The sequence below is a fragment of the Eptatretus burgeri genome, chromosome 4 (genome assembly GCF_056783735.1).
Source record: "Eptatretus burgeri isolate ZD-2024b chromosome 4, Ebu_testis_v1, whole genome shotgun sequence".
Lineage (NCBI taxonomy): Eukaryota > Metazoa > Chordata > Myxini > Myxiniformes > Myxinidae > Eptatretus > Eptatretus burgeri.
The window spans coordinates 4,225,625-4,297,713 of record NC_140964.1 but is presented as its reverse complement, the minus strand read 5'-3'; the positions used below and the strand labels follow the sequence as shown (position 1 = coordinate 4,297,713).

Genomic DNA, 72,089 nt, shown 5'->3' with positions numbered 1-72,089 from the left:
TTTTAATGACAAGAAGTATTCAGGTACGATAGTTCTGGGTGATTATGTCGAAAAGGGATCAGTTTGAAGTCATAAAACCTCAAAATCTTCCAAAAATTGGTGAGGCAAAGCATAAAGTTCGTGGATCAAAACTAAAGTTAATGGGGCAGATTTTGTAATAATGTGATACAAAAAAGTTGTATTTCTTGAAATAACGAACTCTGAAGAATGTACAATACCTACATGCGCCAATTTATGACATGCGCTTCTGCTCAAACTTGGAGTGCCACAGTACGAACCCAAAGATTGGAGACTGTTCATTGACAGCAGCAAGCGATCTCTGAAATGTGTTCTGCTACACAACGGCAACCAGTTTGCCTCTGTACCCATCGCTCACTCGACTACACTGAAGGAGAAGTATGAAGCGGTGAAGTACGTGCTGGAGAAAATTGGTTATGATCAGCATAAGTGGTTTATTTGTGTTGACCTGAAGATGGTGAACTTTTTGTTGGGACAACAGTCTGGCTTCACCAAGTACCCATGTTTTCTGTGCATGTGGGATAGTAGGGACCGTGCTCAGCATTACACGAAGAAGGACTGGCCTGTGCGGGAGGAATTGGTGCCATGCAAAGAAAGGAACGTCATCAACGACCCTCTGGTGGACAGAGACAGAATACTCTTCCCACCGCTGCACATCAAGCTCGGCTTAATCAAGCAGTTCACCAAGGCTCTGGACAAAGATGGTGACTGCTTCACTTACTTGTGCCAGGCTTTTCCAGGATTGACGAGAAGTTGAAAGCTGGCATCTTTGATGGTTCTCAGATCCGTCAGCTCATCAGAGATCCAGAGTTCAAAAACTCAATGAACGAAGTGGAACTGGAAGCGTGGAAGACATTTGTTTTGGTAGTGAAGAACTTTCTTGGCAACAATAAGGCCAGAAACTACGCAGAACTTGTCAACAACATGCTGACTGCTTTCAGAAACCTGGGCTGCAACATGAGCATCAAGATGCACTACCTATTTTCACATATGAACCGGTTTCCTGAGAACCTGGGTTCAATGAGTGACGAGCAGGGGGAGAGATTCCATCAGGACATGAAGGAGATGGAGACCAGGTATCAGGGTCGTTGGGACGCAGTCATGATGGCTGACTACTGTTGGAATCTGAAGAGAGACCTCCCTGCCGCTGAACATTCCAGGAGTTCGAAGAAACGGAAGTTCAAGCCCTGAAGTTTGAACAGTGGTGACGCAACATGCAATTTACTTGTACTTACCTTTATCAATGCCCACCATTCAGATGACAGTAATCGATGTTTCTATCATGTAATCAATAAATGTTGTTGGCAAAACATTTTTTTCTTCTTAAATACATGTTTAGGATGATATGTGTTGACAAAAATCAGCTGATAATGCCACAAAAATGTAATTGATTTTGTCACAAGATCTGATTTTTTCAAATCAACTTAGCACAAAAACCTGACCTGATGGAGAGAAACGGATGCCATTTCCTGATTCAGCAGTGCCAGAATACCCTAATTCACTTGTAGAAATCTAGACAACATTCAGAAAGTAAAAAATTGTTGACCAGTGTTATCCATACTTTGATGAAATCAATGTAAAAACAAACTTGAAGGGGGCGCCATGGGAAAGGTGTTCAAGATAGAGCAAAATGGTTTCAAGACTTTTGGTGGGGAATGACCTCAAGATGATGCATAAAAAATATTGTCATCCTCGCTCTCAAAGTTTGGGCGGTCATATGGTTTTTATGCCAAAATTCGAAGTTTTCTAAGTTCGTAACCTTGTGACCTTGACCTTGGGACGAAAATGAAAAATCCTGCTCCGTGGGGCGATGCAGGTGCCATTGGGCTAACCAAATACCGAAACCACTGCCAGATTCGACAAACCCCTTGGAGAAGATGGATTTTTATGTCAAAATCGCAATTTTCTAAGTTCGTGACCTTGTGACCTTGACCTTGGGATGAAAATGAAAAATCGAGCTCCGTGGGGCTATGCAGGTGCCATTGGGCTAACCAAATACCGAAACCCCTGTCAGATTCGACAAACCCCCAAGGAGAAGATGCAAATTGAAATCGGCTACCCCCTAAAAACACGTTTTTGGGGCGTGGCTCTGCCCATAATGGGCGCACCACACCCATTCTCAGGAAAACACAACTAGATCATGATATAAACCTCCCACCAAAATTTTGTCAGGATCTGATCAAAACCCACAGAGCTATGCTCGGGACAGACAGACACAGACAGACAGAAAGACACACAACAATAACGAATATAGTGGTCACTTATTTTTTTCGTGAAAAGATTTTTTCATGAACCAATAAGGGTCGAAAAAAAAATCTAAAAAAAAATTTTTCGACTCCATCGACTAACTACCCAACAGCCAGACAAACATATCGACGGAAATACTGATAATAAGGGTAGACTAGATTGACCCAAAATCGAAGTGGTGCTTGGGAAAGCACACGAGCATGCTTGAAGCTGATTAAAAAATAAAATTCCCATGACTCCATGAGTCCCAAACCATTTCATCTGGTGCGCATTGGAGGATCAAATTAAAAAAAAAATAGAACTGTCACTTTATAACTGCTGCCAGTGATGACCGAGTACCCAGACGTCCGCCTTTGATACAACATGAGACTTATATAATAGTCGCAAAGTTTCCCTTCAATAGGATAAGTGGTTCCAGAGAAAACATTATTTAAGAGTGATACAAATACAGCCTTGCTTCGACACAGCGTGGGACTGACGAGTTCTGAACTGGGTCGCACAAAGTGTTCAATCTAGTTATTACATATGCAGTTAGCCCTTTTTCCTGGGGACATTGTCAGTATCAATTGAATTGCTATTCCTGTGCCCTCAAACGCGTTCAGGTGCAGCCAAGTGAGCCGTCTGGAAAAAACAACAAAAATCTCAAAGTTCTCAGATTCAAATAATTAAATAATTCTGGCTGCCAAACCGCGTGGCTGATCGGGTTGAAATTTTAAACCTATGTTTCACATGTCGGCTAAATTATAATTGTGAAGTTTTGCCTGTATTGAAGCAGTGGTTCCAGAGTAAACATTCATTAATATTTTCCCTTCAATCCAATATGGCTGCCAAATGATGTGTCGTACATCAAAAGAGGGGGGGGAGAACTTTTTGTTCGTCATGGAGAGGCGGTCATACATGTGGAGCTTCGCCTCGATCTGTTCAGCCGTTTCAGAGAAGAAGACTTAAAGTTATTAATTTTCAATCCAATATGGCTACCGTACCATGTGACCTATGACAACATAAATTTAAATTCTCCATCTAATGGGGAAGTGGATTATGCTTGTTAAGTTCTCACCTAGTGTTTGAGGCCTAGTCCTAGGCTTGAGGCCTACCGGTTCCACTTGGTGTTCGATCGTTTTTTTTTTTTGTTTGTTTGTTTTTTCTCCCCATTACCTTCAATTTCTATCCTCCCCATTACCTTCAATTTTCATCCTCCCCACTTTCCAAATATCCCCCATTCTCCCAACTAATCTCTTTCTTATCTCAAAAAAAAAAAAAAAAAAAAAAAAAAAAAAAAAACCCAACAACAACAACAACAACCTTCTCCCGATTCTGCTACTTCTTCCTCTTAACTTCCTCCTCGTCTTCCTCGATTTCTTTTTTTTTTTTTTTACACTTCCATGACCTAATCTGTTGAACTCTCTCATACATTAATATTAACAACAAAAACGATCTTATAATGCTTCATCTTCCTCTCTCACACATGTGGTACTCTTTACTGTTTCACAATGCACTACTCTTCTGCTATTTTAACAGACTGCTCTCATTTCGACCTCTCCTTCATTCCTTGCCTAAAAAATCCAACTATTACAGCGCTTCTTCTCTCCATGCTCTGAATTCGCCTTCATTGCATCCATCAAGAATTGTGTTAAATCGTATATCTGACCTAAAACTTTTAAAAACCACAGTTTGCCATGGATGCTCCCTTTCCATCAACCATTCTTTTTTTCCAACTTCAGTGCCAACTCACCCCCCTCACCCCTCACTCTCACTCTCAAAGCAACCATCCCACTCTTCTCCCTCCAAGCCTCCCTCTCACCTCTTTCAAAAATTCCCCCCTCACCTTTCTCCCACCTTTCATCCCCCTCACTCTTCCTTCTCTAAGTTGCCCCCCTCTCATCCACCAACCTGCCTCCCTCCACTGCCCTCTCACCTCCATCTCTTCACTCCACCTCCTCAAATCCTCAACTGCCATCTTCCTTGTCTCTTGTCCCCCTCTCTCCCAGCACCACAGAGCCTTTTCTCCTCCTCATTCGGCCCCCTCCCCTCGCTATTCTGCAATACCCCACACTCCTTCAGCAACCCTCCTTACCTCCCCCCCTCGTCCCTCGTCCGACCCTCCCCCGCCCCCTCCACCTCCTGCACCAAAAGCCTCCTCCCCTACCTCTTCATTAAAAGTGTGGACCTCAAATATCCGGGGCCTTCGCTCAAACCTTTCAGATCTTTCCATGCAGGTTGCCACTGACAAACCAGACATTATCTGCCTAACAGAAACTTTCCTCTCCCAAGGCGTGTCTGACTCCCAAGTATCTCTCCTGGTTACTCCCTCTTACGGTATGACAGACCTGAGCCTCGTCCTGGTGGAGGTGTTGCTCTCTTCATCAAAGACTCTATTCCTCACTCTCCCTGCACTGCTCTCACTCCCCCACACCCCCAGGAATACCTCTGGCTTCGGCTTCCCCTCCACTCCCACCTCATGTTTATATGTGTACTGTACCGTCCACCGAACAGTGATGACTCCATCTACACCTCACTCTCCGAAAACATGGACCATCTTCTATCTTCTCATCCAAACTCTCTCTTCCTCTTATGTGGCGACTTCAATTGTCATCACGCCAGTTGGCTAGGTGTGGGTACCTCTCTCACCTGCCATGGGACATCAGCAAAAGCTTTCTGTGACTCATTGGGACTGACTCAATCGGTCAACTTCCCGACCCGGATCTCAACCAATGGTACTCCATCTCTTCTGGATCTGATTTTGACAAATTTCCCTGACAATATCTGCTGCTCTTCCTTCGCTCCAATTGGTTCTTCTGACCACGTCCTTATTAAAGTGGATATCTCTCTGGCTCTTATCAGAGAACCACCTCACCGCCGTCGAGTCTGGCATTTCACTCAAGCCGACTGGCAGGGTCTCCGAGCAGCCATCAAACTTACAGACTGGTCTCCTATCACTACTTTCTCAAACATCAACTCATCCTGGGAATTCTTTCAAAGAAACTTGCTCTCCCTCATGCACAGATTTATCCCCTCTCGTGTTCAGTTGTCTTACCCTTCCTCCGCCCTTGGTTTACTGAAGCTTGTGGCGAGGCAGTTGTCCTGAAACAACTTGCCTTTGCCTCATGGAAAGCAAACCCAACTGAGGCAATCTCCAGTTCTTTCCACAAAGCTCGGAACAAGTGTGTAGCTACCCTCAGGAGAGCCAGAAAACAACATCTTTCTCATCTCAAGTCTGAACTCTCAAACCTCTCTCCCTCCTCAAAATCCTGGTGGCGTTTAATCAAATCTGTTTCTGGTGTATGTTCCCCCTCCATCCCCTCCCTTACCTCAAATGGCCGCACTGCTGATTCCTCACGTGATAAAGCTGAATGTCTAAACTCGGTGTTTGCAGCTAAATCTTGTGTCCCAAACCCATCACTATCTCTACCCACTTTACCCAGTCGCACCCAACTGTCCCTGGACTCTGTATCCTTTTCTCCTGACAAGGTGGAGAGCTTGCTTTCAAACCTCGAGTCAGATTCTGCAACCGGTCCAGACGGCATCAGCCCACGTGTCCTCAAAGCCTGCTCTTCTGCTCTTGCTCACCCTCTCTCTGTTCTATTCACCCTCTCATTTTCCCAAGGTCATCTGCCATCTGCTTGGAAATCTGCTAACATCACTGCCCTGCATAAAAAAGGTGCAAAAACAGATCCCTGTAACTATAGACCAATCAGCCTTCTCCCAATCATCAGCAAGGTTATGGAATCCATCATCGCTTCAGACATGAAATCCTTCCTCTTCTCCAATGGCTTGATTTCCAATCATCAATTTGGTTTCAGACCAGGTCACTCTACCCTAGATATGCTGCTACTGCTCTCCCATCAATGGATGGAGGTCCTCAATGCCAGACAGGAAATCCGAGCCGTATCCCTGGACATATCACGTGCTTTTGACACAGTCTGGCACCCTGCCCGACTCACCAAACACTCTGCCCATGGTATTCAAGGCCATCTCCACTCATGGCTCGCAGACTTCCTCTCCTGTACTTGATCAACGTGTGGCCCTAAATGGAGTTCTTTCATCCCCTCTTCCTGTGCAGGCTGGAGTTCCTCAAGGTAGCGTTCTGGGCCCTGTTCTTTTTCTGGTTTTCATCAATGATCTCTCGGACTCTCTGGAAAATCCTCTATTTCTCTTTGCCGATGACTCAACCCTCTGCCGTACCATCTGTCATCCCTCAGACCGGCAAGCAGCAGCTTCTTCGCTCACTGCAGATCTGGATAAAATCACAAACTGGTCCAACACGTGGAACATGTCTTTCAATCCACACAAATCTCACACTCTCACTATGTCTCTTCGAAAAGACCGTTTACAAAACCCCCCCATCCACTTTCTCAACAATCCTCTGGAAGAAGTCTTTTCTTTCAAGCTTCTGGGTCTCACTATCTGCCATGACCTTTCCTGGGAAAGTCACATTTCCAACCTTGCCTCAAAACCCAGTCGCCGACTGGGAATCCTCAAATCGTGCAATGTCCTTCCTCGGCCCTCTTGAGCTCCTGACCACTTACAAAGCTTTTGTCCGTAGCCTGATGGAGTACTGCTCTCCCCTCTGGGCTGGTGCTCCTGCCTCCCACCTTTCTCGACTTCACGCTGTCGAAACCAGGGCTTTTAAGATCATTGGCATCTCCCGCAATGAAGCTGAGTCTTTGGGCCTCTCACTCAATCACCGCAGGTTGGTCGGTGGTCTTTCTGTCTTCTACCGACTCCTCTCAGCCTTGCCCCCCTGCTCTCTCTGCGATTTGTCCCAACCACATTTCCACAGGGCGCTCAAGGTCCGCCAACAACCCCCTTCTGGTAAAACTACCAAAATCACGAATCACTGCTCATCTTCACTCTTTTATTCCTCTTTTTTCCCGCCTTTGGAATAAACTTCCCTCACTCTATTCTTTCCCCATTCTTCCCTTCAGGCTTTCAAAACAGCTGTTCACCACCACCTCTTATCTTCCCCCATCCAAATCCTCGATCTTTTCTACCCCGATAATCCACCCAAGCCCACTTCCTTCAATTCTCCTGCTTTCCTTCCTGAAAGTCCCTTTAATGTCCATCTTCCCCTCGCCATGTTCCCCGTCCCATCCCCATCCCTCTCCCTTCCACAGTTCACCTGTGTCTGTTCCCCAATGTTTTGTCCCTTCCACTCCCGCCCCTCTTGTCTCATGCCTCCTTGCTGTGAGTTGTGTGTTAGCTCTCATACGAGCCTCGACCAAGGTATACAAAAAAAAAAAAAAAAAAAAAAAAAAAAAAGTTTCGTGTTGATCGGACAAGGTGCGTTTTTCTATCCAAGATGGCCTCCAAACCTTGCGACATTATAATTTTTACCCTATATGCAGGCATGGGGATAGATTATAGTTGCCAAGTTTCGCTTCGATAGGTTATGTGGTTCCAGAGAAAACATTATTTAATATTTTTTTTGAATCCAACATGGCTGCCAAACCATGTGACCGATCAATTAGAAATTAACAAACTTATATTCACGACTCATGTGCAATACGTTTGTGAAGTTTCCCCTTGATCTGACAAGCCATTCTGGAGAGGATGTTTGAGGGTTTTAGGGTAAATTCAATATGGCTGCCAAACCATGTGACCTATCAATAATAAATTAACAAACTTGTTAAAGGACGTCGTGGGGAATCCATCCATCCATAAGGACCATACTCTGTGCAGAGCGTTGGTGCCGCCGAAGCAGTCTCCTTGGCTATTGGGAACAATCCTGGATGGGTTGCCACTCCGACACAGTATACCAGCATGCTGGCACTCATTTTGCCGACCTCGGAAGGATGACAGGCAGAGTCAACCCCACCTGGTGTTAATTCAACAGCTGAGCGGGATTTGAACTCAGGACCGTAGGATCCCAAGCCCACTACCTTAACCATTAAGCCAACACCAGGCATGTGGGGAATGTGGGTGTAAAGTTTCGTCTCAATCTGTTCAGCCGTTCTGGAGAAGATGTTTTTAATTATTTTATTCAAAACAAGATGGCTGCCCAACCAATTCACCTATGACGTCAAATTTTTTCTCCGGTGAACTGTTGTGCGGATGATGCTCAACTAATTTCAGATTTTTCCCATGCAGCGTTCTACTTGACGAATTTTCACCGGCATACTGCTTCACCGATGACGTCACGAAAAATCACCCGTGTTCCCCATAGGGAGCTTAGTAAAATGTATGAAGCGAAATATTTTTCCATTGCACCGTTTCAGAGATACAGAGGTCAAAAATTTATCGTTTTTTTCAAGATGGCGCCCGTACCACGTGACTTATGACGTCACAATTATCAATTAAGTATGCTATCAAAAAAGCAAAAGAACCCGAAAACTGCCGGCGGGAAAAGTAATAAATAAATAAATAAACAGAAGAAAAACAATAGGTTACCAAGTCCATTAGACTGGGTACCCTAATAATTGTGTGAACCCCTGTGTCATGTCTGTGAACAGAGTCGGCGTGAGGGGTGTGCACGAGGCCCCGAGATAACAAGGGGCCCCCCACATGACCGATCATGGTTCACAATCTTTCTAGACGCTCCCTGAGGGTGGGGTCTCATTGTAAACACGTGACAAAGGGAATGAATGCTCCGTCTGAAGGAAACAAAGCACTGGTGACATCATGAATCGATTAAAAATTGTTTTCTCTGTAATGTTTAACTAGACCGGACGATTACAAAATTAGGAGGTGAGTGGTGGAATAGTAACTACGTTTAATGTAAACCAATGCAACAATAATCACAATTTATATAATTTATATAATATAATTTATATTACTCGTGCGTGCACGTACGTGCAAAAAAAAAAAACTTTCAAACTGCGTGCCTGTCATTGGTTTGGTAAATAAATGGCCATAACTTGGGAAACACTGAGGAAACAGCTGAAACGGATGAAGAAGAACGATATCAAACCTTGAAAAGGCACATACTCAGGTCCCCAGCGTCAATTGTGACGTCATATCAAACGAAGAAGAATTGTGACGTCAATTGTGACGTCATAGCATCGTGTCCTGTCATTGGTTTGGTAAATAAATGGCCATAACTTGGGAACCACTTGTGCGATTAATATTGTTGTGGTTACCAGATTCGCAAACCACCATTCAGGTCCCTTAGGTGAGGTATCTCGGTAAGTGCATGTGTAGTTAGGCCCAAACCCGTTGTCTAGTGGGAATACATGTCATTTATACGTGCTGCGACTCTTCAGGATAGCCGTTTTTCTTTTACTATCTTTATTTTGGACCAATCGCCATCACCACAACCACAACATCAACCACCGACCACAACCACCGCTTCACCACAACCGCCACGACCTTTACCGTCACAACTCGCCACCATCGCATCACCGTCATCTCGCGCCACTCATGGGCACCGATGCTGGACTCGTGTAGGGCGCACGTTGAACAGCGTGTACAAAATCACGGATTTTCTGCTTCAAAAACGGATCCAAAACGACACACGCCCACTTTTTGCCGTCCAATCGGTGAGCGAGGGGCGAATTGGCCCCGCCCCCAGGGCGATCGATATATGCAAATTTGTGGATCAAAAAGCCTTCACGCCCACTTTTTGTCGGGCCAATGGGGAGCGAGTTGAAAGGTCAAAGGGAGGGGGTCAAAGGCGAAGTTACGGGGGGATAAAAGGACGGTGTTCGTCAGACAAAGGAGTCGTAAAAGTCGGAGCGAAAGAGTCAGCAGAACGGAGGCGAAGGAGTCGGAACAGAGAGTCAAGACTTCGCGGGCGGTGGAGCTGCTCGTCGTGTGCGTTGGAGTCGGAACGGAGGGGACGAGCTGTGGAGAGGCGGCGAGTCGGACGAAGGGTGCTCGCGTCGTGCAGGGAGCTGCACCCCTGGGAGGCCGGCAGCGCGACCTGGCCGAGGTGGAGACGCTCGTCGCGCACATAATAAAGATCCTCTATGCCCCGAGCATCAGCAACCCCCTCCTGTTTCCCCCCGCGCTGAGATAGTGCGACCAAGGGGGCCCCGTTCCCACCCCCTGCCAGGCACTGTCCACGAGGCCCGCGCGTTGCGGGGCCATCGCCGCTCCGCGTCTCATCACCAGACGGGTAGGCCCGACCAGGTCTCGGCCCCAGGCCTACCTCATTCTTGAGGGTATTTCTTTTCCTTGGTTTTGGGTATGTGTTGTCGGCGCCGTCTGTGAAGTAGAATTGTATAAGTGTTGCCGTGTGCTCGGTAGTCGGTATTAGCTCTGCACTGTGTTTTCACTTTTATGTTTGCTTTTTGTGTAAATGGAATTGTGTTTTCTTTTTTGTGTGCATTTGGTGGAATTGTATTTGTGTGCTTCCCGTGTGTGCCGAGAATAAATGTGCTTTATTGTTGAACTGTTTTCCCGCTTCGCTTCGTCTTTTTCCTCCATTGAATCCCCATCTTGCTTCACGTAAAGGGTTGGTAGTGGGCTGAATACGCCCGATAATTAATCGAACCGTCGAGGTCGACGATAACACCGCTCGGTTATTCTGATAGTACGGAACGGGTCGCTTAAGTGGCCCGTGTCCGAAGTCGACCTGCGGCGAGGTGCGATCGCCCGGTCTACCCTCCGCGTGGGTACTTAGGTAGTTCGAATTTGGCGAGCAACCCTATCCCACGCGGGGGCTGATTGGCTCGATCGCGGTGTGACCGAAAGGTCCACCCGTGACTGGTTCCCGGCGTTAGTCCGAGAGGGTCACGACTGGATTGTCCGTCCGGTGGGCGACGTGCCGCGATTCGAGTTACGTGGCCGTCGCACGCCGGCGGGCGCGAAGACCGCAACACTGGTGTCAGGTCGTGCGATATAAACTCATCGCCCTCCTCGCGGCACTGGTATCGGAGAACAGGAAAACAGGCTCTCCTGTCTCCGGCTAAATTCACGGGAATCGGTCCAGGGGTGAGAGAAGCGACCCTCGATTCCCTCCAAATTACGAGCGAGCGAAATTAACCCTTCACGAGAAGCAAGATGGCGTCTCAAGGCGAGCGGGTGCCGGGTGGATTAGGTATGTGTAATAGTAATGTAGAATCCATGGCTCAGGACGAGATCACCGTGCAAGAGAAACCCGTACCAGAAGGTTGGGAAAGGCATCGATGCAGTTCATCTGGTCGGTTTTTTTATTATAACCCCACCGCTAAATGTAGTCAGTGGGAGTGGCCAGGGCAGGTGACAATACAGCACGTTATGGAACTCGTGCAGAGCATAAATGACAAACTGGATTACAGGAATGCCGAAATGAAAGAAAGGAACAACGAAATGAAGAGAAATACGCAACAAATGGAAAATAAAAAAATGGATGGAAACGCACTCGAAGCGAAAAACCAAATGAAAGAAATGCGGGGTGAGATGCAGAGCATGGGCATAGGCCTGCAGGCAGGCATTATGGCGAGGAGCGAAACGCGGACCACGGGCGAGAAAATGGCGCTGCCACGTGCTGGGACGAACGAGCTGGGGGGGAGTGCGGCGGCTGGCGGGCCCGCGGTGGAGGCGGGTAAAAAAATAATTCGTGGAACGTGTTGGGCGAGGGTCGTGACGATGACCGAAAGGGAAAAATTAAATGGGGAGACCAAAACGTGTGAGACGAGACACGAGGTGACGACAACAGAAATAATGGTTGGGACAAGGGAGGTGAAGGGTGAAGAGTTGGCAGAGACACGGGAGATGGGAGCGATGGAGGGAGGACTGCACGATGGGGACGGGGTAAGTGACGCGCACGCACACACGGAGGTAGTGGAGGACAATGGGGTTGAGCTCGCGGAGCGTGTTGGGACCCGGTGCGAGCACCTGGATGGCCTCCTCCAGGAACGAGGGGAGGGAGTATGCCCCCTTGAGGTGAGTCACGACCAGGTGGGTTCGGTCGTGTTTTGCGAGGTTGAGGGGACGAGTGCTGTGGACAGGTGCACTGAGAGCTTGGGGGGTGTAGAGGCCCCGGAGACCCTTGTGGGGACACGAATCCCCAGTATGGTTGTCCCTGTGTGTGTGGTGCAAGGTGTGAGTGCGTCCCCGTGTGTGGAAGCGACCCCGTGTGTGAGTGGTGTGGTGGCGATGGTGCCGGAGTGTGTGCTTCCCAGCACGCCGTGTGTGGATGAGGCACCGTGTGTGAGTGTCGCCGTGTGTGTGAATGAGGCACGGCGGGTGAGTGCCCTCGCGTGTGTGGGTGAGGCACCGCGGGTGAGTGCCCCCGCGCGAGTGAATGGAGCACCACGTGTGAGTAGTATGGTTTGTGTGAGTAGTGAGGCACGCGTGAGTGAACGGCCGTGTGCAAGGTCGCTGTGTGCCAGGGAGACCGTGTGTGTGAGAGAGCGGTATGAGAGGGAGATGTCGGTCGGCATGCGGGAGCACGCAGCCGCGTCTCCCCGTGTGAATGTGATGGAGTGGACTGTGTGCGTCGTGACACGCAGGTATGCGTGTGTGGAATGGCGACGGAGACGGCGACAGAGGAGAGAAAGCCGAGTAGCGGCTGTAGTTGTTTCGAGGACCGTGCCGGGTTCGCCCAGCAGTGAGCACGCGGTTCGTGCTGTGCAACGCACGAGACCGCCACGTGCTCGCTTGCGAGAGTGAAGTCCCGGTCCGGAAACGCACGCGGTGGATTTGCCGATCCCGCGGACGGACAAAGTTTAGGCAGGTAAATGGATTTGGACCGGACGGGTTCTCCACGCGATCGTGTGTGTTAAGCTCCAACGGGCAAAGCACATGTGTTCGCGTGGGAAACCCCTCGAGACGTGTGGCTTGTTTTTTTTTTTTTTATGCGCACGGTGACGCCATGGCTGCACGTGGGGTTGGAATCCGGCAGGAGGGGTATCCCGGCCGATGGTACCGTCCAAGGAGGGACGAGGAACACGTGCAGCTGCATGACGTCACGGGCAGTTGCAAAGAGCGCGAGTTGCCGCGCTGGCGCTGCGCATGTAAAGAAAAAAAAAAAAAAGAACAAGCCTCACTTTCGGGTGTACAGGATTCCTGGGCAAGGGGTGAAAGACCCCCTTACCTGGGCACAGGATGAAAACTAGTTAGGGGGAAGGGTTAGCTTAGTTAGACCGACTTCATGGGGCAGGGGTAAGTCCTCATGGAGTCCGTGGAATGGATTAGTTAGAGGGATTGTAGCCAGATTTAGGTGGGGAAATTGATTAAAGAGATTAGGAGACAGTGACAGACTTGTGAATGTGTAGAGGGGACGTAGTTTAGCTACGTAGGTTAAAAGGAACGTGCTGTAGTTTAAGGGACGACGTGGGAGCACGAGTTAGTTAGGGGATGTAGTTAGAAGGATGGCAGAGTTCAGCGGTGTGTGTGTCGAAGAGTTGGTGAGTTGTGAGGTGAGTACATGATGAGTGAGTGAGGCCAGCGGGTCTGTGTGAGTGGAGTGAATGGGGAATGCATGGTGCGATGAGTGATTGGGGGGAGGAGTGACTCCCGCCCAAGGGACCCCGGGGTCAGTGTAGAGTGAGTTAGCTGGGTTAGTCAAATTGAAAAATGGAGGTCGTTTTGTTGTTGGTGGGAAAGTAGGCTCGAGACCCATTTGGAGGGGTGCAGGAGCCCTGTTGACGGGCTTGGGAGCGTGGCTGCGAAAGGTGAGTATCGCTGAGTGGGTACCCCGGGCACCAGGCTAGTCGGCCGCGGTAGGCCATGGGCCCATGGGGGGCCGGGATAGAGTAGTGGGCACGGGTGCGCCTGCTTGGTGCGGGGGCCCGGGGCGCCATTAGCCGCGTGGGCAGTGTAGTGGGCACGGGTGACCCTCGGAAAGGGGCCCGGGAGGCCGGCCTGCCACGTGTGCGTTTCAAGGGAGGTGCCATGGGGGGCACTCCCCGGTGTTAGGGAGCTGGTAGGCTCGGAGGCAGTGTAGTGCCCGGGGGTGCCATAGCGGGAGATTCGGCAGAGGGTCGTGCCTGCCGGAGGGAGCCACGTGTCCCAGCCAGGAGACCGTGTGAGGGAACGGAGAGAAAATTGGGGGGGCGAGGCCCGAAATTGTGAGGACACCAACACAGGCGACGGGAATCTGGGTTGTTAGAACCAATAGTTTAAGCGAGAGGCGCTTGTTGAAAGCCCCGGGGTAGTTTAACAGTTAAATGGTTAGGGTAGATTAGGAGATGTACCCCTCCGCACCATCCATCCCCTCGCTGTCGTTGAGGGCCGCTGGACCCACTTTGGGTTAGATCGCCGAACTCTGGGGAGGCCATTCTGAGGCTTCGTTGGGCCTCGACACAGGACGCTAGCTCTCCCTTATTCCCCTCCGGGAAGGGAACGTAGGGGTTGGGAGTAGGCTAGGTGACAGGATAGGTTAGCCGAACAAGGACGATAAAGGGGGTTAGGGGACGATTTATAGTGGGGAAGTAAAAATAAAAACAACAAAAAAATAAGTTGGGGCTAAATTGGAGTTTGACAAATTAAGGGAGTGGGTATGTACAGTGACAGGCAAAGGCGATAGGTTGGGAGGGAGACAGGTAGGTAGGTCCGAGCCCGCCTTCCAAGTGGCCAGCACCACCGCACTCCCTCCACCAACCTCCATTGAACGGCAAAGGCTGGCCAACTTCATCGGCTGGCCGTGTTTTGCTGCAAGGCAGAGGCCGGCAAACTTCATCGGCAGTTGTTGTTTTTCTTCGAGGCCTGTGCCGGCCAGTTCATCTGCCGGCTGTGTTTGCCTGCAGCGGCCTTCTTCTGCGGGCTGTGTTGCCTGCTTGCCTTTGCCATGCCATGCCCACTGCCCATGTACACCAGCCCCGTTCAATTTTGCTTTGCCCCCCCTGTTCATTTCCATGTGCGCCAGGATCAGAAAGCAACAGTTTGCAAGCTGCGAGAACTGCCCTGTTGGCAGCTACAACACGGGCCTGCAGTGGCGGCCCGTGCACCGTGTTTGTGTTCATGCATCCATTCGTTGTGCTCATTGCGTGTGCCACTTGAGCTGGCACGGAGACTGCGTTTGTGCAGCCCATGCACCGTTGTGGTTCACTGCGTTCAGTTCAAAAGGGAAGGCCTTGGACTGCGTGTGAGCAGCCAGCCACGTTCCCTGTCACCTGCATTGTTTGAGCCAGAGACTGCATGTGGGCAGCCTGGCTCCCTGTTAACTGCTTTCTTTTTGCAGAGTTCAATGATCCTGGGCCATGGTTTAGTGTAAAATTTGTAAGTTAAGGTTAAGATGTACTGTAAATATGAGTGCGCCCCCGGCATGTCTGTCTAGCGCCGGCAATTTTATTTAAGTCGTCCGTGTGAGTGAGTTTGTTTAGGTAGTTACGCAGCCCTCAGGTTATTTATTTTGGGGACACGAATACCATGAATGTCGCACTCAGGGATCCGTAGGTAAAGTGTACTAGGGGAAAACTACACATGATGGCACACGAAAATTTGACGACTCGGGACGAGTCTGCAAAAAGGGAAGGGGGTAGTGTTGTGGTTACCAGATTCGCAAACCACCATTCAGGTCCCTTAGGTGAGGTATCTCGGTAAGTGCATGTGTAGTTAGGCCCAAACCCGTTGTCTAGTGGGAATACATGTCATTTATACGTGCTGCGACTCTTCAGGATAGCCGTTTTTCTTTTACTATCTTTATTTTGGACCAATCGCCATCACCACAACCACAACATCAACCACCGACCACAACCACCGCTTCACCACAACCGCCACGACCTTTACCGTCACAACTCGCCACCATCGCATCACCGTCATCTCGCGCCACTCATGGGCACCGATGCTGGACTCGTGTAGGGCGCACGTTGAACAGCGTGTACAAAATCACGGATTTTCTGCTTCAAAAACGGATCCAAAACGACACACGCCCACTTTTTGCCGTCCAATCGGTGAGCGAGGGGCGAATTGGCCCCGCCCCCAGGGCGATCGATATATGCAAATTTGTGGATCAAAAAGCCTTCACGCCCACTTTTTGTCGGGCCAATGGGGAGCGAGTTGAAAGGTCAAAGGGAGGGGGTCAAAGGCGAAGTTACGGGGGGATAAAAGGACGGTGTTCGTCAGACAAAAGAGTCGTAAAAGTCGGAGCGAAAGAGTCAGCAGAACGGAGGCGAAGGAGTCGGAACAGAGAGTCAAGACTTCGCGGGCGGTGGAGCTGCTCGTCGTGTGCGTTGGAGTCGGAACGGAGGGGACGAGCTGTGGAGAGGCGGCGAGTCGGACGAAGGGTGCTCGCGTCGTGCAGGGAGCTGCACCCCTGGGAGGCCGGCAGCGCGACCTGGCCGAGGTGGAGACGCTCGTCGCGCACATAATAAAGATCCTCTATGCCCCGAGCATCAGCAACCCCCCTCCTGTTTCCCCCCGCGCTGAGATAGTGCGACCAAGGGGGCCCCGTTCCCACCCCCTGCCAGGCACTGTCCACGAGGCCCGCGCGCCGGGCCATCGCGCGCTCCGCGTCTCATCACCAGACGGGTAGGCCCGACCAGGTCTCGGCCCCAGGCCTACCTCATTCTTGAGGGTATTTCTTTTCCTTGGTTTTGGGTATGTGTTGTCGGCGCCGTCTGTGAAGTAGAATTGTATAAGTGTTGCCGTGTGCTCGGTAGTCGGCATTAGCTCTGCACTGTGTTTTCACTTTTATGTTTGCTTTTTGTGTAAATGGAATTGGGTTTTCTTTTTTTTTGTGTGCTTTTGGGGGAATTGTATTTGTGTGCTTCCCCGTGTGCCGAGAATAAATGTGCTTTATTGTTGAACTGTTTCCCCGCTTCGCTTCGTCTTTTTCCTCCATTGAATCCCCATCTTGCTTCACGTAAAGGGTTGGTAGTGGGCTGAATACGCCCGATAATTAATCGAACCGTCGAGGTCGACGATAACACCGCTCGGTTATTCTGATAGTACGGAACGGGTCGCTTAAGTGGCCCGTGTCCGAAGTCGACCTGCGGCGAGGTGCGATCGCCCGGTCTACCCTCCGCGTGGGTACTTAGGTAGTTCGAATTTGGCGAGCAACCCTATCCCACGCGGGGGCTGATTGGCTCGATCGCGGTGAGACCGAAAGGTCCACCCGTGACTGGTTCCCGGCGTTAGTCCGAGAGGGTCACGACTGGATTGTCCGTCCGGTGGGCGACGTGCCGCGATTCGAGTTACGTGGCCGTCGCACGCCGGCGGGCGCGAAGACCGCAACAATATCAAACCTTGAAAAGGCACATACTCGGGTCCCCAGCAATATACCGGCAAGTTTCAATTAGATCGGACCAGTGGTTGTCGAGAAACGGTGGTCACAGACAGACACACAGAGATTGCTGGAATTATAGATAGATAGTAAAATATATATAATTAATTCGTCATATTACTACATATCGACATTGTGAAACAAATCCACACTACAATTTATTGTACAATCACAAAACACCCCTCATTAGTAAATGGACTAACCCATGCACAGGGCAGAACGTCTCGGTTTTTAAAATCAGAACACCTGTCCCGAGAATGAAACGAAACGACCCCAGCGGCACTAAAAAGAGAACAAAGCTCAACAATGGGGGAAAAGGGTGAAAATCTCCTGAAATTACATTTTTGTTAATTTAGAGGTCAATATAGGCCAACTTTATAAAATTTTCAATTTTCATCCAATTGACTTGAAAGTTGAAGAGCATTTGCAGGTCATTGAATTCAACCAGCGATTGATTTTTAGGTCAACATAGACCAAATCTCTACAATTGTCAATTTTCATCCAATTGACTTGAAATTTGAACAGGATTTTCATATCAGCTCACTGAATTCAACCAACAATTACGTTTGAGGTCAACAATGGACAAAAAGTCAACATAAGCCAAAAGGTCAACATAGGCCAAATTTCTAGAATCGTCAATTTTCATCCAATTGACTTGAAATTTGAAGAGGATTTATATTTCACTTCCATTTATTTTTGAGGTCAACATAGGCCGAGTTGAGGAAAAAGGGGTGAGAGAGAGTGAGAGGGGGGTAGTGAGGAGGTGGAGAGGGAAAGAGAGAGGAGGGGTGCAGGAGCGAGGTTGGAGGGAGAATGCGGAGGATTGGGGGAAGGGAAGAAAGCATGCGGTGGAGCGTTAATTACGATTCATAGTGTTTCATCAAAATTATTCTGCATAGAATAACAGTGAAGATGGAAACAAAATAATGTCTGAAATACATTTTCTACTGGACATACTATAAATACTGCCCGGAGACAGTCACCGCCCAGACAGGTCCGGAGATAAACACAGCCCAGACATGTCCAGAGACAAAAACGCCATCCATAGATAAATACTGCCAAGACATGTGTAGAGACAAACACCACCTGGACACGTCCAGAGACAAATACCGTCCAGACATAAACACCACACAAACACGTCAAGAGACAAACACCGCCCAGAGATAAACACCACGCAGACATAACCGACATCCGGACACATTCGGAGAGAGAGAGAGGTGTGGGGGGGGGGATGTTGCTGCACTGTATTAAGAGAGGGCGGAGTGAGGATGAGACAGACAGAGAAAGTGGTGGGGGGGGGGGGGGAGGGAAATTAGCAGAGAGAAAATGCTACGCTTATGAACAAAACACACAAAACACACACACACACACACACACACACACACACATCTCGTTTTTTTCATTTTCTGTTTCCAACAATTCCATCACACACACACACACACACACACGCAATTTTTTGGTAATCAGCAGATTGGAGTTGGTGTGATTACCGACTACACTCTACAGTATGTACTGCACACAACCCAAAACCTTGAGTATCTTTCACCCTTGTTTTGGGGGAATTTCAATAAACAAACTTAAAAGGAGATGTGCATAAACATTATTCTATATAAACAGTTGCCAATCGTCATAAGTCGGGTGGAATAAATTTGGCTTGGTAATTTAGAAAACATGTTAATACGGCAAACGGCCTGGAAATCAGGTGTTGTCAAATATTTGGCTTTGACACTCACAAAGAGAACCCACATATGCTTTGTAAAGCACACCCTATTCATATAAAATAACCAACTGCTTTCGAAACAGCCATGAGAACAAAAGAAAGGTGATTGCTGAATGCTGGTGAGGTTAAAAGTTAAAACTTCCACCACCCATCATCCTCATGACATACGGGAGGAAACATTGCCATCACTGAGCCCGTAACCAAGCATGAAGGCACACACACACACACACACACACACACACACACACACACACACACACACACACACACACACACACACACACACACACACACACCCGTGGAGAGTACCTTTACATATACAAATCTACCCAGATGTACTACATCCATGTGTGCTGTTTACGTACCTTTTACCTTGTAGCCACGGCCGACTGTACAAAATTCGAAACATCACCGATTTCTTGACATTTTCAGATTTCGAGTTATTTAGTCCACGTGATCCGATTCTCCAAAATCAAGTTGCATTTCGAATATATACTTTAATTTGTCCGTGAGAGTATATCGTGTAAAATCGAATCAAATAATGCATGAAATCGCTCCAAGCTCCTAATTTGAAAACTATAGCACTTATAAAAGTGGTGTATACAGCGATTCATAGGTATGAAGATCAGGTATTCGATGATATCAGTGAAGAAAGTTAAAAAACAAAAAAAACATTTTGAGCGCTTTATCGTTGATAAACCGTTGCGGCCTGTTCCAAGTCAATGCATTGTTGAACAGGACAAACAAAATGGCGAATTAGGACTTCAGCGAGGGAGAGTTGGGTGACTGAGGATTCGCCTTGAGACCCCAGCGAAGGAGAGCGAGGTAACCGAGGATGATGCCTTGATAAAGATATAATTAAATAAGGCCGTTAATTATCTTCAAAAGTCGTGTTTTAATTAACCCAAACATCCAATTTTCACTCTCGCACTTCCTTGGAGTTCTTGAAGTATGCCTGCAAAGTTTGGGGCCCCAAGGTTTCATGATTTTGGAGTTATGGAGAAAACACAAACACACACACTGACATCTGACATTTATTAGCATAGATAACATTTAGAGGATGTTGTTAATGATTATTCTGCAACACTCCTTTTTAAACTTTGTCTTCATTTCAAACCTTAAAATAGTGTTTCCCTAAAGGATGAACCTTCTTAACGTGTGAGAAATTGATGTAGATTTTCTGACTGTTTGGATCATCAGCCAGGCTCCGATATTCATCGAAGTTTCGACCATTTCTGCCAAGAACCCTTTCAATTTAATGGACTCGCAAACGGTCAGATCTTCACTGTGATGAGGGAAGGACATGATGAATGAGGAAAAAAAAAATTGATGGAGTGTAAAAAGTAGAGAAACAGGAACAGGTTATCAAAAGGAATTCTGAGTGAAGGTGTGTGTTTGAGTGCGGAGGAAAGCTCATGCAGGTCCCTATGGAACCTGATATTGGGGGGGGGGGGAAGAGAAGGTATATTTCTCAACATGGTGTGCTTATAAAGGTTGGGGAAACAGTCTGGTTGTATCATCCCAGTCATGAAAATGACACATGGCTATGCAAATGCAGACAATGCAGATATTCAGACAAGGTGGTGTGTGTTTCATTCCACATGATGTCATGGGTGAGAGAGTACGATCATACCTTGTGAGGAGTGGGAGAGGTGGTTGTAGTGGGAAAAGGCTGTGAGGTTTCGATGTCAACATAACTATATGACCATTATTATTATTTATTACTTATTTGTTTGCACTCCTGCTTTTACCTAATGCTCTACAATTTTGACATCATGGAAAATCATTAAATCATATCGAAAGAAAACATTATCATGTCTCAAAAGGAACTCGTAAGCCTTTGGATTTTATTGTAGAGGGCATTTTGTTCCAGTAGGAACATTAGCTTGGATAAGCACCTGGCAGCCAAACCGCGAGCAATGATATTTTAGGTTTTGACCTTTTCACGAGGCAAAGGAATTATGGAGAGCCCCTTGAGGTTGCATTCCAACCTCACAACCAGAAAGGCCGCAGGAAACATCCTGTATCCATGAAGTGTTCTCATTACGATACAGATGTGATACACTCCGAGCTGGACTCCTGAAAATGATCTGAAAGGACTGCCGTGACATTGCAAGGTTAAAACACGTTGGTGACTGCACAAAAACAAAGCCCAGACCTGATTGCTTCATCAGATGGGAGCTGCAGATTGAGCAAGCATGTGAGATGGATCTTGAACATGATCACACCCTTACCAGTGGAAAGAAAAGTCCTCCAAATCCATCGCTGCCGAGCAACTACACTCAGGTATGGGCATTGATACATATATATATATATATATATATATATATATATATATATATATATATATATATATATATATATATATATATATATATATATGTAAGCTCTTTCAAACCACTGACTCACTCACTAAATCACTGACTGATATTAAAGATCGGTACCTTGCGGGTGACATAGAAAGCTGAAATTTTGTGTGCCCACGGACATCGAAGTCGATACACCTGGAAAACTCACAGAACCATCAGAAAGCATTCACAAATGAAAATATAAATCTTTTTTTTTATTTAAAGAAACATCAAATGCAGGTGAGCGACCTGAGACAATAGGTTAGCACGGTTTGTATGCTTACACATTGTGCTTACACAATGTGTAAGCACAACCCGTTCGAGTATATATATATATATATATATATATATATATATATATATATATATATATATATATATATATATATATATATATATATATATATATGAGTCTGGTGTTGGCGCAGTGGTTAGGGCAGCGGCTTTGGATCCAAAAGGTCCTGAGTTCAAGCCCCATTGAGCCACTGAATTAATACACCAGGGGGTCGACTCAGCCTGTCATCCTTCCGAGGTCGGCGAAATGAGTACCAGTGTACTGGGCCGGTGTATACCCCGGTTAAAATAGGTGTACCATATCCCTGTGTCGTAAGAGGCGACCAGGGTTGCGTCAGGAAGGGCATCCTGCGTAAAACATGTGCCAAATCACTATGCGGATCATGCAGATGATCCGCTGTGGCGACCCCTAACGAGAGCAGCCGAAAGAAGAAGAAGATATATATATATATATATATATATATATATATATATATATATATATATATATATATATATATTAATAAAAAAGTGTGTGTGTGTGTGTGTGTGTGTGTGTGTGTGTGTGTGTGTGTGTGTGTGTGTGTGTGTGTGTGTGTGTGTGTGTGTGTGTGTGTGTGTGTGTGTGTGTGTGTGTGTGTGAGAGAGATTGTGTCTCTTCCATAACTCCAAAACTATAAAACCGAACAGCCTGAAACTTTGCATGCATACTAAGAAAATTCCAAGGAAGTGCAAGAGTGAAAATTGGGTGTTTGGGTTAATTAAAACACCCCTTTTGAAGATAATTAATTAACGGCGTTATTTAATCATGTCTTTCATCAGGCGATCCTCGGCCACCTCGCTCTCTGGGGTCTTAAGGCGTTTCCTTGGTAACCTTGAAGCCGCCATGTTTTTTTGGCCTGCTCAACCATGCCTCGACTTGGAGCAGGCCGCCACAATTTCTTGCTTGAGTGCTTATCCACTTCCCGAGCTGTACAGTAGAGTTCGTGTCCTGATCGTGATATGCAGTCGACAGTTACTACAAGGTAGAGGTAGGTTTACAACACACACGGACGTGGTACATGTGGGTATATTTGGATCTGTACGGACTCTCCGTGGGTGTGTGGACATGCCCATGCTTGTTACGGGTGCCGTGGTGGCAAAATTTCATCCCGTATCTTATGGAGGTTCTTTCAGGTTTCCCTTTGTCCTCACACCTGTTTCTAAAGCATTTGGTTATTAGATTTGCTTGACAAAGGTTAAATGTTTCTCTTTGTGAGTTTGAAAGCAAAATATATTTGATACCGCCCAACTTCCGAGCTGTTTTCCGTATTAACGTGTTTTCTAAATTACCGAGCCAAATTGATTTCCACCCATTCCACACGCAGCTGTTTATAAAGAATTCTATTTATGTTTATCTCCTTGACATGTCGATATAAATGTAAAGCTGTTTTTCGGTGAAAGCGAATCAAGGTTTCCGGGTTGTATACAGTACGTGCTGTCGTCGGTAATCACACTGACTTCAACCTGCTGATTCCAGAAAAATTGCCAATATCGGTCAAGCGTGTGTGCGTGTGCGTGCGCGTGTGCGTGCGTGTGTGTGCATGTGCGTGTGCGTATACACATGTGGGGTTTCAGAATGTGGAATGGAGTCCTCCCAGGGCAGGCTAAAAGTATCCACCTTCATTTTGATAAGTGGGTCACGATTCACGAACCAAGATGTGAAGTTTTCTGTTTTCAAAGTTTTGTGTCGAGGGATCTCTTCAGGATCGTCACTGAACCCCGGAGAGCTTCCAACTGTAGTTCGTTTGTTATAATATTCCCAGGGATGGTTTTTATCTCACCTATAAATTAGTTCCCGGGAGCTTATGGGATGGCGCGTCGTCCATCTGTCTGTCCGTCCACAAGTACTTGCCACTTCTTCTCAGAAACTACACATTTGATTTCAATGAAATTTGACCACAACCTTCATCACCTGTGATGGCATAAAAAAGGGGTCTGAAGGGGTCCACAGAAGGAGTTTACAGTGGGGGAGGGGGGTGGGAGGGCAGAGTGGGTTTCCTCCCCAAAGAGGTATTTGCTTTCTTCTTAAACGATGCACACAATTCCAATGACACTTCACGACAACCTTCAACACCCATGATGTACCAAAGTTTGTTCATGACGTTAGAAAAATCTGCTCTAAGGGGTTCCATGGGGAGGTTGCCCCCCAAAATATGTATTTGCTTTCTTCTCCAAAACTACACATACAATTACGATGAAACTTGACCACAACCTTTATCACCCATGATGTATCAAGGTTTGTTGACGACATTAAAAAAAACATCCATAAGTATTTACTTTCTTCTCCATTATATATTTTGTGGGTCGTCCATGCCTCCCAGCGGTTGCCTGGTTATCTTACCTAGCCGCTACCAGGTGAACGCCCAGAGGTACTGCCCCCATGTTTAATATCACTGCGAGGTTCTTTGTCATCATTCCTGTTCGTCCAGCTCCCACTGGTACAACTTTGGCATTCTTCAGCTTCCAGGAACTTCTCTTCTTGAGGTCTTGGTATTTGGTCATTTTCTTGATTTCTGCATCTTTTAGTCCAAAATACCTGATATTAACACCTCAATCAGCAATGCCTTCTTCTCTTTTTTTTGTACCTATTTATGATATCTGGTCGCAACACTTTGTTTGAGATGTTCACGCTCAATGGGATCATTCAGTTGTATGTGAGCGGTAGGTACTTCCATGTTTTCAGTGATTACTTTTGGTTCATGGTCCCACAAATTTTCTGGAACTGGGATATCAAAGTTTTTGCAGATGTGCAGTGGATTACATTATATACTCTGTTGTGTCGTTGTGTGTACAGCTGTTCTGATATAAGTTTGTTTGTGTGTGTGTTCAGTCATTATGCATAAAATATCATCATCTTAAGTTGTCTCGTTGTCTCGTTGTCTCGTTGTCTCGTTGTCTCGTTGTCTCGTTGTCTCGTTGTCTCGTTGTCTCGTTGTCTCGTTGTCTCGTTGTCTCGTTGTCTCTCTCTCCTCTCTCTCCTCTCTCTCTCTCCTCTCTCTCTCCTCTCTCTCTCCTCTCTCTCTCCTCTCTCTCTCCTCTCTCTCTCCTCTCTCTCTCCTCTCTCTCTCCTCTCTCTCTCCTCTCTCTCTCCTCTCTCTCTCCTCTCTCTCTCTCTCTCCCCCTCTCTCTCCTCTCTCTCTCCTCTCTCTCTCCCTCTCTCTCTCTCTCTCCCCTCTCTCTCCCCTCTCTCTCCCTCTCTCTCCTCTCTCTCTCTCTCTCTCTCCTCTCTCTCTCTCTCTCTCCTCTCTCTCTCCTCTCTCTCTCCTCTCTCTCTCTCTCTCTCTCTCCTCTCTCTCTTCTCTCTCTCTCCTCTCTCTCTCTCTCTCTCTCCTCTCTCTCTCTCTCTCTCTCTCTCTCTCTCTCTCTCTCTCTCTCTCTCTCTCTCTCTCTCTCTCTCTCTCTCTCTCTCTCTCTCTCTCTCTCTCTCTCTCTCTCTCTCTCTCTCTCTCTCTCTCTCTCTCTCTCTCTCTCTCTCTCTCTCTCTCTCTCCTCTCTCTCTCTCTCTTCTCTCTCTCTCTCTTCTTCTCTCTCCTCTCTCTCTCTCTCTCTTCTCTCTTCTTCTCTCTCTCCCCTCTCCCCTCTCCCCTCTCCCCTCTTCTCTCTTCTTCTCCCCTCTTCTCTCTCTCCTCTCTTCTTCTCTCTTCTTCTCTCTTCTTCTCCCCTCTCCCTCTCCCCTCTCCCCTCTCCCCTCTCCCCTCTCCCCTCTCCCCTCTCCCCTCTTCTCTCTCCTCTCTCTTCTTCTCTCTTCTTCTCTCTTCTTCTCTCTCCTCTCTCCTCTCTCCTCTCTCCTCTCTCCTCTCTCCTCTCTCCTCTCTCCTCTCTCCTCTCTCTTCTTCTCTCTTCTTCTCTCTTCTCTCTCCTCTTCTCTCTCTCCTCTCTCCTCTCTCTTCTTCTCTCTTCTTCTCTCTTCTTCTCTCTTCTTCTCTCTTCTTCTCTCTTCTTCTCTCTTCTTCTCTCTTCTTCTCTCTTCTTCTCTCTCTTCCTTAATATCCCCGTCTGCGAAGCGACAGGTTGTATTTGCAAGTTGTCTTTGCTAATATATATTGTTGTGGTTACCAGATTCGCAAACCACCATTCAGGTCCCTTAGGTGAGGTATCTCGGTAAGTACATGTGTAGTTAGGCCCGAACCCGTTGTCTAGTGGGAATACATGTCATTTATACGTGCTGCGACTCTTCAGGATAGCCGTTTTTCTTTTACTATCTTTATTTTGGACCAACCGCCATCACCACAACATCAACCACCAACCACAACACCGCTTCACCACAACCGCCACGACCTTCACGTCACACCTCGCAACCGTAGCATCGCCACCGTTCTTGCCCCGCTGTGGGTACCGGTGTTGGATTCGTGCAGAGCGCGCGTCGAACAGCGTGTACAAAATCACGGATTTTGTGCTTCAAAAACGGATCAAAAACGACACACGCCCACTTTTTGCCGTCCAATCGGTGAGCGAGGGGCGAATTGGCCCCGCCTCCAGAACGATCGATATATGCAAATTTGTGGATATATGCAAATTTGTGGATCAAAAAGCCTTCACGCCCACTTTTTCTCGGGCCAATGGGGAGCGAGGTGAAAGGTCAAAGGGAGGGGGTCAAAGGCGAAGTTACGGGGGGATAAAAGGACGGTGTTCGTCAGTCAGGGGAGAACGAAAAAGGAGAACGAGAACGAGAAGGAGTCGGAACGGAGGGGACGAGTGTGGAAGTCTGGAGCCCGAAGCCTGCAGTGGCTGGAGAAGCTGAAGAGAGTCAGACGAGGGGGTGCTCGCGTCGGTGCCAGGAGCTGCACGCCCGAGGGAGGCCGGCAGCACGACCTGGCCGAGGTGGAGACGCACACCAGGGATAATAAAGATCCTCTATACCCCGAGCATCAGCAATCCCCTCCTGTTTCCCCCCGCGCTGAGATAGTGCGACCAAGGGGGCCCCGTTCCCACCCCCTACGAGACACCGTCCACGAGGCCCGCGGGTTGCGGGGCCATCGCCGCTCCGCGTCTCATCACCAGACGGGTTGGCGCGACCCGGTCTCGGCCTCAGGCCCGCCTCATTCTTGAGGGTATTTCTTTTCCTTGGTTTTGGGTATGTGTTGTCGGCGCCGTCTGTGAAGTAGAATTGTATAAGTGTTGCCGTGTGCTCGGTAGTCGGTATTAGCTCTGCACTGTGTCTTCACTTTTATATTTGCTTTTTGTGTAAATGGAATTGTGTTTTCTTTTTTTTGTGTGCATTTGGTGGAATTGTATTTGTGTGCTTCCCGTGTGCCGCGAATAAATGTGCTTTATTGTTGAACTGTTCTCCCGCTTCGCTTCGTCTTTTCCTCCATTGAATCCCCATCTTGCTTCACGTAAAGGGTTGGTAGTGGGCTGAATACGCCCGATAATTAATCGAACCGTCGAGGTCGACGATAACACCGCTCGGTTATTCTGATAGTACGGAACGGGTCGCTTAAGTGGCCCGTGTCCGAAGTCGACCTGCGGCGAGGTGCGATCGCCCGGTCTACCCTCCGCGTGGGTACTTAGGTAGGTCGGGTCGGCGAGCAACCCTATCCCACGCGGGGGCTGATTGGCTCGATCGCGGTGAGACCGAAAGGTCCACCCGTGACTGGTTCCCGGCGTTAGTCCGAGAGGGTCACGACTGGATTGTCCGTCCGGTGGGCGACGTGCCGCGATTCGAGTTACGTGGCCGTCAGCACGCCGGCGGGCGCGAAAACCGCAACAATATATATATATATATATATTCACACACACACACAAGTCTTGGGGGTTGATGGTTTGAACTCTGCCAGAGTCATTACTTTTTTAAATGGTATGTGCTGCTTCCTTGCTTGACGTTCAGTATATAGAAGGATAGAACACAGACAAACAATCCTGGGAAGGCAATGGCAAACCACCCAGTATAAACCTGCCAAGAAACTGCTTCAGCAGCACCAAAGCTCTGTAAAGATGATGGTACATCAAATATATGTCTATCGTGTATAGCATCAGTAAACCTGACACAGGATGGGGTTAATGTACATAGACACCAAACAGAGATTGTGTACGAGTTTGCAGTTTGTAGGCAAAGCACGAGTACAGATGAGAAAGGCAGTCACATGTTTATGATGCAGAAATGGAACAACAAAAATAGACGTTTATTTTTAATGCACATCGTTGAGCCAAAGCTGACCAATGTGCACAAACACCTTTCGATTATAAAAATAACAACACAAAGAGCAATCAGAGATTGCAGACCCTTGCCAGGACTTTTGTTTGGTGTATTTTATGTGGTGTTTATGTACTGGTGTGTTATGTAATTAATAAGAGACATAATTAGAACTGCCACTTTATAACTGCTGGCAGTGATGACCGGGTTCCAAGACGTCCCGCTTTGATGCAACCCGGCTTTGATTGGACACCTGACCCTGACCCATGCGATTTATTATGATCTAATTAAATTCGGAATGGGATTAAAATAAATTTAATTCAATGCAAATGGAAGATCAAATCGAGAAACACTTGCATTGGAGTCATCAGGAGGAATCAAAACGAGCAACAAGACGAAGTCATCAGGAGGAACTTGGATAGGATTCACATTTCAGCTGCTACTCCTCTACCCTCAACCCATCCAGGAACAGCCAAGTGAACCTCATTAAAAATAAAAAAAGAACCCAGATCAAAAAATTTAGATCATTCTGGCTGCCAGACCATGCATTTGATCAAGTTGAAATTTAGAACATGTATTCCGTATCGCTACCCGATCGAAATTGTGAAGTTTCACAAAGAATGATTATGCAGTTTCAGAGAAAACCTTTAATATTTTCTTTCATCCAATATGGCTGCCAAACCATGTGACCAATCAACTATACCTTAAATTGTACACCCATGAATTGGGGAACATTTGTGTGAAGTTTCCCCTCGATCTGTCCAGCCGTTCTGCAGAATTTTTTTTTACAAATTCTAGAGTAAATCCAATACGGCTGCCAAACCATGTGACCTATGATGTCATATGTGTGAAGCTTTTGTTCCTCATGGAGAGGCGGTCATATGTGTAAAGTTTTTCCTCGATCTGTTCAGCCACTTACGGGTTTCCTGGGTCAGAACTAAGATCCAGGCTTTCAATTACATCTTGGATGCTGCTGTCCTGTCTGTGCCTGTTTGTGGTGAGGATGTTGAGGTCGTGAAGAGATTCACTTACCTTGGCAGTGATATTCATGTCTCTGCTGGCTGTGAGTCAGAGGTCAATAGATGGCTGGGCCGGGCTGCGACAGTCATGGATTCACTGGATCATGGGGTGTGGCGCTGCCAGTACATATGCGAGAGGACGAAAGTCCGAGTCTTCAGGTCCTTGGTGCTTCCAGTCTTGCTCTACGGATGTGAGACTTGGACTCTGACCAAGGATCTGAGATGGAGACTTAATTCCTTTGGTACCAGGTCTCTTCGGAGAATCCTTGGCTATCGCTGGTCGGACTTTGTGTCCAACGAGCAGTTGCTGAGAGAGACTCAAATGAGATTTGTTACCCGCATAGTCCGTGAGCGTCAGCTGCGGCTGTATGGACATGTGGCTCGTTTTCCTGACGCTGATCCTGCTCACCAGATTCTCTCAGCGAGGGAGTCTCGTGAGTGGAGGAGGCCAATGGGCCGACCACATGCCTCGTGGTTGCAGCAGTTTGATCGGCATTTCAAGGAGATGGGGATGGGACAGACATCTGCCTGGGGGATGGCCAGACGGAGGCCCCTGGAGTACCGGCAGAAAGTGAATGCAGTGATGCACTGCTCTGGCACATGCTCCCATACCTGACCTTGACCGGACTTCAGAGAATAAGATTTTTGAAGCTTAAAAAAAAAAAAAAACTATGACTGGTGAATCACGTGACCAATGACGTCAAAGTTTTTTTTCTGTGAACCATTTTATCCGTAGATGAACCTCAATTTTTTTTTCATACTGATCAGATGTGGCGTTCTACATATGTAATTATGATGTCATAATGAAGGTACCTATGACGTCATCAAAAAAACACACATTCCCCATGAGGAGTGCTTGCTGTGTGCCAAGTTTCAATTTTTTCTTTAGTGCAGCTTCAGAGATACAGCAGTCCAAATTCTTTCTGGTTTTTTTTTTAACATGGCTGCCACACCATGTGACCTATGGTGTCATAATTATGATTTGCACGTTCTACATGAGTAGTCGCACCTATGGTGAAAATTTCATCTCACTCTGACGAGCATTAGCAGAGAAAAACACATTCTGTACGGACAAACAGCTAGACAGACAGACAGACAGACAGACAAACAAACGGACCCAAACGCAATACCCTCTCATTCGGCGAGGGTAACAATCCTTGGCTGCTGCTCGAGGACAGCGTCTCATGTACTGTGTCACTATTTCCTACTTTGTCTTGTGCAGCCAATAAGTTATTGGTTATTATTGTTTCCAAATAGTATTGTGTCTTTCATTGATGTTTTGTTCATTGTCTTCCACCATTACGTTTCTTCCTCTGGTGTCGCAAGCTCTGGAAGCAGCTTGTACATCAGTACATCACTGTACTTTCACATGAAGTATGGTGACAGGAGTGGATGATGGACAAATGAACAGAGCATCTGCGATCCTGATCCTGGGATTCCATGAGTTAAGTGCTCAGATGGGAACTCCAAACAGAAACAGGCAAACCCATTAATCTACCTGTTTAAAAAGCAGGTTATTCCACTTTTTAATATTACTGCTAGAACTGCACTGACATTTCTCTTCTACAACTCTTTTAACTGCCCCCAAATAATCCCACCTTCTTGTGGTGTCTGCTGGGAAAGGGTTTTTATTTTGGCTCAAGTCTTTCACGAACCAGCTAGCCAGGCCTGATGTTTGATGAAAGGCAGCGGGAATTTGTAATTTGGTGAGGCACAGGCGCACTGGTCCACCTTTTGCAAAAGACTTTAACATCCACCAGCTAATGCTAGCGAATGGGACAACCGGCTTAATGTCCATCTGAGGGACAGAGTACTTCATGATGCAATGCCCAGCAATGTCAAAATGCACATCGATGGTTCATGATGCAATATATCCGAAGCCAGCCACTGACTGAGCAACCTCTATCATAGCAAATCTTTCCTTGGCAAATTTGAACTTCTAACGATATGCAAGGTCTTATCCACAGCTCGATGTAGTACTGCTCTCCCCTTTGGGCTGGCACCACTGACACACACCCTTCACATCTTGATGTATGGAAACGACAAGACACCAAAAATAATTGGAATCTCACGTGATGAAGCTGACTTTCTGGGCCTGTTACTCCCACATCACAAGGCGGATGATGGCCTCTGTTTTCTACCCTCTCCTTTCTAGTCTTGAACCCTCTGCCCGTTCCCTGTTCTGCATCCCACTTCCATCCCCAGAACTTTCCATGGTGCATGCCATGTGCCAGTAATTCCCACTTCTGTTGTGAAAGAGGTTCAAGCTCACTACTCACTCGCACTCACTTGTTCCTCTTTTCTCTCGCCGATGAAACCAAGTTGCTCAGCCCTTTCAATCCCACCCTTCCCTCCTGGCTTTCAAAATGGCTGTTCATTATACAATCTATATTTTATAATTAACACCCCTGTTCTTCCAGTCAAATAAAGCTGAGCCACCTCAAGATAATTGATTAGGGGAGAGCTGATTGGTTATTCCCTCCAATAGCAGGTGAGACACATGATTGGGTCTCGTTATTTATATGTTAACTGCTATTGACGCTGCACGTGGTATGTGTGTGGGAGCCTCGGTGGTGTGTTTCTGTCTATGCTGTTGCTGATGATTCACCAGCAAGTGATGAAACTGGTGGCTGAGGTGGCATGTAGCATTGGGATTCTCGTGTATGTTTATATTTGTGAATGTCTGTAGCTGTCGAGAAACTCGGGGAGGTTTTGAAACAGCAAAGGGTTTACCTTGTGTAGCTTTTCTTGGTTGCTTTATGCAGCTTTCTTTGAGTAGAAGAGCAGAGGGGGTTAAACATACTCTGTGTGTATATATATATATATATATATATATATATATATATATATATATATATATATATATATATATATATATATATATATATATATATATATATATATATATATATGGTGTAACAACATTCCGGAATCAAAGGCTGTTATTCCACATCGACTGATCCGTCATCATGGTGTCATGACATTTAACCGGTGCCACGTTACCAAGGCAAAATGTGGAGGTGCCCCACCCTGCTGAAACCAGAAACGTCGTAATGTTGCAAGCGGAATATCGTCCAAGTAAGGCTCTATAACTTCATTTGACATTGCTACAAAAAAGCATGGTCTGAGTAAGGTTGTTCCATGGATGCCACACCAGACCATTACCCTCATATCATTGTAAACATTGGTCTCTTCCGACCAATGGGGGTTCTCATTCTCCCATTAATGGCGGTTATGACGGTTTACCATTCCACCGAGATGGAAAATAGCCTCGTTAACCTTGAGTCAGGTCAATATACAGTTTAACCCCCAAAATATTGCTACAAAAGGTTTATCAACTGATTCTGGTGGGTTTTAGTGTACTTTATAACATACTAAAAGTTTACCAAAGTATGACCCCCGGAAAAGTGTTTTTTTTCAAGATGGCGTCCAAGATGGCTGCCGAAACCTTTTAATGATCATAACTCTGTAATTATCAACTCAAATTTGATGATCTTGGTGTCTATCCCTAGGTTTTTGGGGGCAAAGAACACATTAAGATCATAAAAAAATGATGTTGGCCTATTATGTAACACAAAAATCCAACCTTTGTCCATAGAATAAGTTTCAGAGCGTTCAGTTTTGAGTGTCATCCTCCTCCTCAGTATCGACTTCTTGAGTGTTGTTTGGATTGTCGCAGTTTTCAGTTTGGCAAGGGCCACATGAAGCAGTGCAGGGGAGTCCATAGCGTCTGCAGCTGCATCGAGAGTATTTGCACCCCCTCGAACAGTTGCAATGGATAATTTTCAAGAGTTTGTGAGGCGCAGCATTGTTTTCGGTCATAATTGGAATTAACTGATCATTTTCCTGTTTCCATCCCCATTCAGTTGGGTTCATTTCATTTGCCATCCCCATCCATACCATAATTTGAAAGTACACACGTTTGCTATGGAATCTTGTTGCAGGTGATGTTGGTGGAAGCTGTTCAGGAGTGACAAATGCTTGAGCAGTTGCCACTTTCTTGGTGAAAATGATATGGCGCAGTGATGATAGCGTATCATTAGACTTGCCACCAAAGAGATCAACCATCAGGTCTTTTCCAAGATCTGATATGTCTTCTTGAGATTTGTTTTGAAGGATGAATGCACTAGCACAGGACTTCATGACAGGATCAGATTTCACTAATTTTCGGAAGGCTGACTTTTTTCCGATGCCAAAAATCCTTGAAGTTGAATCACAGCCTGTGTCGGCATGTACAAAGAGCAACTCATCGTCTCCTAAAGTGTCTTTCAACAGGTTAATGTTATACACTTTGTGTTCTTTTGACTGCATGTTTGCGTCAGAACGGAAGTAGATGATCTCATTGTCTGTTCTAGAGTAATGCAGGAGCAAGATCAGCAAATCTGAATCCTCACCGACCAACGTTGTGGTGCAATGACGGGATTGTTCAACAGTTGCCTTAACGACATCAACGTCGGCATCCCCTGGTGAGTGAATGACATGGCATCCCCTTTTAGTTAGTGCTGTGCTGATGAGAGCAATCATGTCTGCCTTGTTTTTGTCACGAGACAAAAAGTCCTCCTGTTTGCCTGAAAACTCTGTATCTGCAGTGAAACAAACAATAGGGTGCAGGTTTTGTCCTCGTCTCTGATGTGTGTTGTCTTTTATGGAGGGACCTTCACCATAGCCATCGAACACCACTGCACTGTCGCTAGTCCGTAATGTCTCACAGTGAAGTCTGCATAAGACTCAGCTATTGCATTATATGAGTCGCCTTTCTTCCACGGTAAACGATGGAGCAAAGAGCCACCATCGAGCACGTTACAATCTGTTTTAGGAATAGAGTTCATCACAGCTTCACTTGATAAGTCCGTAGCATGGTCTCGATTTGCCTGAGCAAGCTGAGGTTTGTCTGCTTTTCGAAGAATGTTCCTGACCTCAAAGAGAGCTGGAGGGTAGGGGCTTAGTTCATACGTCAAAACATCTTCAAGGGAAAGATATCTTGACCTTGACACCACAAGGAAACTCTGGAACAGAAGGGCAGGATCAACCAAGGGTTTGGGCTCTGTCTTTCCGCTTGAATTTGTGATTGTATCTTCAATGATCTTGTTCCCAACCGATTCAAAGGCATGTACATTCACATCTGGCCCAGCCACTATCCCTTTGACAATGTTTCTCAGAGTAGAATCAGATGTGAAGGGTGAGCAGGCTGCAAGCTTTATCCGAATTTTCTCGAGATCAGATGCATCTCTTTTGATGTGTGCCTCAGTTGAGTCTTTGTGTTGCGGACTTGTAGTATAGGTCAGGTCTGTGAAATCCTGCATCGCACTGTTGTACTTGGATGTTACAGGTGCAGATAAGGTCCAAAGGTTTCGCATGTCCTCGGTCATCCCACTGCCGCGAGTTAGACCACCAGTGCTCTTTAGAGACCTCATCAACGTTTGTTCAATGACAAGATCACTACTCAGCCCTGCCCAGCACTGATTGCTCCTACGAACAACGTGAAAAACATCAAGGAACTTTCGATAAACGTCTGGGTGCTTTTCCTCCAGGTTGCTCATTTGCTGCAGGTAGTAATGAGCAGATCGCAGGTAATCGAAGTGTCCAGCTGCAGCAAAGACAGTTAGGCAATTGGACACTGCCTGCAAATGCATCAACCAAGACCCAGTACGATCCGCCTTGATCAACATTCTTGCCATGCCAACCATACGCTGATAATTATACCACAACTGGCTGGTCTTTGAGGTCTGAGCAAGTTTAGATTTCTTCTTCTCCGTTACTGTCTCGAGTTGGATCAAAACCTCAGAACAAGCAGCATCTCCTAGCGTCGTCTCTCCGCGAAGAAGGGAGGAGTACAATTCCTCGGCTTGATCCAGCAGTGTCTGAATCTCGGGATTGTTTTTGGCCATTTCCGTTATGAGCTGGCTATGCAGGCACTTGTGAACAAGAAGATGGCCCCTCAACCCCCAAAACATTGGTACAAAAGGTTTCTCAACTGATGGCAGCACTGAAAATATGGAAAGCCACTGCAGCAAAAAATCTTAACTTACACTATGTGATATGAAAATGGTTACAATGTGTTCATTTTTGACGCCATATTGGATTTTGATGTTACATAGTAGGCCAACATCATTTTTTTTATGATCTCAATGTGTTCTTTGCCCCCAAAAACCGTGGATTAGACACCAATATCATCAAATTTGAGTTGATAGTTGCAGAGTTATGATCATTAAAAGGTTTCGGCAGCCATCCTGGACGCCATCTTGAAAAAAACACTTTTCCGGGGGTCATACTTTGGTAAACTTTTAATACGTTATAAAGTACACTAAAACCTACCAGAATCGGTTGAGAAACCTTTTTATAGCAATTTTTGGGGGGTTGAAGGGTTATTTTCCATATATTGACCTGACTACTCCGCCATCGAAGATGGACGGAGGTTACTGTTTTCACCCCTGTCTGCTTGTTTGTTTGTTTGTTTGTTTGTTTGTTTATTTGTTTGTGAACAGTATTACAGAAAAACTGGACACATTTCGACGAAACTTGGTGGGGGGATTAGGTATGGTCCAAGGATCATGCCATTAGATTTTGGACTTTATTCAAAGTCCAATATGGCCGCTATGGCGGCCATTTTGAAAAAATATTTGAATTTTTGTTTTTGCATTTCTACATGTTTTAAGTGATTTCCAACTAAAATAAAGAAATTTGTTAGAGAAAAAAAAAACAAAATTTTGCAACTTTTTTTTTCAAAAATATTTCGATTTTATTTGAAAAATATTTTAAATTTTTTTTTTACATTTCTACATGTTTTAAGTGATTTCCAACTAAAAATAAAGAAATTTGTTAGAGAAAAAAACCCAGAAATTTTGTAACTTTTTTTTCAAAAAAATTTCGATTTTATTTTTTTGGCATTTCTACATGCGCGTCGATCGAGTTTAGTTTATTCAATCGTGGTTCAGTAGAGTCTGATCCGTTTTGACCTACAATGAATAGGATATCGAGTTCACTTAAGTGACCCAGCAGTATTGGCGGCGGAGGTTTTGCACTCTATCGAGTGCTCCCCCTCTAGTCACTAAACATGATATCGTAATAAATTGAATGTTGCACTAATTCCTGTTGGGTTATCCAATCACAAAAATCTTCACGTCTGTCGCGATCATCCCCGTGAAGCTCTTGCACACATTGGACTCTGTAAGGGTGGTTTTTGTTTCTCTTTAGAATGCATGCAACAGACATGTGACTTATTCCCGATTCTTGACCAACTTTTCACATTGATCTATGGGGGCTCACAGCAACATTTGCTGAAACATCTACCTTGAAATTAAGATCCATTTTTACTTTTGTTGTGGGATTGTGATGGAACGACGTCAAAAGATATCGTGATGCTAAACCAGAAGAGGATTGTTGCGTCGTACTGTGGCATCGTAATGTCGTGTCATTCCTACCTTGTTTGGTTGTTCTTTTGAGACTTCATCCCTCTATGTTTTTACATTTTTCTTTCAATGTTTTTTTTTTTCTTTGTTTCTGCAAAAAAAATTGTAAGTAATAAAATGCTAGATGTTTGACATATTTTGTTATTTTGGTCTGGATTAAATCCCATCTATATTATTAAATCTGGCTTTTGGTACATTCCACTCCTCCACCTTCAATCCTGGCTTTTGTCACAGTCCACCATGTGGATTACCACCACTGAACTGAAAATAAATAGAATGCTCATTGTCATTCACAACACACAGAGTCTGGTGTAGCTACTGGACGTCATCTTGGTTAGCACGATGCTGGGTGAGGGTGATTTCCGTCGTGCGTTGGTATGTAACTTAGAATGACAAACGATGGCGTTTTTTTCACCTTTTGTGTGAGAGTTTACAAGAGTAAACTTTATCATCGTAGCTACTTGCAAATACAACCTGTCGCTTCACTGACTCCCTCTTCACATCAACACCACACCAATTCATCAACACAGGAGCCAAAGAAGAAAATTCAAAATCTATTTATTTATTTTAAGTGTTTTTGTATTAATTTTATCGATTTATTTATTTTAAGTGTTTTTGTGTTAATTTTATCGATTTATTTATTTTAAGTGTTTTTGTGTTAATTTTATCGATTTATTTATTTTAAGTGTTAATTTTATCGATTTATTTATTTTAAGTGTTTTTGTGTTAATTTTATCTTTTTATTTTAGGTGTTTTTGTGTTAATTTTATCTTTATTTATTTTAAGTGTTTTTGTGTTGATTTTATCGATTTATTTATTTTAAGTGTTAATTTTATCGATTTATTTATTTTAAGTGTTTTTGTGTTAATTTTATCTTTTTATTTTAGGTGTTTTTGTGTTAATTTTATCTTTATTTATTTTAAGTGTTTTTGTGTTAATTTTATCTACTTATTTATTTAAAAAAATTTCTTTTTCCCCTCTGGGGAGGGGGCATGGATTTGGTTAAAAACATACATCAGCCACACAACCCCCCTTGACAAGACTCCCACCAACAGCACTTCGTACACATGCACACAATCACCCATCAATGCTCAAACTACCTAAAAGTCATATCAACATCCCCATACCCCTCTATCTCCATAACTTCCAGGTACCTATCTAATTCCAATTTAAACTTATCCACTGTTTCTGCTGCCACAACCTTTCCAGGGAGACCATTCCATGCATTAACTACTCTCTGAGTGAAAGTCCCCTGCCTTGCTTCCATCTTAACTCTCCTCTTCTTTACTCTCAGGCTGTGGCCCCTGGTCCTATCACTGTCGACTCTGTTGAATAATTCATCTTCACTTATTTTATCTCTACCTTTCATGATCTTAAACATCTGTCATATCTCCTCATAACCACCTCCTTTCTAGTGTATAAAGTCCTGTCTCCTTCAGCCACTCCTCATAGCTGAGTCGAGCTCGGCCCGGAATCAACCTATTTATTTATTTATTTTAAGTGTTTTTATTTTATGATCAATTTTATCATAAAGGCCCTGAACCCCTTATCCTTTAATCAAACGAAAGAACAAGAAGGAACCCAAAGAAGTAAAGAGCAAAGATGGAGTCATCAGGAGGAACCTGGATAGGATTCGGGTTTGATGCAACATATTCAACTGATGAATTGGTACATGGCTTTATTACGATAAGTTGCAGAACAAGTTCGAGTTTCAGGGCATTTTGTCAATTTTTCACAGAGTTATACCCTTTTAAAATTAGGACACGTTACATATCCCTACGCTGAACCCTCTCGCATGTCCTTCCTGAACTGTGGTGACCAGAACTGCACACAATATTTTAGAATGTCAATTTGTAAATGTATTTTCAAAAACAAGAACAGCTGTGACAAAAAAAAGCCATAAATTTATTTACACTGCCGTCTACTGTTTCGCCATGGCTTACAAACACCAACTGATGAGGAACTGCATGCTTGACACAGCGGGGCCCAATGCAAGCGGGTGGGGCCTGAACTTTGCACAACGATCGATGTATTTTTGATTGTGTTTAGCAGAGGGACAGTGAAGGTACTTTTGCCGTGTATCACCATGGCTTGCAAACGAACATCCAAGCAGCTTAGAGTGCTCGCCAAGTGGCTTAAGCACTCAAGCAAGTACGGTAAAGGAATGGCTGGCTTGGCAAGCTGATTGGTAATAGAGCACACCCCCAAAAATAACCAGAACATTGCTGGTTTCTTAAATTTTACATTTCACTCCAGATTTCAGCATTTATTTCGTCTTCAATCTGCATGATCCGATCCTCAAAACCAAAATCATATTTCGATTATATACTTTAATTGGTCCATGACATGTCATCGTGGAAAATTGCCAAAGCCTTTTCAAGTATGCCAAAGCAAATGGTGAATTAAGACCCCTGTGAGGGAAAGTGGGTTAACCAAGGGGCTGACCTTGAAGGATTACGTCTCAATGAAGGATATAATTAAATAAGGTCGTTAATTGCCTTCAAAAGGGATGTTTTAATTAACCCAAACACCTAATTTTAACTCATGCACTCCCTTGGAGTTCCCTCAGTGTGAATGGAAAGTTTCAGGTTGTTGTGTTTTATGGTTTTGGAGTTATAGAGGAGACACATACACACACTCTGACATATATTCATCCCCCACCGGTTTCACTGGAGGGGACTGGAGGTTTGCTCTCTGTCCGTTGCTTTTGCTTTTTCGACTTTTTTCCCCTTATCCTTTAATCAAACGAAAGACCAAGAAGGAACCTGAAGAAGGAAAGAGCAAAGATGGAGTCATCAGGAGGAACCTGGATAGGATTCAGGTTTGATTCAACATATTCAACTGATGAATCTGTACATGGCTTTATTACGATAAGTTGCAGAACAAGTTCGAGTTTCAGGGCATTTCGTCAATTTTTCACAGAGTTATACCCTTTTAAAATTAGGACACGTCACATATTATACATGGTCATTGTTCAGCTGCCCTGACGCCTCCTCACTGCTCGACAACCATTGGCTGGACAGCTGTCCTGACTACACCCCAATAAAATCATGCACCGCCATTGCATGAAGCAGCATAAAATCGGTAGGCCTGAGGCTTTCAGCCTGGGTGTTAGTCCATGGCCCAGTGCAATTGGAATGACCCCAGGGATATAACCACGATGTATTATTTATGCACATAAGCTGTACACATGTTTTTGTTTCATGTATGTACATCAGGTTATTTTTAATATGAAATAGGCAAAGCCTAGAAAGAACAAAACACCGTAGGTTAGAGTTTCTTCTTCATTTTGGTTTCTGGTATCGGCTCGAGCATACGTCAAACGCAAACGAATATTCTCTCCCGAACATTCATTGGGCCCGGTAGAGGACATGTACTGCAAAGCGATTTTCGCTCTTGTTGTGCAGATATACCGAACACGCACACATGAATCGATAGAATCATGGTTATACATCCACGGTCGTGATTGTACACACACACACACATGAAGGTGGATACTTTTGAGTCTTGGGAGGGCTCAGATCCACCTTGTGAAACCTGCATAATGGAGATAACAACCAACGACACACTTTTCCTGATGTCTCCCTCTGATCGTACACCAAAACTGAATGTATTCCTGTATTTATTTAAAGTAAAGTGCTAATACCGATGCAGCACTTACTAACGGATTTGATCATTTCTCCAAGGACCACCAGTGGAATCAATCCTTGTTAGCCATTTATCAACACAATGGATCATAAATGTTTCATTCTAATCACCCAAGGAATGTTTCTCCCTCTCTATTAACATTCGTGTTATCACATTAATCACAAACCTCGTTGTTGTGTCATTTGTTTAGTTCTTGTTCTTTTGAGAAAGTCAAATCCATTCACTCGTTTTTCCTTGTAAATGGATCCATCCATCCCAAGCTTATGTGAGATCATTGTACCTGCAAAGCCTGGTGCTGGCTTAGTGGTTAGGGTGGCTGGCTTGGGATCTTAGGGTCCTGAGTTTGAGCCCTACTTGGTAGCTATCATTTTGTTGGGGCACAGCTGTGCTACTGATGCTGTGCCCCCATACCAGTACAGTGGTACTCATTTCACCGACTTTAGAAGGATGACAGGCTGAGTCAACCCCACCTCGTAATTCAGTGGCCAACGAGGCTCAAACTCAGGACCCTAAGATCCCAAGCCAGCCACCCTCACCACTCTGACGGCACACCTGAGTCATTGGAAAAATACACATTGAGGCAGAAATCTGCTGATGAACTGTTTACATGTGAACTTGAACGATGAATCTGTGACCATCCACATCGTTACCACCTCGGCTCGTCCACAGGTACCTTATCCAGCTACCCCGAGTCAGAGACATGTTCAAGAGAAACGATTTCTTATACATGCACCTGAAGCCCTTTCTATTGAGACTCCATCAGATGTTGGACCTCTTTGGGTGGATAATCATCGGATGAATCTGAGATCGAGTCAGAACTTGCATCATTGGGCAGTTTACACATTAAACTTGTTTTCCCACCTGTACAATGGCATGGTGTGAATACCACAACTTGACCTTCATTCGGTTAGCAACACGACCAAAGTCCAACCATCCTGGAGCATGTGATCGACCACCTTGCTCAAGAAGGTCTCTTTTTGGTTTACGACTGCACTGGCACTGTGATGCTTTATGAATGATGATCTTTCAACAGGGAATCAGATAAGATGTCAGCAAGGTCATAATTATATGAATTGTTCAACCAGAAACTATCTCCCAAAACTCCAAACATGTCACCCACCTCCAGGGTGGTTCTGCACAAGTTAATTGCCACCCTTGCCACCTGTCACATTTCATTGGACCAAAGGGAACTCATTCCTCACATACACCCACATGTTATATTTATTAAATACCTACACCAAGTTAGACGGAGCACTCCCTCGGCACAACGAACAGAGCACGTAACGATGACAGGATCAGATTGGCAAGCAGATTTGTAATGAAATAAATACATGACTCGTCTTGTCAAGCCGTTCTCCTTTTCTGTTCGTATATTTACATTGAACAAAAGTGCAGATATGGTTCATTATTGTTGTTCAACAATTGGGTTGTGTCAGAGGGAGGATCACGTATGGAAACATCATGTTGTGAAAATGACTCCGAGGGGTTAATAAATATGCTAACTGTTTGACATATTTTGTTATTTTGGTCTGGATTAAATCCCATCATGTTATTAAATCTGGCTTTTGGTACATTCCACTCCTCCACCCTCAATCCTGGCTTTTGTCACAGTCCATGCTGTGGATGACCACCACTGAACTGAAAATAAATAGAATGCTCAATCCTGGCTTTTATTCTCTATCACCCTTCATCTCATTTCCCGGAGTGGATGAGGTGCCCACGTGTGTAGAACCGTGCTAAGATGAACGACGAAGTGCGCTGATGTGCTTAGGAGGAATTTCTTTCTCTTGTGAACTGTTTGCCTGTAAATAAGTGTCCTTTTGATCTTTATAAACTTTCCAAACTGCCCGATCGTATTTTTGCCATTGGTTAGACCACAGTGTGTACTTGTGACGGAGTTCTGCCCTGCCGAGCTGTTATGGTTAGTTATTAGCTAACGTCCCACTTACGGTAGTGTTCGGCCGTTTTGATTGACAGCAGTGAAGCGTTGAGAGCGCGGTTCCCCATCGGGGAGGTTTAATTTGCCCGGAAGGTAAAGCGGAGTTCGACCCTGCACCATGCCTGAATTAAACGTCTTCGGTGGCGTCTGTTGTTGCCTGACAACCCATCGTGCTGTGGGGTTATCTGCAGCTCGTCGGCTTCAGGGGCACCGGTTGGGAAGTGGGTCCAAGTCCTCCCCTCGTGACCCTTGCTCCCCCAAACACTATATACCCCAGAAAGTATAACATCATGACCGTTTCTGCCACTCGCCGAGGGAGTGGGTGCATTCGTGACTGAAAAGGCCTCATTTTAACGCCTGTTCTCCACATGATTGATCTCATGCACCATTTTGATTATAATCGTACCGTATGCGATTGTTTTCATCTATCATGTCCGTCCCATGTACTATAGTTATAAAATACTTACTACGCGGACCCCAACATGTCTCGTGCGGTCAGCGTGATGTTCTGATGAAGCCATTACGGTGAGTCATGCATGTAATCCCATGCACACGGACTGGAAGTCCATTTCGAATTCCACCCGCTAGTTATATTACTGTGCCGGTGATGCAGTGCCCCTCCCCCTTGCCCGGCAGGAATTAAAAACGTGTCTGGGCACCGAGCCGCGATAACGTGCCCTTCGCACAAGACCCCTTGAAGAACTTTAATACGAGCACACAAGACAACCGGCTTAACGTTCCTCCAACGTGTCTATCCGTGGAATACCCTATCAATCAGACGGGGTGTAGTCGGGTGAGGAATCAAATCCAAACTAAACACAACTGCGAGCACATGCTCCTCCTTGCAACGAACAGTTCACATGAGGTTTCAAAGGAACTCGTCCAACCCTCATGGAGGTTATCCAAATTATTGGAGGAAAACTATCATGATATTTAATGGGAGGTGACACCACGACCTTGCCATCAACACTAGTTACACTTCACTGGCTGTGCTTCTGGGTCACTGTGTCCAGGTGATGATCGATACACCTCCGACTTTGTTTACAATTATCTGCCCTGAGCTCGTATTGTTTATTGTCAGATGTTTGACCTTACTCGAATCGCAAGTGTGTGAAATTCACCAACATTTGATCTGCAGGATCTGGCCAAACTGGCACATAATCTACACACATCTACCACGGGTCGAGTTTACGCCACATCTGGGTTTTCTGAATGAAAAGTGCCAGCAGTTTGGGGACAATTGAAATTCCATTACACGTGCCAATAGGGAGGGGAGGGTAGGGGGACTTAAGAAGGGATGTGAGGGGGGTGGGGGAGTGCATAAAATAAATCTCCAACTCTGCGTCAAATGGTTCAAAATGGAACAAGTTTAAGATCTACCCGGAGTTAGGGTGAGAGGAGGTCACCATGGGAATCGACGATCTGGTAGAGGGCAAATGAGGTCACAATGGGAATTGACGATCTGGTAGAGGGCAAATGAGGTCACCATGGGAATCAATGATCTGGTAGAGGGCAAATGAGGTCACAATGGGAATTGACGATCTGGTGGAGGGCAAATAAGGTCAGCATGGGAATCAATGATCTGGTAGAGGGCAAATGAGGTCACAATGGGAATTGACGATCTGGTAGAGGGCAAATAAGGTCAGCATGGGAATCAATGATCTGGTAGAGGGCAAATGAGGTCACAATGGGAATTGACGATCTGGTAGAGGGCAAATAAGGTCAGCATGGGAATCAAAGATCTGGTAGAGGGCAAATGAGGTCACAATGGGAATTGACGATCTGGTGGAGGGCAAACGAGGTCACCATGGGAATTGACGATCTGGTGGAGGGCAAACGAGGTCACCATGGGAATCGACGATCTGGTGGAGGGCAAATGAGGTCACCATGGGAATCGACGATCTGGTAGAGGGCAAACGAGGTCACCATGGGAATCGACGATCTGGTGGAGGGCAAATGAGGTCACCATGGGAATTTATGATCTGTAAGAGTGCAAATGAGGTCACGATGGGAATCTACGATCTGGTGGAGGGCAAATGAGGTCACCATGGGAATTTATGATCTGTAAGAGTGCAAATGAGGTCACGATGGGAATCTACGATCTGCTCCAGTTTCTTCAAATCTTTCAGCCACATCCTTCTTTCATGCACAAATCAACTCCAATCCCCACCCTCCTCCCCCCCCCAACCAAACCATTAATCCCTTTACAGCTCTCTCTTTAAATTTCTCATTGCCCTTATAACCCTCACCAGCCATGAAACTGCCCCGTTGATACAAGGCCAGACGATACAACCTTGTGACCTCAAACTTCTTGGAAGTGCCTACAGTGAAACGTTGCAGTTACAGCTGGTACGTCCGATTGTTGGAAGGAAAAAAGGGGGGGCGTTATTCTTTAGTGTGAATTATACACACAGATACCACGTGACCGTGTGATGGCTGCAAGTCCGTAAGCTTTATTTGGATCAACATTAGAACCGCCATGGGACGGGATGAGGAAGGAAGGACTCTGTAATACGAGTTTAACAAGCTGTCCAAGCTTATGTTAATATGAAACCGAATTTTGTTGTCACACACCGTCCGTCCGTCCGTGTAGGATGTCATCATCAAACCCTAATTGCTTATTTAAACAAAATAAAGCAACACAGGTCGATTGGAAGGGTTTAATAAACTATTCATAAATAATCGGTTAATATGCGATAACAGATATTACTGGCAACAGATGAGAGGAACATTCGATGGTGAACAAGTTGATTGAAATCGAACTTTATTTCAACATCAACCATTTGCAGCATTTTAATGAGATACGTCATAAAGCCTTGCTCCAGACCATCATGTCATAATCACCACCATTATCCATGAGTTGCTTCTATCGTAACGAGGTGAGCCGCAGGTGGAATCGAATAGAGCCGCATTACGGATGGAATAGAGCCAATCTGCAGGTGGAATCTAACCAAGCCGTGGGTGGAATCGAATAGAGCCAATCCGCAGGTGGAATCTAACCCAGCCACGGGTGGAATTGAGTCGATCCGCAGGTGGAATAGAATTGAGCCAAGGCGTAGGTGGAATAGAATTGAGCCAAGGCATAGGTGGAATACAAATGAAGCGAGCCGCTGGTGGAACTGAACCTCACATATATTGAACCTTTTTTTTTTCTCTCTCGAATAGGGAATTGAACATTTTGTGAGACAGTCGCACATAGTTATAGTTCCCGGAGGGAGGCATTAAGTGTTTAATCCTGGTGGCCATGGTGTCCCGTTTTTTGGAAGGGAAAAATACATTTGTTTTCATGATGAAGCAGAATTGCAAGTGCTACCTATTGGCTATAATATTAAGAGTTGGTTATATGGATAATCATCAGCGATCTCAGATAACAACCCTCGAGTTCATGAAGTATTTAAGCTCCTCCACACATTTGTATACTTTCTTTGTACTTGCAGTTGAGGCTCGTGGAAGAGCGAGAACAGAATGGATCAGGATGCAACAGAACAAGGAACGGGTGAAAGAGAATGAGGAAATGCCAACAGTAGGGCTGAGGGAGAAAACAGATGGAGACGGACAATTAATGCAAGTAAGGTTGAGGGGTAGGGGAGAACGCAAGAGGTGGACAAGATGGACACAGAAGTAAATTTGTGGGAGGAGGGGCATGGGGTGGGGGCAGTGGTCATTTAACGGGTGGAGAAAAGATCATGATTTTGGATGGGGGATGATTTGAGATGTTGGTGAAAAACTGTCATAAAGACTTTTTTTTTTAATATACCATGCCGAGGCTCGTGTGAGAGCTAACACACAACGCACATCATGGAGGACATGAGACAAGAGAGGAGGGAGTAGGAAGGACAAAATAGTGGGGAACAGAGACATTAGGAGATCTGTGGAAGGGAGAGGGATGGGACAGGGAACATGGGGAATAGAAGATGGACATTACAGGGACTTTCAGGAAGGAAAGCAGGGAATTTGAAGGAGGTGGGCTTGGGTGCATGAGAGAAGAGTGAGATTAAAGCTGGACCTGGAGAGAAGAGCGAGATTAAACAGAATGTGGAAATTGGTTCCATCAGCAGGGGGGAAAGAGGAATGAATGAATGGAATCATGGATTTAGGTTGTTTCACCAGAAAGGGATTGACGGTTGACCGTGTGAACCCTGCAGAAACCTGGGGGGGGGGAGGGGGGGACAAAGAGCAGAGGGTGCAAGACCAGAAAATTGGAGGAAGAAGACAGAGACCACCGACCTTTCTGTGATGGTGAAGTGATCAGCCCATAGACCGAGTAGCATCATGGGATAATCCAATGATCTTGAAGGCCTTGTTGAAAGATATGACTCAAAACTCCCTCAGATTCCTTCACAGAGATTGTTCTTTCTTTTTCACACACGTGCTGTCATTATTGCCAATAATGAAGCAAACATTTTCAATTGTTTTTGTACCAGGAACCATCGCACACGTTAGCCGGAGTGAAACTAAAGGAGGTAAGGTAATTGAAACAGCCTGGACACTATGGTACCTCTTAGTTAAGAATGATAGTCTCGGGATGAGATTGTACAATTTACAGTAAATACTTGGCACTGACTTCACAAATCAGTGTACTTTTACATGTAATTATTACAATGCCAATAACAGAATGGAAAAATACTTTGAAGCACAGTATACGGGACTTGAACTTGAAGGGATCCCAGAATCATGATCCGAATGGCAAACAGTATGACCTTAAGGCCTTTATGGTTTCATCAAAGGGTGTTGAAGGAGGGAGATGCTCATGAGGGCAAGGGGGATGTTCAGGAGGGTGAGGGCATGAGTGAGAGTGGGGGAAGAGGGGGTGGTAGCTTGTGCTCGAGGGCAGTAAAAAAGCACATCTAGTCGAGGCCGGATGTAATTTGACCACACTCCATTCAGATTAAAAAAATGCAGGAAATTTATATCAATATAATGATGATAATTACAGATAGTGATCACAAAGTGATGCGAGTCGACAAAACATCTGACGCAAAAGGAATGCAGAACCGGGCCGCAACCTTTGCTAAAAATCAGACCGGATTCTAACCCAGGCAGCTAATATCTCATGGACCAGACACAAACAAAACTTCAGCCTGAATCGTAACAGCTGAAGATTCCGCGGCCCAGTCAACAGAGGCAGAAACACGTCCACAAGCAGAGAGCGTCGGCGCGATTGGGTTGTGGCACATCAGAGAAAGAACCACGGAGGAAAAAGGTGACTTAAAAACAAAAGTTTATTTTACATTGACCCCTAAAATTAGCACTGCGGTGTCACTATACAGGCGACGTGGAAACACAAAACATAACGGACGCTGGATGCCAGCATCATGAGCGAGCTGGTAAGGCAAGTAACCAGCGTAGCGAATTGTACAGCAACATAAATAACTCATTAAATATGCACACGCTACATTATTACACAATGTAAAAGGCACAGACAACCTGTAAATAAAAATACTTTCATTTGAGGTCGTGGGTTGGGGAAAGAAACAAAACGGTTGTTCAATTCAAGTTAAAACACGTCAAACAGCCCGGTTTTAACAATCTTTCCTTTCATAAATTCCCGAGCACGACGCATCGACCTCAAAGCCATAGGAGGCGGGGGAGGGGGGGTACAAGTGAAAAACAATTAAAGTAATTAGTGTCTTTGCCTGATACTCTGCCCAAATATTTTCAGAAATCGTTGCTGACAAATGCTCCCACCAAGTGGGAGATGTTAGAGTCCGAGGACTCGACCGATTGACGTTCCGTACTCTTCGAGGCACTCGCGTAGTTTTTCGTTGGACGTAGAGTTCGTGAATCCAATGGAGGGTTTCATTGTTGGAGAAAAGATGGCGGTTTAAATAAAGATCCCCAATTATATCACTGTCATAACTGGAGCGCGCGTTCACCAATAAGTTGCCACTCCCTGTGTCGAAGACACCTCGATGATCAAACAATGTTACGACTTGATCATCAAAATATCAAAAACACCGAAGCAACCCTTGAAACCCACCTGTCCAACTTCCTCACGTCTTACTCGTGGGAAAAGGGAAGTCGGTCGACTGCCAATAACCCAAATAAATACTTTTTCATTCAAAGATATTTGCCAGAAGCAATCATGTATGTCACAGCAAAACCTGCACATCATTAGCCTTGGATAGTCTTTACAAATCAAAAAACATTACAGTGCACCAAACTGTTGCACCCTACCCGCCTGGATCCACTTGTGCGACTACACAAACAGGGGAGAGGGGGTGCCAGGCAGACTGCATAGAGGGGAACCGACTGTTAGTTTGACCCTTTGGAAATCCAGCCCGGTGCTGCGATCAGCTGCTCTGGGTGTTGCCGACCGTGCTCGCTCGCAGGCAAACGGCTTTGCAGTGCTGCAAACACATTGCCAGAGATAGAGTGACAAAGAGCTATGTCGTCATTTCTACCTGCCGATCTGAGCTCCGGATCCCTTAGTGCCTTGACAGCTGTGCAAATATACTACCCCAAACTTAATGGGGGAAGCGTGTGGCAAAGAGTTGTGGGGGAGAGGGGGGGTTGAGGGACAGTGTGATGAGATGCAGGTTTAAGGGAGGATAGAAGAGTACAACATGGACAATCATTCAATGGACAGTCGAGGTGATGAAACTCAGCGTTCATGCATCTGATTGAGTAATACGTCGATCGCTTCACAATCAGCCGAGCCGTAGAGCTTTGTGGCTCGCCGCTCAAATGCAGCGACCATTTGTTTAACAACCTCGTCGAAGAACATCGTGGCAAGTTGCGAGTGAAGTAGAGAGCGGAACTCGAAGGAGATCTGCAGAAAGGCCAACGAGGAGGGCATGTCACACTTTAACCACAAAGTATCATTACATTTGGTCAGGTCTTTTATCTGCAACCAGCAAAACAAACAAAAATAATCCACAGCAATTAGCAATGCAGGGTTCTCTAAACCACCATGGCATAACACATGCATATGGGATCATTTTATACCATTATGCTTCAAAAATGAGTACAGTAAGTCCTCGCGAACCCGAAGTTCGCATATCGTAGTTTCGATTTTTCGTAATTTAGTTTTAATGACCAATTTTTCAATTATCGCAAACATTTTATGCCTATCGTAATGTCATTGCAAGGAAAAACGCAAAAAAAAGTTTCAAACTGCCTGCAAAAAACAACAATCACACAGGATGCGCATCAACATACTTTCACTTTACTGCGCATGTACTGTATGCTGTACTGTACGTATTCTCTTCACGCTCGCCTGCATACCTTCCAGTATGAATCCCAAGCGACCCGCAAGTCTTTAGCCGAGCACACCTCGTTTCAAGCGACAACGAAAGGCTGTCACATTGAAGGTGAAATTGGATATAATTAAAAGACATGAACGAGGTGAAGGGACAACGGAAATCGGCCGCGCGCAGCAATCGCTGCATCGACTGTACATCAACGTGGATGACTTACTGGAGTCTCATGCAGAACCCTTAAGCAATGAAGATCTTATGGAGTTGGAACAGCAGTGGGCTCTTGAGAAAGAAGATGCTGTGCCACCTTCATCCGAGCATCTCACCATGAAAAACCTCAGCCAAATCCTCAGCTCGTTTGAAAGTGCCACAGAATTTGTTTTCGAGCAAGATCCAAATCTTGAAAGGAGCACTGATTTTAGCTGTGTTGTTTATGATGCCCTTTGTTGCTACAAGGGACTTTATACAGCAAAGAAAAAGAAAGCCATCCAGCCCACTCTCCATGCATTTTTCAAGCCAAAAGATGCAGCACCAACTCCATCCACCATCCAGGATGCTCCTTCAACCAGCTGCCAAGAGACCGTTCCTGCTGGTGAAGAAAGTGACAGCACAGTGTCAAGTGAAGAGGGGGACGATTCTGCCACTCCGCAAGTGTGACTTGTCCACCGCAATCAACTCCGTTCCTCCAGCCTCGGGGTAAGTCTCCACGACTCGAGGAGTGTGTTTTGTTTATTTGTGTTTATGTCCAAAAAATTCCGAGCCAAAAACACATCCCCCCTTTAACACATTGGTTTCTATGGGAAAATATGTTTTGTTTAACACAGTTTCGCTTATCATAAGGTTTTTCCAGGAACGCAACCCTTGCGAAAAGTGAGGACTTACTGTATTTTCTTTCTAATCCAGTTTTACAAATAGCATTTTGAAATATTTGTATCGTGACATCTGTTAGAGTCACATGACGTGGACTCACCCTCAACGATATGTACAATAACTACGTCGTGTTCATGGACATTTTAGTGTTTTGCTAATTGGTTGTTAAACTTCATTCATTCCCAATTAAATCGGTCTTTGGCATTGTGTACAATTTACAGGATTAGCGTCGGGGACAGCCATTTTGCCGCACGCTGATTGGTCATTCCATCTTGGTTTAGCATTGTGAGTCATCAATATTCATGAAACTGCCTTTCTTTTTGAACAGGGCTACAAAATCATGGCGCAGCAGATGACAATAAGTTCTTTGTCAACCATGAGCCAATCAAAAACGGAGCCGGGACTCAAGAAACAGATATAAAGAGAGAGACAGACAGAGACACAGACAGATGAATAAATGAAACAAGACAGGTTTCGATAAGTGGCGGAGCACCCCACCACACCTGAGTGACTGCACACAAGAGTTAAACTCACAGGAGATTAACGTTATAAAACAATACATCTCAGTTTACCTGTACACCTGAAATTTAGGTCCACGTGAGTCTGAAGTGGAAACAATGTTCTTTTTATGATTGAAACAAAAGGTAGAGTAAAAGTATATCATAAAAAGTAATGCACACAGGTAGCCAATTAATTCCTTCAGGATAAACAATTAAAATCACGCACGGATCCACCAATGGGTCCACTATTGTGTTAAGTGGGAGCAACAGCTCCTCTGCACCTTTACTAAAACGGACAAACTAATACCCCTCCCTTCCATTTTTGTGAAATTTTAACAAGATCTAAGACTCGTTGTGGAGCTGCCACACACGCACATGGACCTACAGACGAATACAAAAGACACAACACAAGACTGTTAGACGAGATAAAAACACAGGACTGTTAGACGAGATAAAAACACAGCCACTGAGCTTGGGGGAAGCACCGCCGCTGCCCGGGGCACTGGGTACCAGCGACGTCAAAACAATGGTGCCACCTTTTTCATAGCACTCACCGGGGCATTTCCAAAGAAGGAATTCCCTCCTCCCCATATAAGTGAACCTATGGCAATTGTCCCTGCCCTTATCCTTTTAAATGCTGAGTGTCAAGCAAGAAAGCAGCACGTACCATTTTTACAAGTCTTTGGTGTGACTCGTCCAGCGTTTGAACCCCTGACCCCCCAGACTCAGAGTGGACATTAACCGTTACACCACCGAGTGTGGTGCAACATAATCTCCCCTTCCCAACCCAACTTTCACGACAAAATTCAAGAATCCAGGCAGCCAGTGATTACATTTAGGGCATCACCTTAGGCCAAACTGTTCGAAGAAAGAGAAAGAAAAAGAAGAGCAAAAGCAAATTTACATTATTCTGGAACAAAACAAGAAAACCAATCACAGTTTCCTTTTCAAATTCCATTTTGTCCTTAAGATGCAGTTTGAAATCCCCCATTTTGACCAATTTGTTTTCAAGATTCCGGTTGTGGTTTTTCCCGATACACAGACAGGTTTGTTTCGGCTCCACCGTAGCAACCTTCAAAGCGAAAACTACAATTCCAGATTTGCCTCATCTAACTGCTGTCACTTGTTCCTTCATGAATACTTAAAATTGTGGTTTCGTAAGTGTCGGCCTCAGCCGACCTGATCTAAATCCGAATTGATGACCTGAGATGACGTTGTTGGAGAAAAAGGAATGATTTTATGGTAACTGCAATGATGGAATTTCCAATTTCATCCCTCTCCACCCTATGTATGTATCATAATGAGATGCATTATAAAGGGGTCGGTCACATGATCATATCAAATTACATCGTGAGGGGGTACTGTGCGATTTTCTTGAACAATAGTACGCGTACAGTTGGGAAATGGAAAGGTGAATTTAGAATGCTCTTTTCAGTAACCGGCATGACTCCCTGTGAACCTCAATGAAAGCATCATCAGACCGTTCTGAGTCCTCTTCCTTCGTACCTTACAACCTACGTGGCCTTTCAATCCAGAAGAGTGACCATGGCAGATGAAGTTTCACGGCAGAATTTCATTCTCCACATGCATAAATGGCATTCAACAGGTTATGGTGTCTGGTGGTTGTATTTTTTTTTTAATCCGATTAAAGATATATATGTATATATATATATATATATATATATATATATATATATATATATATATATATATATATATATACACACACACACATAGTCATGCGCCACTTAACGACGGGGTTATGTTCTGAGAAACGCGTCGCTAAGCAACGTCGTCGTTGTGCGAACCTTTTTTTTGTTTTCGTTTTCGAACATCGTACTTGCACAAACCTAGACACCTAGGCTATATGGTGTAGCATATGGTGTATATGGCTATATCGGATACAAACCTGTCCAGCATGTTACTGCACTGAATACTGTTGGCAATTGTAACACACATCCAAGAGAGACGGAAGACACGTTAGCTTTACCTTTGTGCAGTTCATGATGGCCATCGGTGTTGTTAGCAGCAGCTTACACTCTCCTCTCGCATCGATTATAGAAAGGTGAATAAATAGCGTTTGGATTTTATAAATACGTAATCATTGCATCGATGTTATAATTTACAAATGAAGAAATGAGCACCTGGCAATTGTGATATATATATATATATATATATATATATATATATATATATATATATATATATATATATATATATATATTTTCGGAACAGTGCGATTGTTTTAACAACATAAAAAGCTTCACTGAAAATAAATGTGTTTTAATTTTGACTAACAACAACGATTTATTCGCGGAATTCAATTCAAAGGTAATTTACTTGCTCGAAGGTAAACGTGCAAACATTGGTTCAGTTTGAAAGCCGATTTCCTTGAATCCCGATTTAGCACGACCCTGCTTTTTTTCGCGATATTTTATGGACCTCAACGATCACATTGTAACAGGGCCACACTGTCATTGTTTATCATTATAAAGTATTATGTACTGTACAATGTACATAATTGTATGTGCTATTTTTATACGACTGGCAGCGCGACGTCGGCAACATCACTCAGCGATAGGAATTTTTCAGCCACATTTAAAAAAAAAAATTTCAGAGCTGGCAGATCCGTCGTATATGCGATCCGTCGTTGCCCGGAACGTGGTTAAAGGCCCGGTCACACCTTGACGTTTTAGCCAACGTATGCCGATTTTTGAATTTTTTTTTTCTAAAACGCTGGCACACGTTGAATACGTTATGGGTAAGTTTTGATAACATTGAGAGCACGCTGAAAAACACTGCCATACGTCGTTGTACGTTGGCTTTAAACGTTGTTATGTACTTTTTGGTTGTCCTCAAATTTTTTCATGCTTGAAATTTCACGACGTATGCCGGCGTATGACTCACACGTTCCGCTACGCTGGCCACAAGTTGTATGCACGATCTGCGATCGTTGACAGATGTCAACACATGCTACTTGTAAGTTAATCATAAGTTGAGACACGCCGAGGTAATGTTTAGCGTACCCGAAACTTATTTCTAACCTATGATTAACGTGTTGTTGGCACGTTACGCGATCGTTGCCACACATCGACAGACGTTACTTTTAAGTTACTCATAGGCTGAAAGACGTCGGTATAATGGATCGTCCTTGCGTCAGCGTCCACGGCCACGGCCAGGACACTTATTTGCAGCATTCTTCAAACTTTTCTTCGGCATGACGAGGATGTTCACACTTCGATGTCTAGCTTGGCTATGATTCCAATTGTCCATCGGCAGCGTCTATTTAAAATAGTCGAGTTTGAGCGTTTTAACACGTTCAGAAGAAACGCTTAAAATTTCCAAACCCCAGCGTCAAAAAACAAAGGCGAGTGACAGCAATTTAAATCGTTCATTGTAAACAATGAAAATAGCTGAGTGGTACCGTTTAAAAGTCGTTGAGTGTAAAAAAAAAAATCCAATTGTTGAGCGCAAGCGTCTACTTTCAATAGTGGGATTTGAGCGATTTAGCACGTTCAATAGAAACGATTAAAATTTCCGAGCGCCAACATCAAAAAACAAAGGCGAGTGACAGCAATTTAAATCGTTCATTGTAAACAATGAAAATAGCTTAGTGGTACCGTTTAAAAGTCGTTGAGTGTAAAAAAAATCCAATTGTTGAGCGCAAGCGTCTACTTTCAATAGTGGAGATGCAGCCATTTAAATCGTTGAGTGGCAGCCTATGAATAGCTGAATGAATAGATAGAATAGAAAAATAGCTGAATAGAATAGAATACCATATGAATAGCATAAAAAAAAAACACATTTAATCAGGGGCTCCTGTCTGTCCATCTAACCATCCATCATGCTATCGCCTTCTAAATGTCAGGTCAGGTCAGGTATGGGAGCATGAGGGAAACGGAGCAGAGTGTCGCTGCATTCACTTTCTGCCGGTACTCCAGGGGCCTCCGTCTGGCCATCCCCATCTCCTTGAGATGCCGATCAACCTGCTGCAACCACGAGGCACATGGTCGGCCCATTGGCCTCCTCCATTCATGAGGCTCCCTCACTGAGAGAATCTGGTGATCAGGATCAGATCAGTGTCAGGAAATTAAACCACATGTCAATACAGCCGCAGCTCGCTGACACGGACTATTCAGGTAACAACTCACATTTGAGTCTCTCTCAGCAACCGCTCGTTGGACACAAAGTCTGACTAGCGGTAGCCAAGGATTCTCCGAAGAGACCTGGTACCAAAGGGATTAAGTCTCCGTCTCAGATCCTTGGTCAGAGTCCAAGTCTCACATCCGTAGAGCAAGACTTGAAGCACCAAGGACCTGAAAACTCGGACTTTCTTCCTCCCACACAGGTACCGGCAAGCAGTGCCACACCCGATGATCCAGTGAATCCATGACTCGTCAGGCCCGACCCAGAAGTCTACCGACCTCTAGCTCACAGCGACAAGAGACATGAATATCACTGCCAAGGTAAGTGAATCTCTCCGTGACCTCAACATCCTCACCACAAACAGGTACAGACAATATAGCAGCATCCAAGATGTCATTGAAAGCCTGGATCTTAGTTTTGACCCAGGAAACCCAGAATCCCAGCGGCGATGACTCCTCATTCAGCACCTCGAGAGCCCCAAAAAGAATCTCCAGAGTCTCTGCAAAGATGACTGCATCATCTGCGAAATCAAGGTCAGAGATTTTGACATTCCCAATCGATGCACCGCAGCTTGATCTCTCCGACATCCTCCCCAGAATCCAGTCCATCCAAGTGCTGAAAAGTGTGGGGGCCAGAACACACTCCTGACAAACTCCAGCAACAACTGGAAATAAGTCAGAGATGGTATCACCACACTTCACAGCACTCTCAGTACCAGAGTAGAGTTCAGACATCAGATCGATCAGTTTTGGTGGCACTCCACGAAGACCAAGAATCCTCCAGAGGGCATCCCGATTCACTGAATCAAACGCTTTACAGAGATAAACATAGGCTGTAAGCAGCCCCTGCCGAAAATCTCATCTGCGTTCAGCGAGGACCTGAAGAGCAAGGATACGGTCTATCGTTGATCTCTTTGGTGTAAAGCCTGACTTGCTCTGGGCAGTGGTGCTCAAGCAGATGGTAGCGAACCCTATCAAGAATTATCCGAGCAAAGACCTTGCCCGGCACCGAGAGCAGCTTCACCCCTCGGGAGTTGTTGCAGTCTTGGCGATCACCCTTCCCTTTTCAGACAGGGACAACAAGGCCCCTCTTCCAGTCAGTTGGGATGATGCCTGTGTTCCAGGCAGAGCACAAAACTGCATGCAACGACATGAGTGCAGCATTTCCTAACTGTTTGCGCAGAAATTCACTAAACTTTGTTGTTGTGATCATATGGCAAAGTGTGAGAGCAGTGTCATTTTTGGAGCCCTTGGGCGAGGTCAAAAGGTTTAAATACCAGAAAATGAAATTCCGGGCACATTTTAAAACAATTTTTTTTTAATGAAACTTTGTATATGCAGACATATGTAATGATTTTTTGGATTTGACCCCCAGTTCATGCCCCAGAGGATGGGGACTTAGCGTCACGCATCAAAACAGAAAAAAAATTAACTCAGAATTTGATATTACGTCATTCCTAGTGGAGCTTTTTTTTTCCATCTTTCAACTTTGTTTTTGGTGGGAAGCATGGGGATTTGCGATGACTCGCCATGGACTTTGCTCTCGGTTTTACTGTCTCTCCGGTTTCAATTCTTCTGCTCTCTCAGCCCTCTGACCATCCCTAGCTTCTCCAGTCGTAACACCATCATGAAATTCCCAAAATCCAAACTTGATGCACACCAGCAATTTTGTTCCCCTTTTCTCCCATTTGTGGACTCGCCTTCCAGAACCTGTTCCATCCCACTCTTCCAAGCAAATGTTGCACTACTATCTAAAGTCATCCCCATCCCAACCCATAATCATAGCCCTCTTACTTTGGGGTTAATATTTCCTGTTCATTAATTCCCTTGCTTATTGTGGTCAACTATTGCCCCCACTCAGTTTGTTTTCTTACCATTTTACCCTCTTGTCACCTTGCTATAAGGGCCATTGCTTATTGAGCCACATCCATGAACCTCAACCTTGGACAAAATCAAATTTTAAAAATTCAAGATGCTGCTCACTCTTCCTCCAGACTTTTTAGCACAACTTGGTCTCACAAGATGTTCGACTCATTTGTATTTCTCACGAGCTTTGCTCTTTTCCATCATGACAGTCCAGACCTCCACCCCAGGTAAGTGGTTGGATTGCTGTTTATGTCAGAGCTCCACCCTCCATTGCCGATGTTGTGCATTAACCCTTTAAACTCCCTGGAATACCTCTTTCTGCACATTCCTCTCAGCAAACATGTACTGCACATCTCTTTGTGAAACTCCCAAGATCCAGGCTCACTGCTCACCTCTTCTCCTTCGTTTTTATTTTTCCCCCAGTTGTGCAACCTTCTTCGTCAATGTTTTCAATCCTACCCTTCCCTCTCAGGCTTCAAGTGAACAGTGCATACCCATCTCAGATGAGCGGTGCACACCCACAGGCTACTTAGTGATCAATCTTTCGCAATGTTCAGATCCTTAAATTTCATTTTTGCTGGGGAAAACCCAACAATGTGATAGAACATCATTCAGATTAATCATAGCTCATACTTCTCTCAGTGACTGTGTGTACAAATAACCCCCAAAAAAGCCAAACTAGAACGGGCACTCATAGAGCGCATAGCTTCGCCGCCACTACTTTTTTGTTCTTGGTATGAGTGTGGGGAACTGGTTTCATATGAATGGTCTTATGACACAAACCACATATCCATAATGTCATGACCCCCCCCGACTTTCGGGGGCTACGCACTAAACAACAATCAACTCGCATCGTTTTGGCGAGTCTTCACTCGCAAGCTCGGTGAATACAACGTTTCAACAAGAGAAGGTAATCTCGTTTGATGCTGGTTTCATGCAAATCGAATAAGAATTGACTAAGTTATGCCGAAAACCGCATATTTTTCAAGGGCGTGACCCCCCCCCCCCGACATTTTACCCCAACCGGTGACATGTGTTATGACGTCATTGTGTCACAAGATTGGGCATTAAATTCTGAACATTTTGGTGCTGGGTTCATGTAAAGCGGACAAGAATTGACTGCGTTATGACAAAAACCGCATATTTTAAGGTCGTGACCCCCCTGACCTTTGACCCCTAACCGGTAACAAGAGTATGGGCGTCATTGTGTCATATTGCATATCACAAGATGAGGCGTTGAATTCTGAACATTTTGGTGTTAGTTGCATGCAAATTGAATAAAAATTGACCGTGTTATCGTAAAAAGACGAGTTTGACCTTTTCGTGACCTTGACCTTTGACCCGAACGATCCCAAAATCTAATCGAATGCTTCCTGGCTAATAACCAATCATCCCACCAAATTTCATGCAATTCGGTTTAATACTTTTTGAGTTATACGAATCACAAGATTACAAATAAATAAATAAATACACGCCGACCAAAACATAACCTTTCGCAGAATGCGAAGGTAACAAGAAACGTCACAGAATACAGACCAGGCAACAAGAATAAAGCCTCACCGAAAAGTCCACAGTGCAGGTGTTGGGGTGAGTTGCTACACCTGGACCAAATCTCCACTCCGTGACCAAGTGGTTAAATAATCTTCCATCAGTGCACACCGCCTGCAAGGTATCGGAAAGCGTCACCATTCTGAAGATGACAATTCTTAACGACAAAGCAACTCGGACTTTAGGAGAACGTTTTGAGAGAACTTTTAGAGAACAGTCATGTTCGACCATCTTCGATCAGTTACATCAAATGGGTACCTTCAATCCCCACCGCTCCCCTTTCCTCGACCACAGCATAAACTCCAAAGCAACAATGAACAACACCACAAAGTAAGTTTTCAATGTGAAAAACTTTGTTCCAACATTTGCAATTGGTCAACTACCACAGATATAAATCTTAATCATATTCGATAAAAAGTAGACGCAATGAAGAAAATTCATCTTAAACTAGAACGCCGTTGTCGATGTCCAACACCATCGCATATTCCCACGTGCACTGCTTTGTCCCATTAACGCAAGGTGAAATTTTATCTTGCAAAATGGATTGACTATTCTTTTCTATTTGATGTGCTTTATGACCAAAGACTTACTATGTTTACGAAATCAAAAGTCATTGCAAGCATGTCAACATTTCATGAAACATTAATTTAACACTGTCCAGCAATATAGAACTGTGCATCAATTCAATCATAGGAATGAACTGTGTATAATATTAATTATACATAATCGATTGGATAAATACAGTAAAACCTGTGACTGTTTGTCACTCATGGGGGGCCACATAAGTAAGTTATTTATAAAAGAATTTACCATGTACAATGGCAAATACACTTAAAAAAAAATCAGCCCCCATGACCCCACCCCCTCTGGCCCGGCCCCTAGGGGTCATATCAAAAATCCGACAGTGTTGTGCACTTCCCCGTACATATATCTACTCTGTCCCAAAGTTTCAAGTTCCTATCTCAAACGGTGTAGGAGGAGTTATTTTGACCCCCCTATCCGCTTAGCACCCCCTACCCCCAAGCACCCTCTGATCATCATGTGTTTAAAAAAATATGTTGTTAAATGTATAACTCATGAATATGTTTGATTTAAAAAGCTATGACAATTTTTTTTAATGGACCCCCATGACCCCAACCCCCTGGCCCGGCCCCTAGGGGTCATATCAAAAATCCGAAAGTGTTGTGCACTTCCCCATACATATATCTACTATGTCCCAAAGTTTCAAGTTCCTATTTCAAACGGTGTAGGAGTTACAGGGTAATACAGACGGACGTACGGACGGACGTACAGCGGAGACAATCACAATATTCCCGCTTTTCTTCGAAAGCGCGGGAATAATAAACTAACTCCCAGTCTCCGACCCCTCATTTTAAAACTTCACCTCCACATCATCCTCAATTGACCTTCAGACCCCCTTCGACTTTCCTTTGGGGCCTGTTACCATCCCTTGTGCTTTTATAGATTTCAAGTTCCCATATAAACAACGTGCATTTATAAAAAGAGCACATTGGGAATGCTTGTCCTCTCTTCCCCTACGTGGTAAACATGCTTCGTTAACATTTTCAAAATTGTGGAGAATGAGGAGGAGAGGAGGACAGACTTTAGCTTGTTTATTCATTCCACCAGGATGGACACCTTCAAATGAATACGATTAGCAAAATATAAAATAAATCGATCAATCAAACAGCACCGTGACTGATCCACATTGGTGGCGTGCCCGAGTCACATGAAAATCTTTGTTTGCTCAGCTATCGGAAACGAGTTGTTTTTTTGGTAAACCACCGTACGAAGCACAGTAAGTTCTGATGACGTGTTTGCATGACGTCAGACTTAAATCGATTCACAAATAGCAAACACACAAAACCATTCCACACATTTCTCATCAGACACCACCTCTTGCAAAGCATTTCATCTCTTCGACAGCCATGAGAATATGATACTGGGTAATTGAGAGTCACACGGCCAAGAGTGTCGAGTGGATCCACAACAGTCGAGGTGGGGGCACTCTTCTGACGTACCTTCACCAAGTGGGGCTCCACCAACGTGACAAGAGACGTGTAGCGTTCTATCACCGGTGCAAATCCAACTTCAAGTTCGGCTTTCAGCCGGCCCGGCCTGCGGCTCACGACCGCCGAACGTTTGCACCATGGCACGAAGTCCTTGTAATCCTGCACCGAGGCTACCACCGCGTACATCTGTTCCTTGGAGTGCCTACATTTATGCAAGGGTAGTGGAAAAAGAGGAAAACGTTGGCATCGTTTCTTCTGGAGAAGTACTTTTCATTTGCCAATGCACTAAATAAACGGGAACAGCACCCTGAAGAGCATGTACCTCCGCCAGGCTGAACAGTTTATATTTTATCTCCCAAGGAGAGGCTGGATCTGCCTGCAGACTTCTACCAAAATCTAATCAGCTTCTTCACGTCACCTACCCAACTCATCCACAACATTGAGACATCATGCTATAGTGCCTTCAGAAAGTACTTACACCCCTCGATTTGACACATTTTGTTGTTACAGCCTGATTTTAAAATGGATAAAATAAAATAAAGAAAAAATTGTCACCGATCGACACAAAATACCCCACAATGAGAAAGTAAAAGTGTTTTTAGAATTTTTTTTTTAATTAATGAAAAATGAAAAGCTGAACTCTCTTGCGTCAAGAAGTATTCAATCCCTTTGTATGACACTCCAATTTGAGCTCAGGTGCATCCAATTTCCTTTGATCATCCTTCAGATGTCTCCACAACTTGATTGGAGTCCACCTGTGGCCAATTCAATTGATTGGACATGATTTAGAAAGTAGGCTCCGTCAGTATCGATTTTTTTCTGACTCATTCCAGTATTAAAAAGAAAAAACAATTATAAGCAATATGTGTGTATATATTCTTTTTCTTCTTCAACCGAGGTTTCAAAAATACGTAATGGTCCAATACATATTCATGTATGACATGCACATCATTGACACAGTAATTAAAAAAAAATATTCCCACAAGTTCTGTTATGGCAATACAGTTTATATACGTACACACGCAAAAAATACGTATAAACGACAACCATAAAGATTTACTGTAAAACAGAGTTCTTTGAAAGAGGAATTCAAGTGTGAAATTAGCAAAATTCAATTTAAAAAAATATATATCAAGGCACAGAATACAAAATGTCGATCTCTGCTCTCTGCCTTCACAGCTAGATCACGGCAAACACCTGGTCGGATGGACCTTATTGTTTTTATACATGTATCGATGTCCAAGTGAGGAGTGGATTATATTCAAAGGAGATCGCACAAAAAGGTGAAACAAAGTGATATCTTGTAAAAATAAAATTACACATTTTCAGCGGATGAGACACCTTCCGAGGCACCAACCACACGGCACCGCATGGCCCAACACAGGCGGAAACGTACGTCTGTCTAATCGATGTTCCATTGACAGCATGGATACTTTTACCAAAACAAACAACCAAGCAGCTTGGAGAGCGCTCGCCAAGTGGCTTAAGCACTCAATCAAGGTCTCCAACGAAACAGTTGATAATAAACGGCTCGTTTGGCACGCAATTAGCGACACATGAAACATACACCTCCCGGAGACCCCAAAATGTCAAGCCACAAACTCTGATATCTCCGGATGTGTATAAGCATTGCAGTGTACCCAGCGATTCGGAGCGACGATGAACATGCGTTTAATAATACGAGTGAGGAAAGTGGAAAAAAAAGAAGAAACTATCATTAAGAAATCGTTGCGGCCTGTTCCAAGTCAGTGCATGGCTGAGCAGGCCAAAAAAAAACATGACGGATTCGGACCCTAGTGAGGTTACCCAGGAAACGCCTGAAGACCCAGAGACCGGTGACCGAGGATGGCGCCTGATGAAGGATATAATTAAATAAGGCCGTTAATTATCTTCAATAGGAGTGTTTTAATTAACCCAAACATACAATTCTCACTCTTGCACTTCCTTGGAGTTTTCTTAGTATGCATGCAAAGTTTCAGGCTGCTTGGTTTTATGATTTTGGAGTTATGGAGGTCACATACTGACACACACACACTCTTTTTCTACACCAAGTCAAGGCTCGTGTGAAGAGCTAATACACAAACATACAACGCCGGAGACAAGAAGGGCAGGAGAGGGAAGCACAAAATACTGGGGAACAAAGACAATCAGGTATCTGTGGAAGGGAGAGGGATTGGGCAAGGTACATGGGGTGAAGAAGATGGTACTACAGGGACTTTCAAGAAGGAAAACAGGGAATTTGAAGTAGGTGGGTTTGGAGAGGATTAACGGGGGTTGTAAAGATCAAGATTGTGGATGGGGGAAGATCAGAGATGGTGGCGAACAGCTGTTTTGAAGACCTGGAGGGAGGAGTGGGACTGAAGTGAGTGTGGAAGTTTCTTGCAGAGGTGGAGAAAAAGAGGAACGAAAGAGTGAAGGTGAGCAGGGCAGTTTTGCAGGGAATTTAAGAAATGAAGGAAATCAATTTAATTCCACAGTGATTTGCAAACACTGAGGGATCATTTATATATTGTAGCCTATAGGTAATGAGTTAATGGGGTAACTTGGGTCATTGTACTGAGGAAATTGAGTAAATAGGGCAAGTAGTGACGTCATGGTGGTGTTGGTGGGGGGATGTTTTCAGATGTGGAATGAACAGGGGTGAGGAAGGTGTGGGGGTTGGAAGGGGTTGGTGTGAAGTGGGGGTTGGGAGGTGGGAGGCTAAGGGATGGTGAGAGGGGTTTGAGGTGGAGGAACGAATGGGTGGATTCAGGTGAGGGAAGTTTCCCATGGGAATTTCAGGGTTTGAAAAGCAAAAAATTCAGGATCATGAGGACTGAGGAGTTACTGTTTGGAAGATCGATGGCGAGTGACCAGCAATGGATGGGTAGCTAGAGTTTAAGAATGGTTGAAAGTATCGCAGATCGCCGTACCGGTAATCGGCACACACTTTCTAAAGCATACCCGATACATATAAAACTAGAAGGGCACTCGGTGGAGCGTATACCTCCATGGGCCCAATACATTTTTGAAATATCATGCCATATATTGTTTTTGACACCATCTCTAAATGGTAAAGAATCACTTTAAAAATTAAAAAAAATCAACTCCAGATTCAGATCTTCACCAATATCAAATCAGTTTGGCCTTGCCACACACCCAACATGTCCAAAATTTCATCCGGATCCGTCCACTTTTTGATACATCCTGCAGACAGACAGACAGGGGTGAAAACATAACCTCCTTCACCTTTGGTGGAGGGGGTAATTAATTGGCAATTCCTTTAAAAACAGCCAGGAGGGCAAAGAAAAACACGATTGCTTGAACAGATTTCAGATGTTGAGAGTTAAAAGTGAAAGCCTATTGAGTACTGTACTCACTTCCTGGTACGTCTTGACGTCATATGTTTCACTGTTCTAGGGTCAGCCGAGATGCCGAGTGTGTCAAAGCTATTTAAATCGCGCACAGTATGCATGGATTGTAACCACCTTTCGTTGATTTTTTTTTTTTACTATACCGATTTTTTTTCAGTATACTGTACCAGCATATTCAGAATTCCAACACCGGTTGAAATTATACCGGTATAATGAAAAAAATCAACACCAGTGACATGAAAAATTATACCGGTAAAACGATACATCACCGGACCCTATTACAAAGAAACACGCCTTTCTATACAAGGTCCCACAGTTGACAGTGCACGTCAGAGCAGAAACTCCACCATGAAGTCCAAGGAACTGTTTGTAGAACTCTGACATAGAATTGTGAGGAGGCATGGATCTGGGGAAGGGTATAAAACTATCTGGAGTGTTGAAAGTTCCCAAGAACACAAGTGAGCTCCATCATGAAGAAATGGAAGGAATATCGAATGAGCCAGACTTTTCCTCGAGATGGCCGTTCGACCAAACTGGGCAACAAGGACCTTGGTCTGGGAGGTGACCAAGACCCCAATGACCACTCTGACAGAACAACAGAGTTCCTTCGTTGAGATGGGAGAACTTGCCAGAAGGACAACAATCTCTGTAGCACTTCACAAATCTGGGCTTTATGGAAGAGTGGCCAGAAGGAAGCGACTCCTGATAAAAAAGGAACATGACAGCACACCTGAAGCTTACAAAAAGGCAGGGGAAAGACTGAGAGCACAAGGCAAAAGATTCTGTGATTTGATGAGATTAAAATTGAACTCTTTGGCCTGAATGCAAAGCGCAACGTCTGCTGGAAACCGAGCACAGCTCATCACGCATCTCATACCATCCCTCCTGTGAATCATGGTTGTGGCAGCATCATGCTCTGGGGATGCTTTTCAGTGTCAGGGACTGGGAGACTTGTAAGGATTGAGGGAACAATGAATGGAGCAAATACAGGCAAATCAGGAACAATGAAATACAGGCAAATCCTTGAGGAGAACCTGCTTCAGAGTGCAAAAGACGTGAGACTGTCACAAAGATTTACGTTCCAACAGGACAATAACCCCAACAATCCAGCCAAAGCAACACTGGAATGGCTTCAGAACAAGAAGGTGAAAGTCCTTGAGAGGCCCAGCCAAAGCGCAGACCTGAATCCCATTGAGAATCTGTGAAAAGACTTGAAGGTTGCTGTTCAGTGATGCTCCCCATCCAACCTGACAGAGCTTGAGCAAATCTGCAAGGAAGAATGGGAGAAAATCCCCCAATCCAGATGTACAAAGCTGATACAGACATACCCAAGAAGACTCGAAGCTGTAATCACTGCCAAAGGCGCTTCTACAAAGTATTGACTCGGGAGGTTGAATACTTATTGATGCAAAACATTCCAGCTTTTCATTTTAAATTAATTTGTAAAAAAAATTCCAAAACATGCTTTCACTTTGTCATTATGGGGTATTTTGTGAAGATCGGCGACAACAAAATTAAATTTAATCCATTTTAAATTCAGGCTGTAACAACAAAATGTGACAAAAGTCGAAGGGTGTGAATACTTTCTGAAGACACTATTATATAATTTTTGGTCCCATCTCTCAATAGTAAAGAATCATTTCAAAAATTATGATATCCGGATCTCGATATTCACCAAAAATCGAATAAATTTGTCATTGTCACACACCAAAACTGTCCACCAAATTTTGTCTGAATACACGCATAATTTATTTTTACATATCCTGCTCACAAACAAACAGACAGACCAACGGACAAGGTTGAAAACAACCTCCATCCACCTTTGTTGGAGCAGGTGAAGATGCAAAAAAGGGGAATTGAATAAGCAAGCAAGACAAATGATCTGTCAAACACCATCACCATGCAGCACAAAATGTACAATTTGTCAAATGTTGCTTTGGGGTCGCACTCTCAAGCAAGGGACATTACAATTGGCATTTCCTCCATGAAACATCGCACAGCACTTGGACAGGTGAATAACACCAAAGCAAAGTATGGCGTCGGATCGATCCATTTCGTGCATTCGTGCAACAATCCTCCGACGCGGTCACTGGAGTTTGAGAAGTTGCCGAGTGCAAGCTACACTTCCACTATTAATGTCAAACTGGTTACTACAGTTGACCAAGTGCCACTCGGGTGACCCAACGTATGAAGGTGCACACAAACTCCTTTCTTACACACCCAATCTCTACAACCTTGAGGTGGCCACTCGTGGCCGTGGAATAGCAACGGCTGGAGACTCGGTTTCACATGACAAAGGGGCAGGGACGTCGTACATTCATGGGCCTGGACAATCTATTTTTAAAACGACTAACCTTCTCACGGACAACCGAGCAGCTTTGATGCCAACAACCAAAATATCACGGCTTGTGATTAAATCTAAATAGTTTGCTCTGATTGAGAGAAGCTAATAGAGACGGGATGAGGAATGCGATGACTGGGAGAATAAGTAAAGAAACAATTCGGATTATAGGATTACCACAGTTATAAACTTGGACACGGCCCAAAGCAGAACACAAAATTTCTCAGCAGACATGCAAAAATGGAGAGAATCCAGCTTCCATGAGGACAAGCAAAAATGCAAAGTCTGCAAGTGGAAAGTATAAAACTGAAACAGCCGTGGGCGCCGCAGAAGGGTTCGACCCGAGCCGCACTGTGTGTGAATGCCGACGCTATTGACGTCAACGGGAGCATTCCGCATGCACCTCGACTCGGCTCAGCGGCGTCGGCTCGCATGACGGAGGCCCTTGTGACGCCGAGCCGCGAGGCATGCACGAGCTACGCCCGGACGCAGCACAAGGTCAGGGCGACGAGCGGTCGCAAATAATCTCCATTGGGATGAAGCATCCCAAAAGTCATGGAAACAAACAAGCGGCGTCCTCTCACCTTCTCTCGAACGTGAGAGGAAACTACTAATGCATGGGAGTGACAAATGGAAACGGAATGTCATGGCGCATATTGTACAACACCAGGAAGTAGTTTTATGCAAGGAACTGTGATTGAGGAGGAGGCCAGAGGCCACCACACCCGCACTCGATTAACACATTGGTTCAATCGATCGGTTTAACTCAATTTCAATGCAGGGAAGAAGAGTGTAGAGGAGAACAGTGGGGCGAAGCTTACAACTACCATTGCTCCCAATGCCCAGGCACTCCTCTCACTCCCAATGCTTACAGGTACCCATCTTCGTTGCATTTTAACCTATGTCCCGTTTCTGCTGCCACTACCTTTCCAGGTAAACTATTCCATGCATTTACAACTCTTACCCTCTTGTTCCTTACACTTATTCGTCTTTACCCCCGTATTCACTCTCGTTTCTCTGAAACTGTAGCCCCTGGTCCTGTAACTGTCCACTTTGCTGGAAAACCTCTGCACTTATTCTGTCTCCACCCATCATCATATTGAACATATCAATTGGGACAAGGAAGACGTTTCTGCAGAACCTACATGGGACACAAAACAAATGCCGAATGGTTGATGAGCACCCACAACAACCATTTATCATTTTGGGAATCATTAGTGTCGATGTGAGAATTCCATCCAGGAATGATTCGGCTACCAACCAAACAGCCTCCATTCAACCGTTTATTTAACACCAGGTGGGGTTGACTCGGCCTGTCATCCTTCCAAGGTCGGCGAAATGAGCACCAGTGTGCTGGTAACGGGGCATTGCATCAGTGGCACAACCGTGCCCCCAGACAATTATGCAGCCAAGCAGCCACAGGCTGCATATGAATGAATAAATAAATAAATAAATAAGTAGCCAACCAAACTACTCATCACAAGGTTGAAAACTCAACCCAATCTTTTGCATTTATGTCAATAAGCCTCAAACTATGCAATGACTGACAAAGTTCTGAAACATAAACAACATGGCAAAAGTGTCGAAGTTCCGAATCACTCAAGTCCGACTCGGGTCCACCATTCAAAACAGTCCTCAACCCATGCACCTCATTCTTTTAAACTATATAAAAGGCCCACACAACCAAATGTACTCTTCCTCACTCGTCATTCCAAGGTTGGAAGTTTCATTTCTTTATTCATTTTAAAAAGGCAGTGACGTGTCTGCCGTCGCATCATTCGAGGGAACTCTTTCATTCTGTGTAAGATCTGCAGCTTAGTCCCCTCACCTATTGACCTGCAGGCAGTTCAGGAACCAAGCATTATCTTGGGGCCAGCAGCACAGAGGCTCTGGAGATGTGGTAAATTGGGAGGGGGGAGGGAGGGGGAGAGGAGGAAGATCCCGGATACGAGATCATCATTCTGGCTGCCGGCTGAAGAGGCAGCTTTTCAAAACCTGCACAAGAAAGTTTCTAGGAGTGACACCTGGACAGAAAGCACCACCTTCAATCTAATCTAGCAGAGACTCGCATATGACTGCTAACAATGCTGCCTCGACCAAATATATGTGAGCGCTTTCAACGCTGAGCTTTGTACCCGATGAGGCGACGCTCCGCGTAGTCCTTACGCTTGTCACCGAATGGCAGCGTCACATTGAGGAAGGTGCGAGTCAGGGGGAGGCAGGGGGAGCAGGAAGTCGGCGGCACAAGGCGGGTAGGCTCTTTCGTCATGAGGATCCCGCAAGATGGAAGGTGTCTGCAGAGAAAGCCAGAAATACCAAAATTGTTTGCTGCATGGTTAGATGCTCAGGATTAAAGGGCAATCATCAAATTAAGGAAGAGGCCATCAGAGGAAGCAATGCAGCTGCTTGAAAAATAGGAGGGGGGGGGACCTCACTTGAATACACAAAGCACATCGTGCACACGGAGATGGATAAAATCCACAGCACGGCCTTTATAACATTGGTAATTTCCTTTCTCGTGTTTTTCTGAGAAATTCGAGACTGAAAGTACGTGAGCCATCAGAAATCATGTCCACCTCTCCTGAAAAATTTCCCCGACGGCATCACCAACACAACTAGGTCAGTGTGTCAAGGCTTTCGGGCCCGCGTGACCTACCAACGGTCTTCTTGAAGAGCGGCATTCTTTTTGGAATTTCAAACATTTGCTCGGTTCAAGGACCACAGAGAGAGAGGAATAAGATAAATAAATAACAGCTCCCAGGAAGAACAGCAGTCGGGGATGGCGAGGTGAAGCGATAAACCACACAATGCAAGAACAACAGGAAGTAAAAAACATACGGTGGCACCGAGGAAAAAATAAAATCAATCAATCAATAATAAATAAAAGTAGAGTTCAGCACCAACGTGATGCTTGCTTTGCTTTGAAACACCCGCACCGTCAGGTTCGGAATAAAATAAATAAATACCATCCATAACCCGGGTTGTTATGGTTACACGCCTTTGTGCTTCACAATGACGGCATAAAGCTGCACAATGAGTAATCGCGGCAACAAATCCCACTGTTGACTTTTTAACACTGAAAAGGGTCCCCGCAGGGTCGATAAACCCCAATGTGGTGTCTCTCTGCTTTCAATTTTTTTTTAAGTCAGAATACAAGACCCGGTTCCTGATGTTGAGCGTTCTTTCGCCGAAAGCTCGATGCTCAAACGAGTCGTCTGTGGCGATTTGCTGAATTTACCTTATCTACGGGGTCAGTGTGGTGCGGAAGGAAGGAATTGTCAATCAAAAATGAAGCAACCACAACCGACGGTTTATTGGGTCCATCGAACGACTTGGCAAGACACCGAGTCTCCGTGGCATGCAAATGGGTGGAAACTTTACATTGTGACGTCAGAACCCACACCCCTTGGTACATAGTTTCAGTGGGAAAAAAAAAAAAAACCGTCACTCAAGCCCATCCTCATACCGAGAGCGCATCGTTCCCTCCCATACAACCGTCGTGCGTGGAGCAACTCGATCTTGAATGGTTTGCATCGTTCATGAATGCTTGCACGGCTGAGTCACGAAATTCCAACAAAGGATCATGTACTTTGTAACCTGAATGGAACTTTGAAAGGAAACGCTCAAATTCGACGTTTGAACGAGTTCACCCCGTGAGTGCAGAGCTTGTCTCCCTCTCAAAATGCAGTTTAAAACACGTTTGTTCAAAAAAAAAAAAATCAAACGGTCCAATGACAGGAAGCCTGTCGGGAAGAGGGAAGTTCCTTCACAGGTCACAGACACACAGACACACAGACACACAGACACACAGAGAGAGAGAGAAAGAGAGAGCAGAACACAGCCCTGACCAAAGCGGGCAGGTCACTTCACTTTACACTGTGCAGCGTTCATATTGACCCCAAGTACAAGCAGGCTTGGGTGTACGTGTGCAGGTGTATACCTTTGGGTGTGGGTGTACGTGTGCAGGTGTATACCTGTGGGTGTAGGTGTGCAGGTGTATACTTGTGGGTGTACGTGTGCAGGTGTATACCTGTGGGTGTACGTGTGCTGGTGCATACCTGTGGGTGTACGTGTGCTGGTGCATACCTGTGGGTGTGCTGGTGCATACCTGTGGGTGTAGGTGTATACCTGTGGGCGTGGGTGTACGTGTGCAGGTGTATACCTGTTGGCGTGGGTGTACGTGTGCAGGTGTATACCTGTGGGTGTAGGTGTATGTGTGCAGGTGTATACCTGTGGGTGTAGGTGTACGTGTGCAGGTGTATACCTGTGGGCGTAGGTGTGCAGGTGTATACCTGTGGGCGTAGGTGTGCAGGTGTATACCTGTGGGCGTAGGTGTGCAGGTGTATACCTGTGGGCGTAGGTGTGCAGGTGTATACCTGTGGGCGTAGGTGTGCAGGTGTATACCTGTGGGCGTGGGTGTGCGTGTGCATTTCACATGGAAACCCAACTAGTGGTTGCTATTCATTGGTTAACCAATAACAAACTAGCATAAGTGTATGTTGATCACCAATCTGAGGGGGGTGGGTAGCGAGACCAGTATTGGCACTGCCAGGACGGGTGAGATGAAAGACCATCATCAGCAGAACAAGAGGTAGAGGTGTGGGCAAACCACCACTGACAGAACAGGTGGAGGGGGTGGTGAGAACCACCACTGACAGAACGGGTGGAGGGGGGGGAACCACCACTGACAGAACGGGTGGAGGGGGGGGAACCACCACTGACAGAACGGGTGGAGGGGGGACCACCACTGACAGAACGGGTGGAGGAGGGGAACCACCACTGACAGAACGGGTGGAGGGGGGAACCACCACTGACAGAACGGGTGGAGGGGGGGAACCACCACTGACAGAACGGGTGGAGGGGGAAACCACCACTGACAGAACGGGTGGAGGGGGGAAACCACCACTGACAGAACGGGTGGAGGGGGGAAACCACCACTGACAGAACGGGTGGAGGGGGGGAACCACCACTGACAGAACGGGTGGAGGAGGGGAACCACCACTGACAGAACGGGTGGAGGGGGGAACCACCACTGACAGAACGGGTGGAGGGGGGAACCACCACTGACAGAACGGGTGGAGGGGGGGAACCACCACTGACAGAACGGGTGGAGGGGGGAACCACCACTGACAGAACGGGTGGAGGGGGGAACCACCACTGACAGAACGGGTGGAGGGGGGAAACCACCACTGACAGAACGGGTGGAGGGGAAACCACCACTGACAGAACGGGTGGAGGGGGGCAACCACCACTGACAGAACGGGTGAGGGGGGGAAACCACCACTGACAGAACGGGTGGAGGGGGGGAAACCACCACTGACAGAACGGGTGAGGGGGGGAAACCACCACTGACAGAACGGGTGGAGGGGGGGGTTCAACATTAATCACCCTGCAATGTCTTCGGTTGAGGGAATCCCTAAACAAACATTCGTGCAGGGTTCGGGTTGGGGGAGTACCCCGACCATCAGCAGAGGGGACAATCCCAGAACTATGAGAAGAGACGGGAGAAGAATGATCTCCGAAATATGACGAAGGAAGCGGAGGGGACGCACCAAACTACAAAGACTTGGGAGGGAGGAGGAGGGGATGGATCTTGTCGAACCACGAAGAGGAAGAGGAAGAGTAATATCACATTCCCGGAATTTTATCAGACGCTCCATGGAGAAAGCCCGAACCTCGTGAGATCTCCTCCGTTCCGGTTGGTAAGACGAGCCGGTGAAGACGTGGCACGATGCCAGGTAAAGCTGGTGGCGCTGTCAAGACCGGAACCGCAGCATCGCCGCGACAACAGTGACCAACAATGGTGTCGGAGTGGGGGGGGGGGAGACCGTCACGTGACGTACCTCAGTGCGGCCGTGTGTCGCCGTGTGGATCTCGACAGCAACGCTCCGTGTAAGTCCGTGAGCCCACCCGCCAGGCGCCAACACCGGCTCATCATCAGCGTCTCCCAAGCTCGCACGATATTCCTCTCACCACAGAGTGGATTAAATAAACGTCTTCAGATTATGTATATCCACAAACTCAAACTAACAACCGGACTCGTAACACCGACGACGCGACCTCACACGGCCCGATCTGTGCGAACAGTCCAGCACACGGCCCGACGCTCCGCTCGACTGGCCGATCATGTGAGATAAGACGTCATCAGCGCGCGCCCTCGGAGGCGCAGGAGAGTGACGTCACTTGTAATTGTAATTCGTCGAGTCGACATTTTGAGGTTCTTGAGGAGAGAAAGCAAACGCACGTAGATAGGTGTATATAAATATCTTATATATATATATATATATTTATATCCGTGTGTGCGTTTTAAATGCAAAACAGAAGTGTGTCCGAGGTTTGTGTGGAGCGTGCTTAGTGACGTCAGCAATCTG

At 45.4% G+C, this 72,089-nt stretch overlaps 1 protein-coding gene and 1 long non-coding RNA gene across 2 annotated transcripts; one reads left to right on the top strand and one right to left on the bottom strand.

Annotated features, from left to right (window-relative positions):
• Positions 1 to 21,078: 21,078 nt before the first annotated feature.
• On the top strand, positions 21,079 to 41,885 carry LOC147027365 (uncharacterized). Its single transcript, XR_015056872.1, has 3 exons — positions 21,079 to 21,359; positions 22,517 to 22,725; positions 40,615 to 41,885. It is a non-coding gene; the product is annotated as an uncharacterized LOC147027365 (long non-coding RNA).
• A 5,203-nt stretch (positions 41,886 to 47,088) lies between these two features.
• Positions 47,089 to 71,865, bottom strand: COQ10B (coenzyme Q10B). The gene is made up of 5 exons (XM_085876716.1): positions 71,562 to 71,865; positions 67,854 to 68,012; positions 60,034 to 60,226; positions 58,025 to 58,126; positions 47,089 to 48,656 (listed from the first exon to the last, which is right to left on the bottom strand). Exons 1-5 carry the CDS (start codon positions 71,654 to 71,656, stop codon positions 48,489 to 48,491), a joined length of 717 nt encoding a protein of 238 aa, XP_085732842.1. The 5' UTR covers positions 71,657 to 71,865; the 3' UTR covers positions 47,089 to 48,488.
• Positions 71,866 to 72,089: the final 224 nt, after the last annotated feature.

Coding starts and splice junctions, on each gene's coding strand:
- COQ10B (XM_085876716.1), bottom strand. CDS start 71,656: ATGATGAGCCGGTGTTGGCGCCTGGCGGGTGGGCTCACGGACTTACAC. Junction 68,013..71,561: donor CGACACACGGCCGCACTGAG/GTACGTCACGTG, acceptor CTTTCTCTGCAG/ACACCTTCCATCTTGCGGGA. Junction 60,227..67,853: donor GCGGAGCGTCGCCTCATCGG/GTACAAAGCTCA, acceptor GCATAAATGTAG/GCACTCCAAGGAACAGATGT.